The sequence below is a fragment of the Salvia miltiorrhiza genome, chromosome 8, assembly GCF_028751815.1.
Source record: "Salvia miltiorrhiza cultivar Shanhuang (shh) chromosome 8, IMPLAD_Smil_shh, whole genome shotgun sequence".
In the NCBI taxonomy this organism is placed as follows: domain Eukaryota; kingdom Viridiplantae; phylum Streptophyta; class Magnoliopsida; order Lamiales; family Lamiaceae; genus Salvia; species Salvia miltiorrhiza.
Window position 1 is genome coordinate 16,467,070 of NC_080394.1, and position 70,689 is coordinate 16,537,758.

At 37.9% G+C, this 70,689-nt stretch overlaps 5 protein-coding genes, 1 long non-coding RNA gene and 2 other non-coding genes across 11 annotated transcripts; 3 read left to right on the forward strand and 5 right to left on the reverse strand.

The window, feature by feature from the left end:
* The first annotated feature begins 14,599 nt into the window (after window positions 1-14,599).
* Window positions 14,600-17,713, forward strand: LOC131001450 (uncharacterized). The gene is made up of 2 exons (XR_009093938.1): window positions 14,600-15,351; window positions 17,455-17,713. It is a non-coding gene; the product is annotated as an uncharacterized LOC131001450 (long non-coding RNA).
* Window positions 17,714-19,705: 1,992 nt separating this feature from the next.
* LOC131001416 (probable LRR receptor-like serine/threonine-protein kinase At5g10290) lies at window positions 19,706-25,085 on the reverse strand. Its single transcript, XM_057927802.1, has 12 exons — window positions 24,755-25,085; window positions 23,808-23,985; window positions 22,895-23,027; window positions 22,664-22,735; window positions 22,438-22,581; window positions 22,275-22,346; window positions 22,071-22,136; window positions 21,886-21,953; window positions 21,586-21,732; window positions 21,164-21,505; window positions 20,522-20,916; window positions 19,706-20,444 (listed from the first exon to the last, which is right to left on the reverse strand). Exons 2-12 carry the CDS (start codon window positions 23,878-23,880, stop codon window positions 20,130-20,132), a joined length of 1,827 nt encoding a protein of 608 aa, XP_057783785.1. The 5' UTR covers window positions 23,881-23,985; window positions 24,755-25,085; the 3' UTR covers window positions 19,706-20,129.
* Window positions 25,086-39,749: 14,664 nt separating this feature from the next.
* LOC131001431 (uncharacterized) lies at window positions 39,750-41,415 on the forward strand. 2 transcript variants are annotated; one of them, XM_057927828.1, is made up of 4 exons: window positions 39,750-40,693; window positions 40,781-40,873; window positions 40,937-41,004; window positions 41,084-41,415. In XM_057927828.1, exons 1-4 carry the CDS (start codon window positions 40,067-40,069, stop codon window positions 41,220-41,222), a joined length of 927 nt encoding a protein of 308 aa, XP_057783811.1. In that variant the 5' UTR covers window positions 39,750-40,066; the 3' UTR covers window positions 41,223-41,415. The 2 variants fall into 2 exon arrangements, with proteins under 2 accessions (XP_057783811.1, XP_057783812.1); XM_057927829.1 differs by lacking the exon at window positions 40,937-41,004.
* Window positions 41,416-41,507: 92 nt separating this feature from the next.
* Window positions 41,508-41,581, forward strand: TRNAV-CAC (transfer RNA valine (anticodon CAC)). The gene has a single exon. It is a non-coding gene; the product is annotated as a tRNA-Val (tRNA).
* A 5,198-nt stretch (window positions 41,582-46,779) lies between these two features.
* TRNAM-CAU (transfer RNA methionine (anticodon CAU)) lies at window positions 46,780-46,864 on the reverse strand. Its single transcript is given in 2 exon segments — window positions 46,780-46,815; window positions 46,827-46,864. It is a non-coding gene; the product is annotated as a tRNA-Met (tRNA).
* Window positions 46,865-48,425: 1,561 nt separating this feature from the next.
* Window positions 48,426-50,178, reverse strand: LOC131001421 (linamarin synthase 2-like). The gene is made up of 2 exons (XM_057927812.1): window positions 49,554-50,178; window positions 48,426-49,475 (listed from the first exon to the last, which is right to left on the reverse strand). The coding sequence occupies exons 1-2, from the start codon at window positions 50,050-50,052 to the stop codon at window positions 48,538-48,540; spliced, it is 1,437 nt and encodes a 478-aa protein (XP_057783795.1). The 5' UTR covers window positions 50,053-50,178; the 3' UTR covers window positions 48,426-48,537.
* A 5,030-nt stretch (window positions 50,179-55,208) lies between these two features.
* LOC131001428 (haloacid dehalogenase-like hydrolase domain-containing protein At4g39970) lies at window positions 55,209-57,940 on the reverse strand. 2 transcript variants are annotated; one of them, XR_009093929.1, is made up of 12 exons: window positions 57,491-57,931; window positions 57,330-57,423; window positions 56,987-57,031; window positions 56,864-56,914; window positions 56,690-56,764; window positions 56,461-56,494; window positions 56,241-56,296; window positions 56,073-56,132; window positions 55,935-55,994; window positions 55,810-55,856; window positions 55,597-55,733; window positions 55,209-55,487 (listed from the first exon to the last, which is right to left on the reverse strand). XR_009093929.1 is itself a non-coding variant. In XM_057927826.1 (11 exons), the coding sequence occupies exons 1-11, from the start codon at window positions 57,859-57,861 to the stop codon at window positions 55,685-55,687; spliced, it is 942 nt and encodes a 313-aa protein (XP_057783809.1). In that variant the 5' UTR covers window positions 57,862-57,940; the 3' UTR covers window positions 55,209-55,684. The 2 variants fall into 2 exon arrangements, 1 of the variants encoding a protein (XP_057783809.1); XM_057927826.1 differs by having other exon boundaries at window positions 55,209-55,733; window positions 57,491-57,940.
* Window positions 57,941-61,592: 3,652 nt separating this feature from the next.
* On the reverse strand, window positions 61,593-63,746 carry LOC131001442 (EPIDERMAL PATTERNING FACTOR-like protein 1). 2 transcript variants are annotated; one of them, XM_057927841.1, is made up of 3 exons: window positions 63,268-63,746; window positions 63,007-63,197; window positions 61,593-61,821 (listed from the first exon to the last, which is right to left on the reverse strand). In XM_057927841.1, exons 1-3 carry the CDS (start codon window positions 63,364-63,366, stop codon window positions 61,803-61,805), a joined length of 309 nt encoding a protein of 102 aa, XP_057783824.1. In that variant the 5' UTR covers window positions 63,367-63,746; the 3' UTR covers window positions 61,593-61,802. The 2 variants fall into 2 exon arrangements, with proteins under 2 accessions (XP_057783824.1, XP_057783823.1); XM_057927840.1 differs by lacking the exon at window positions 61,593-61,821 and having other exon boundaries at window positions 62,561-63,197; window positions 63,268-63,739.
* Window positions 63,747-70,689: the final 6,943 nt, after the last annotated feature.

A 70,689-nucleotide genomic window follows, 5' to 3' on the forward strand; every position in this document is an offset into this window, starting at 1 on the left:
ACGATACACTTAATTATTTTTATTAAAACTCGTATTATTTTTTATGGACGGAGTGAGTTCATTTTTTAATATGGTGAACATAGTGTATGAATAGAATTCGTTCTCATACATATAAGAGACGTTTGATTTAAGTGATAGGATTTGATTAATAAAATAATTCAATTTAATCAAGTGGTTGGTTTGTCTGATTAAGCTCATAATGAGTAGCTCAGCTCGCACATTGTATCAATCTAAACAATTTTATCAATCTTATATCCATCCAACCAAACACTCGCATTGCAAGGCAGACATCCCTCAATACCAGCTCTACAAATTTGTTTCAGTAATTATAATAAAAAAGTCTCGTACTAGCTATTTGTAACATCTTGGTATGATAGAATGAAATGGCGATTCATACTTCCATTCTAATTGATATATGGAGTAATAATTATGTTTAAATGAACGAATTTTAACTAACTTCTGATTTTGCACATTAACTAAAAAATTTATTTTTGAATACACGAAACAATTTTTAATTTCTTGCAAATTAATGTCATCTTGTCTAGTTGAATTAGAAAATTAATGACATCATACTAGCTGAAATAACGTATACATCTAACTACATCATTGATTACATTAGATGCTTAAGTCCTGCATACATTTCAAACATCCAGCCCAACATTAATATGGGACGTACAATTAACAATCGTATGAAAAGTCAGAATAATAAAAAAAAATTATATATTTGGAGGCTGGATTTTTAGTTCACGTGCAAAATTACCATTTAATGAAAATCTGTATATTTTAAAGCAATTATACCCTAGTTATAATTTATAAATCAACAAACAACAATCAAATTAAGAAAAAGTAACTATTATCTGAAGATTTTATATCGATAAAATTTCAATAGTCTAGATTTAGATTAGGGCCTCCTAGCTTATAAGCAATCGTTAAGAAGACGTGGGCAAGAGATTTTCGCACAAGATAAAAAGGATGAATTTACTTAATAATAATAATAAAAAGTTACTTTATTTTGACAAGATAGATTTTTGAGGATATAAATTATGTGACGTATGAGATGTAATTTCTACCGTGCAAAAGTGATGCATCTCTAGTATACTTATTTAACTAGAATTGTTTATCTCAAAAATTCAAAAGGGCAGGTGGGGTATTGCTTCGGTTGAATAGGAACTATATGGTAGCTACTCATCTAGTTTTCGTTTCTACTTTAAGATAAAATTTAAAACCTAGTTTTTATAACTAAGACAGTTTTCGAAATTGGGGGAATGCACGTAGTGTCTTCATCCTAAGATATAAACTTACAAGAATGATATGCTTGTTTATTTAGATTTAATCAAGCACCTATTTTACTAGGTAGTGTGATGGGCTTATTTGAAAAGTTGGTGGGAATTATGTACTAGTTGGCAAAAGCTTACTGAATAATCACTCGACAAAGCGCCTCATATTTGTGTGTAAGATAACTATGAGTAGAAGCTTGAAAAGATATATACTCTTCTCCATTTCTAACGGTACACGACCTCCTCTATTATTATTATTATTAAAAATATTAAATGTAGTAATCATCGTATAAATTAATTAACCAGATAAACAAATCGAGTAAATACCAAGAAAAGTTGGAATTTGACCTAAGCATTGTGTTATACACATCGGTATATATACCCCACAAAATATCATTTCATCTATGATTCAACTCTCATATATAATACAAATGGGCAAAATTTTGTAATGGAAAGTAGATTAGTGAGAATTTGAATACCTAAATATCCAAAATCTTATACAAATGAGAAGTAGATTAGTGGGGAAAATATTGGTTCACAACCTTGTCGTAGATATATATCTGGCTAGGCATATGGGATCCTTTATCCCACTATTTTGTGTGTACCACCGTGTACCACTCATAATTTATCTATTTTATAATTGTATTTTATAAAAATAAAAAATATTATTATATTATGAACTCTAATTAATATTTATCACTAAAAATTAAAAATGTTAAAAATTATATACCCTAACTTTGAATTAATGAACCTAAATAATCAATTATTAATTCAAATAAATGTAAAAAAATAATTATAAATCCTAATTGGATGAGTGAACCCTTGTTAATGATCTTTTTATAATATTAAAGCATAATAAATTAAAATTAAAAAAATTATAATTAAAAATTACAATAAATTAATAGTGACACACGATGGTACACACAAAAAAATGGGACAGAGGATCCCATCCGCTGGCTAGGTACCTCCCCATTCAGCGTGTAGTACTACATGTATATATATGCACGTCTTAATTGAAATAACTTTTCTTTGAGATGCAGGATACATATTATGTCATGAAATTAATCAAATTACAATCAAGCTAGAACAAATTATATCAAACATTCAAACAAAATACAACCCACAGGCTATTCATCGGATTTGAGCCAATTAACCTCTTAGAAGATAAATTTAGATTTTGGTGCTTTCAACTTTGTCGCTTTGGAATAGACTTTCTTGATGTCTTAACTAAAACAATGCATATTCAATAAACACATCATTTTTTATATAAAAAAAATTAGAGATGTCTGGTTTAATTGATAATTAAGACTTAATTGATAAAATAATTCAATTTAATTATATATGAATTTGAATAAATTATTTGGCCTTTTAAAGAAAACTCGGCTCATACTCCGATTATCTAATTTGATGATAATCTATTAACTCAAATTTGAGTTGATTTTTAATCATCCTTCAATTCATAATATAAAATTTCGAATATAACCTTATCGAAATTATATATACTACATCCAATTAAACATACATGTGATCAGTTGCAGTATTATTTTATCGAAAGGGCAATCTTGATATCATGTTAAATTACAGTCATAAACCTTCATTTTGTCTTACTTATACCACACAATAACTGAATCCCAATAATCCAAATAGTCAATCATATTCTATCGTATCAACATTATTTATCTCATTCGCCAAATTAAATGTTTCCTTAATACTCCCTCCGTCCCAATAATGAAGTCTCCTTTGTTTTGGGCACGGGTATTTAGGAGAGGTAAAGTAGATGTTAAATTAGTAGGGACCACATAATTAGTGTTTTAATTAATGTTATTTTATTTCTTAATTAACACCAACACACATACACTCAATGAGAGAGCAGCCGCCTCCTCCGGCTACTCCGCCGCCAGCCTCCCTCTGAAATCCGGCAGCCGCAGCGGTTAGCAAGGCCAACCACCACCGCACCGCCAGCCTCCCTAACTCCCGACTCTCACCTCTCTCCCCCGACTGACGCTCACACATCAACACCAACAGCACAAGCCAACACAACAAGCCAAAACAACAACAGCTCTCTCCGCAAACCGCCACTGCTGTTTGCCAGGAGAGATTGGAGGCGGCGGCGCCTTGCCGTCGCCAGGAGAGGGCAGAGCCCTGGTTGCCGGAAAACGGGCGGCGAGGCAGGGGAGGAAGAGGGCGGAGGGAAATCTAGGGTTTGCAGTGGTGGCGTTGGAGGCGGTGCAAGAGGATGGCGGCAGAGGCGCGAGGCGGTGGAAGGTGGAGGCGGTGGAAGGTGGAAGGTGGTGGAGGCGGTGGAAGGTGGAGGGATTGGAATTTGGAGGTGGTGAAAGAAGAAGAGGAGAGAGGGGGGAAATCAAGGTCCAAATTTTTTTCCCCCAAATCTGCAACAGAGCTGCCGCCTCGGTTGGTGGTGGCGGCGGGAGGAAGAGGCGAAGGAAGACCGGTGAAGGTGCGAGGTTGGTGGTGGCGGCCGCGTGAGGAAGAGGGCGGCGGGAGGAATGGTGGAGGCGCGAGGTTGATGGTGGCGGCGGCGGGAGTGGACGCCTGAACAGTGGGGTGCGAACTGCGAAGGGGTGGGTGGCCTGACCGCCTGAGTCGCGCCGCGTGAACGGCGGCGCCGGACGGAGAATTAAACGAGAGAGGGCGGCGATTTGAGAGTGAAGGAGGAGAGAGAGAGTGTGACAAAGAGAGAGATAATAGAGAGAGAAGAGAGAGAGAATTGTTAATTAAGTAACTAATTTTTGCCAAAAAGGGAAAGGAGACTTGAATATTGGGACGGCCCAAAAAGGAATAGGAGACTTGAATATTGGGACGGAGGGAGTAAATATTAGTGTTATATGCCAACAAAAATATCATTTCTATTCGACTTGGATTTGAAACACACTTATGAAACATTTTTTACCACGACGACCCTTTTTTTTGATAAATTAACAAATAAATAAAAAAAATTAACTTGAACTCATGACCTTTGACTTCGGGCATTAACCATCTACCGTTAGACCAACACATGTACACTTGAATCCAGGACCTCAAGATCTTAATTCTTAAGCATTAACCTCCTACCACTAGGCCAACACACGCATACAATGATGATTCCAATTTTTTTTTTTATAAATTAACAATATTAAACAAAGAAATTTAAAAGCCACACCACAGAAGACTCGAACCCAAGACTTTTGGCATTAGGCATTAATCCCTTACCGCCCAATTCTTGATTCATAATAAAATTGACATGCTTAAAAACTTCAACAATTGAAGAAATGGTGTGGCATAATTTTTTTTCAAAATCTGAGAATTCGCTTTCTCTGGCTTCTTGTCAGCGTGGAAAAATTACCATTACGACATTTCTCCAATCGTCATAAAATCTTGGACGTGTATACTAAACTATAAAGAAAAAATGATGCGACTTTGAAAAAAAAATTAGTTATTTTTTTTTACAATTAACCCTAAATAATACTCCATAATATTACATGGGGTTAATTCCACTGGATACACATACATCATTTATAACGACAGTGCAGGAAAAAGTTTTAACGGATTACGTGTAGAAGCAAGGACGTTTGAACAAATCATGACCTAGATAACTACTTAACTTGTAAAAGTAAGTCCAATTTTCATTTAAGGAAAATCAATAATATATTAATAAATCCAATGACTGCACATTTCCTGAGTGAGTAGGTGAACTTCGAAACTTTTCTAACAAGGGATTGACTATTGTAATGAAAAAACTCCCACTAAATAATTACCAAACCATTTGATTAACTAGTTTCATTAAATTAATGTTCTAGAATGATTAGAAACATTATACGGTTGCTTGTAGTGACAGCATGGATTACAGTGGAAACATGGGTTGAGTTAGTTCTTACAAGTAATCTATTTTCTAAGTGTTGTGGAAAAATGAAAATTAAAGTTTGATCCAAAGTCAAACACATTTCTTGTCAAACCAAAATGTAAACTAAATACATGCATGTATATATATTAATACATGCTTATATACTATAAAAGGGTTAAATAATTTGTGTTCAAATTTTCTTTATTTGGTCGCTTGGGACAATCTAATATTGGAGTGAATATTCTTGCAATGTTCGAATTAAACCATCGTTTTTTTAAATTGAGTTTGTCACGTATGATTTTTTGAAATGTAATTTACATCTTCTATTTGGTTTGCAAATGATTGAAGAGACGTGGAGGTTGACCTGTGAGTTATACCTAGGTAAAGAAAAGGACGAGACAAATAACAGACTTTGATCATAGTTTATGATTAAAATATTACTTTTAAATTACAATCACAACACCACCCTTTTTTTGTAATTTATTAACTAGTAAATCACAAGTACATTACTATATATATACATTATTGCTACATTAATTATAATATTCTCAATTTTTTATTTCGAAGTTTGTTCAACTTGTACTGCTTAATTAAGATTGAAACTTTGGAGGTGCATGGTTAATTTGGTTGCAAGAGGTTAAAATGTGGTGTTGCAATTATCATTTTAAAAGTCATCTTAAGATTGGAAATTTTGTGTCATTTGTGATAGTTAACTAATTATAAAATCGTATGTATAATGTGGTTCGATTTAATGGGTTCACAGCGAATCTTGAGTTTGGTTATTGTTCAGTACCCCTGTCCTGAAATTGTAGTATCATTTCCATTTTCACACAAATAATTGTTCACATATATTCAATGTATCTGAAAAAATAAATGGAGATATGAATTAGCTATTGTACCCTTATTTACTTACCTAAAATATACTCCCTCCGTCCCACCATTTTAGTCCCTTATTCCATTTTGAGATGTCCCAAAAAGATAGTCCACTTTTCTAATTAACACTATATAAAAATATTGTTTTTACTAAATTGACCTTATTTAATGCTTCACTTAAATGTGAAAATGATGTGTGAAAATAATAAATAAGGGTATAAAAGATAAAAATATAAAAATTAAATGCATTTTCTTAATATGTGTGAAAAGTAAGAGAGGACTAAAATGGTGGGACGGAGGGAGTAGTAAATAATTAGTTTTTCAGTATCACTAAATAGCATTATACTAAGGGGAAAATAATTAATTAATGCTCATTTAATATATATATATATATATATATATATATATATATAGGGTGTTGTTATAATGAGAACCACACTTATCGTGAGAACATAAGAACCATTAAAATCAATGCATCTGCTATATAAATTAATGCATTCGCTATTAAATTTAATGCATCCGAAAATAATAAAATTTTTGTTCCCTTCAGGATTCGAACCCAGGATCTGTATTCATTCACCAAGATGATGTTGGAATATAAACTTGATTTGAATAGATATTTGTAAAGAATATTCTAGAATTAAAAGAAAAGAAAGGAAAAAAGAAATTAGAAGAAATTTGTAGAAATATCTAGAATAGTTGAGAATGAAGAAAAATGTAGAATGGTTGAGAATGTATTAGAGAAAGAGGAATAATCTAGAATAGTTGAGAAAAAGTTAGGATGAAGAGAACTAGCTAGAATTAGAGAATTCTAGTATGTATAGAGAATTCTAGAGAAGTATTAGAAAAATAATAGTTGAGAATATTCTAGAGAATGTAGGAATCATCTACTCACCACTATAAATATGTAACCATGATTGAATGTAATGAAAAAAGAGGGAAGAAAGAAGGAAGTGAATTGAAGAAAGATTGTGTTAGCAAACTCCAATCCTCCCACTCAAATTCTTAAGCACACACACGTCCACAACCATTTTCTCTAAATTTCCTCCTACCAATTAAATAAATTCTCCATTTATATTCTTATATTCCAACAAAGTGGTATCAGAGCCACAAGATTCTACTTGTGGTATGGCGAATTTACAATCCTTTCAAGTCCCCATGCTCAACAAGAGCAACTTCGATAATTGGAGCATCAAGATGAAGGCGCTATTGGGAGCCCACGACGTTTGGGAGATCGTGGAGAACGGCTACGAGGAGCCGCAGGACGAGGCCGCACTATCCCAACAACAAAAGGATAGACTGCGAGACGCGAGAAAGAGAGACAAGAAGGCTCTCTGTCTCATTTATCAGGCGCTAGGGGACGACGATTTCGAGAAAATCTCAAACGCGAGCACCGCCAAAGAAGCATGGGAGAAGCTCCAGAACGCGTGCAAAGGAGCGGAGCAAGTAAAAAAGGTACGACTTCAAACTTTAAGAGGAGAGTTTGAGTCTTTACATATGAAAGAGTCCGAATCGATATCGGATTATTTTTCAAGAGTCTTGGCGGTGTCTAATCAAATGAAAAGAAATGGTGAAAAATTGGAGGATGTAAGAATTATGGAGAAAATATTGCGCTCACTAACCCCAAAGTTTGAGCACATTGTGGTGACGATTGAAGAAACTAAAAATTTGGAGGAGATGACGATCGATCTCTTGTTGGGGTCGTTGCAAGCATATGAGGAGAAGCAAAAGAAGAAGCAAGAAATTTCAGAGCAACTTTTAAAGTTGCATGTAAGCCCGAAAGAAAAAGAAGAAGGTCCGAGCAATGGCTATGGAAAGTCCGGGAGAGGACGTGGCCAAGGGCAAGATCGAGGCAGAGGCCGAGCACGTGGACGTGGTCGAGGACGAGGAGGCTTCGTCAATAGTAGTGAAAGAAAGGAGTTTACAAGTGGTCGGGGGAGGAGCAACCCGCAGTCGAGGTACGATAAGTCTTCAATAAAGTGTTATAATTGCCATAAATTTGGGCACTATGCTTCCGAGTGCAGAAGTGAAAAAGTAAGGATTGAAGAAAGGGCCAATTATGCCGAGAACACGAGCGAAGCAAATGGTAGTGTGCTTCTGGCATATAAAGGAGAAGCTGGAAGAGATGACACGTGGTACCTCGACACTGGTGCAAGCAACCACATGTGCGGGAAGAGAAGCATGTTCGTGGAGCTCGATGAGTCGGTAAGCGGCAACGTCTCCTTTGGTGATGAATCTAAAATTCCAGTTAAAGGAAAAGGGAAAATTTTAATTCGCTTGAAGAATGGAAATCATGAATTTATTTCCAACGTTTATTACGTGCCCAATTTGAAAAATAATATCTTGAGTTTGGGACAACTCTTAGAGAAAGGTTATGATATTCACATGAGAGATTATAACCTTTCAATAAGAGATGCCAAAAATAATCTTATTGCCAAGGTGCCAATGTCTAAAAATAGAATGTTCTTACTGAATATTCGAAATGACATGGCAAAATGCCTGAAAGCGTGTTACCAAGATAAGTCTTGGTTGTGGCATCTTCGGTTTGGGCACTTAAATTTTGGTGGCTTGGAGTTGCTATCAAAGAAAGAGATGGTGAGAGGCTTACCATCCATCAAACATCCCGATCAACTCTGCGAAGGTTGTCTACTCGGGAAGCAGTTCAGAAAGCCATTCCCAAAGGAGTCAACCTCAAGAGCTCAAAAGCCACTGGAGTTGATTCATGCTGACGTGTGTGGGCCGATAAATCCAAGCTCCCTCGGTAAAAATAATTATTTTCTGCTATTCATTGATGATTTTTCTAGAAAAACGTGGGTATATTTCTTGAAGCAAAAGTCAGAAGTATTTGATGCATTCAAAAAATTCAAAGTTGCCGTCGAGAAGGAGAGCGGACGACAAATCAAGGCCCTAAGGTCCGATCGAGGTGGAGAATTCACATCAAGGGAGTTTCTAGAATTTTGCGAAGCAAATGGAATTCGGCGGCCCCTGACAGTTCCGAGATCCCCCCAACAAAATGGAGTGGCGGAAAGAAAAAACAGAACAATTATGGAGATGGCGAGAAGCATGCTAAAGACGAAGAATCTGCCTAAAGAGTTTTGGGCCGAAGCTGTGGCGTGCGCGGTGTACCTATCCAACCGATCGCCGACAAGGAGCGTGTGGGGAATGACTCCACAAGAAGCCTGGAGCGGGAGAAAGCCAGGAATTTCCCACCTAAAGGTATTTGGGAGCAAAGCCTACGTGCATGTACCAGATGAGAGAAGGAAGAAGCTCGACGATAAAAGCGAAGCATTCATCTTTATCGGGTACGACTCTAACTCTAAAGGCTATAAGTTATATAATCCAAATACCAAGAAAACAGTGATAAGTCGAGATGTGGAGTTCGACGAAGAAGGAGTGTGGGATTTTAATCCCAGTGGTGACTTCACCTTCATCCCACAATTCGATGATGAAAGGACAGTCGAGCAAGTTGGAGAAGTCCAACAAGAGGTAGTGACTCCGCCAGCTTCACCTATACAAGTTACTGAAGACTCGCCACCATCTTTCTTAAATGAAAGAGCCACACCACGAGCAAGGAATTTGGATGAGATATATGAAGACACTGAAAGGTTAGAAGATCTCACCTTGTTTTGCCTATCTGCTGATTATGAACCTAAAGCAGCAAATAGTGAAAATTGGCGAGTTGCAATGGACGAAGAGATCAAAGCTATAAACAAGAATAATACGTGTGAGCTCGTGACAATACCGGAAAGGCACAAGGCCATTGGAGTCAAGTGGATGCATAAGGTTAAGAAAAATTTTAAAGGTGAAGTTGAAAAATATAAAGAAAGGCTCGTCGGGAAAGGATTTCGCCAAATTCAGAAGTTTGCTCAGAATGACAAATCAAGTTTAAGGGGGAGTGTTGGAATATAAACTTGATTTGAATAGATATTTGTAAAGAATATTCTAGAATTAAAAGAAAAGAAAGGATTAAAAAAGAAATTAGAAGAAATTTGTAGAAATATCTAGAATAGTTGAGAATGAAGAAAAATGTAGAATGGTTGAGAATGTATTAGAGAAAGAGGAATAATCTAGAATAGTTGAGAAAAAGTTAGGATGAAGAGAACTAGCTAGAATTAGAGAATTCTAGTATGTATAGAGAATTCTAGAGAAGTATTAGAAAAATAATAGTTGAGAATATTCTAGAGAATGTAGGAATCATCTACTCACCACTATAAATATGTAACCATGATTGGAATGTAATGAAAAAAGAGGGAAGAAAGAAGGAAGTGAATTGAAGAAAGATTGTGTTAGCAAACTCCAATCCTCCCACTCAAATTCTTAAGCACACACACGTCCACAACCATTTTCTCTAAATTTCCTCCTACCAATTAAATAAATTCTCCATTTATATTCTTATATTCCAACAGATGATGCATCCACCGTAGATCTTGATGATCGAATGGCTTAAAATGGTTCTCCGTTCTAATTTTATTTAGTGGTTCTTATTTGAACCTCTCCCTATATATATATATATATAAAAAAAAAATGTTATACGCTAAAAACAAATTAATATATAAAATGGACTATAATTCGTTGTATATATGGTTTGTTTATATTCCAGTCAAATAGAAATAAATCAAATTGGATAATCTTTTGATTATTTAGTATTTTAATTAATTACTTAAGAGTACAAAAAATAGTAGTACTATACAATTTAGAAGATCTTGACGAATAGAGTCGTGTTATAAATGGGCATAGGTGGTGGGCTGTCATTTTTCTAGATGGAGTAGCAGTTAAAAATGCAACTTCATACATACATTACAGATAAAAAATAACTCGATACATAAATCACACAACACACAAAAAATACGAATGGTACATCAAATTAGGAAGTAAATATTCATGATCCTAAAATTATCCTTCTTCTTAATCTAAGGCCCATTAGCAATAAAAGTGGCTTGAATAATTTTTATTTATTTATTAGCCCATTTACAAATTAATTTGTCTAACTCATCAGCCACTATAAAATAAATCGTTAGAATCTACCCTTTTGTGTCTTAAGTCACCACCTAATACACCCTTTTGGGTGATGCTACTTAACATTTTGTTTAACAATTGTAAAATCCCTTTCTTTCCTTTTCCATTTTTCTTCTTTTCCCTTTTTTGTTTCAACAATGAAAGCATTGAAGTTTTCTTTCCTTTGTCATTTTTCTTCTTTTCCCTTTTTCTACCTCATTACTTCCACTAATTATTGAAGTTGAGTTTTTAAATCTCAATAATAAATTTATAAAACGAAAAAAATTAAGCTATGAAATTGAAGGAGAAAATGAAACTAAAATGTCTTACCTGTGTATAGAGAGAATGAGTTTCTTCATTTTAGTAAGAAATGTATGTATAGATTGAATAACTTATGATTTTTGAACTTAAATTCCCTATTTATAGTCTACAAACTAAACTTAAAATCAAAGCTCGTTGGCAAGATGCCTTGGCTCAAACCTCGTTAAAACCCTTTTAACGAAAATACATTGAAACAAAATACCAGTAAAGAAAAAAAATACTTGATTTAAATGAATATAAATAAAATTCAAATTACACATATATTTTCTAGTAGTGATCAGATCTAATGTGCCTTAGGGCATCTGCATCGGTTACACGATAGCAGCCTACTCGTGTAAGGCTGCTATCGTGTAAGCCGATGCAGCCCACACTTACACGAGGGCTACACGTTCTATCGTGTAGCCCTTTCGATCGTTGGTGATAGGCGCGTGTTTTACACGAGTCATTAAAAAAAAATAGAAATTTCGAAATTTGATTGCCTCGATTTTCGTGTTTTTTTGACCGATTTTTTTTATTTTTAAATTATGTTTTTAATTTTTTTTAATGTAATTTTTAGGTTTTTTATTTTAATGAAATTTTAATTATTAGTAAAATGTGTTATTTAAATTTGAGCAATTAAATTTAAGTGAAAAACATAAAAATCAAAACTAAAACTATCATGTAGGCTATCATGTAACACCAATGCAGCCTCTTTACACCATGTGGTCCCCCCCTCATCAAGTAAGCTATCATGTAACCCCAATGCGGATGCTCTTAGGGTCTGCTATGCATTTTCTTCAAATCTAATCTTCACTCATTGTCGCGGCTGTTGCATTTTATATATCTCAGTATTGGTCCACGTGTAATTATTTTATATTTTCTAATTTTTTCATTATTTTTTAATAAAAAGATATACCTACAAGTATTCTATAGACATAACTAAAACCTAAATTAGTTATGTATTTTACACCAATAAACCAAAAGGTAAGGATTTTTTGAGACAACCCAAAGGGTAAAATTTAAAAACCAATAAATTAAGAAGATAAAATACACCAATTTTTGGCGTAGTTTGGTTTTGCACATGAACTTTAAAATGTGTAAAAAAAAATACATAAACTTTAATATTGTAGCAATTTTATCACAAATATAAATATTAGATATTCGAACTCCATAAAAATCTTACGATTTACGAGTTTAGAAATGTCTTATACGATATCTTTTAGAGATGTCCTATAGGATGTCACAAATTCAATTTTTGCTCAAATTAAAGATGACGTGACAAATCGAAATATCGACGTGTATTCATTGGACATTTTAAAAAATGACATCGTATAAGACATCTCTAAAAGATATTGTAATCGTAAGATTTTTATATATAGAGTTTGAATATCTAATATTTGAATGTGTGATAAAATTGCTACAATATTAAAGTTCATGTATTTTTTTACACATTTCAAAGTTCATGTACAAAACCAAACTACCCCCAAAGTTGATGTATTTAGGCGCCAATAACTCTTTAAACTTTAAAGACTAATAAAGAAGATAATCTTAAAATTGAAGAGATGCAATAATAAAGATGGTTCTTAATTTGAAAGTTTTTTACAGTGGATTTAAGAGGTATATTTTTTATTATTAAATACGATTTTATTAAAAGAAAAAAGAAAAAACCTAAAAACCCTTGAAAGCACAGAGGAGCAGACTAAGGGCCGAGCCTCATTAAAACCTTTTTGCTACCTTTGAGATTCGAACCCAGAACCATAAATCCATTCAACAGAATTACGAATCAACCGTAGATCTTGATGGTCTAAGGGCTGAAAATGATTCTTATTTTATATCTTAAGAAATGCTCTTATTTTAGCCCTACCCTATATATAGGGTAGGGTTAATATAAAAACCCCTCTTAAGATGAAAACTAGGAAGCCATTGATTTAAATAAAATAAAGGACTGAGATTAAACTACAGATGCACAATTTCGATTGCATAGATGCACAATTTAGATTTGCTTGAGTATTTTGCATTGTTGGTTTCAATTGCATAAATTGCATATTTTTTAAGTGCACAGTAAAATATAATAGATGCACAGTTTCTTTTGTTGACTAAATCCTAACCATTAGATCTAATATTTAAAAGGTCAAGATTAGGTTCCTAGTTCTCATTTTAACAGAGGTTTTTATTAGAACTTCTTCCTATATATATATATATATATATATATATATATATATATATAGGGTGTGGTTCTAGAGAGAACTACATTATTTGTGAGAACGGGAGAACCATCAAATCTAATGTATCCACTGTAAAAATTAATGCATTCGCTGTTAAAATTAATGCACTAAAAAAATAAAAATAAAAATGCTCCCTTCAGGATTCGAACCCAGGATCTGCATTCATCCAACAAGATGATGCATCCACCGTAGATCTTGATGATCGAATGGCTGAAAATGGTTCTCCGGTCTTTTTTTATTTATGGTTCTTTCTTGAACCTCTCCCTATATATATATATATATATATATATATATATATATATATATAGGGGCGCACTCCAGTGAGACCCCCTATTTTTCGTGTAACATGAAGACAATGAATAAGACATATAATACTAATGAACAAGACGTATATCTAACGAACAAAATGTATATACTGATGAAAAACAAAATTTAAAAAATTGGTAATGAATAAGACATTTATACTGATGAACAAGTCGTTATATATTGATGAACAATGCAGTATATACTGATGAATAACAAAATTTAAATTATTCTGCTCCCTCCAGGATTCGAACCCTGCGAAAAAAAAAATCACCCTCCAGATACAATATCAGTCATAGGATTCATAAAATAAGTGCATCAGATCGTGCCCTAGATCTCACTAAAATTAGGGAGTCTCATTGGAGCAGCCCCTATACATATATATATTTCAACTCAATCAGTTATACTCCCCTCAGGTTATCAATTTCTGTATCCATCGCCATTAAAAGTGCTACTAGGAACAGTTAGGAGAAGACCTTATGATTGACTAAGCATATTTAAATTGATCTACAAAAAGTAATTCACATGAAAAAACTGTAGGAAAATTAATATGATGGGTGCATGTGATCACATTCATATCCGAAAATATTGAGCACGAGTTTTATTTCTTCAAGTAATACTATGTTTATATATATATCACATTGTAAATGCATTGCAGGCAGTCCTCGTGCTTTTGCTTACGTCAGTGCGTTGGTCATAAAAAATTTAATACTACTATTAATTTGTGTAAGATATAATGATGTTTTGTGTACATTTGATACACGTGAACATGACCACTTACTTCATGTTAAGGAAATTACTATAATTAATTGGTCAAATTAGCCCGATCCGATGGGTCTACTCGGTTTAGGACTAGACCGAGGCTAGCAAAATAAATATTCGAAAAAAATTGGGTCTGAAAAATTCGCTCAAACATCTTATTGAGCTGACTGGCATTTGAAACTAAGAGCATTCACGGTCCTTGTGTCTTAAGTTAGTGTTTAAATGATGGTCTCCACCTAAGAACCAACCCCCTGTGTCTTAGGTTGGTGCTTAAATCTTCATTTCCACAAAATCTCCAATTTTACACTTCGATTTTAAAATTCCAAACTTTTATTAAAATTAAAATTCAAACATTGCAATGAAAATAATATATAAGATTTTAAAATTCTAAATATTACAATAATTAAAAATTAGATTAAAAAATTAAAAGAATTAAAAAATAATATTTTAAAAATTAAAAAAAAATCAAATAAAAAATCAAACAAAAAAACCCAAACCCTGGCGCACACATCCAGAAGCTTTTTCCACTCCCCCTGCCCCCGCCACCCGCCTTCTTCTTCCCCAACTTATCTTCTCGCCATTTCTGCAAACTTCTCGAATTTTCTTTTTAAATTAAACTGTGCGCTACACGCGCACGGATCTCTTCTGCCATGGACCCGTTGCGCTGTAGAGACTCGGCGTCGACACAAGGCGTGTCTCCAGTGCAGGTGAGGCGACGACGACGCGGATCAACCCGGGGCGAAGGAGGATGCTCTAACGAGTTTGAGGTTTTCAGGTTAAATAACCCGTCCGATTTCTATAAATGATGTATATTTATTTCATGTGACTTATGTGCAATAATGTTCTTCATGCATAATGATTAATTAATAACAACTAAAAGGTGATTTGTTCAAAACCATTCAAATCAAATTTATTTTTTATTGGTTCGATAACCTGGATGCGATTGAGTTGGGCTCCAAAATTTACAGCCCCATAGGCGGGGATAGGTAGGCCTGACCCGCATTATAAAAAAATTACTCCCTCCGTCCATGAAAAAGAGTCTCATTTGGGGTTCGGCTCGAGTTTAAGAAAGTTGTTAAAGTAGGTGTAAGTGAGATAAATGTATAATTTGTAGGGGTATTATTAGTACAAAAAAGTAGAATAAAAGTACATTTTTAGTTAAAAAGTGGAATAAAAGTACAATTTATAGTTAAATGTAAGAGAAAAAGATATGATGTGATGGTTCAAAAAGTTAAATATGACTCTTTTTCATGGACAAAAAAAATGGGGCAAGTAGGACTCTTTTTCATGGACGGATGGAGTATTTGCATTGTAGATTTTATGAAAGGATTAAGTACCAAATTCTCCCCTATCAATAGCGTCCGTATCACGTACATGACCTTATAGTCAGGTAATCGCTGTTTACTACCTCAACGTGGCAAAATCGAACCAATTTCCCCCTGCCACTTAACGGAGTTTAACACCGTTAGAAATATTATTATTATTTTTATTTTTAATTAAGGTGGGCCCCAGCTTGCCTTCTCTCTCTCTCAATTCCGGCAGGGGGCATTTGCTACCGGTCATTCTCTTCTCCCCGACTCAGCTCGACACAACTCAGTCACCGCCGCTGCTCCATCGCCCCGGCGAGAAACGCCGCCATGGTCACCCTCTTCTCCCCAACTCGACCCCAGACGCAAGACCCTCACCCACAGGCGTGAACCCTGCGTCGTCTCCTTCATTGGAGACGGCAAGACGCTGCTGCCTCCCTCTCTCATTCTGGCGATTGCAGTGGCTAGCGGAGCCAGCCACCGCCCAAAGCCCCATCTCTCTCTCTCTCTCTAATCAAAGCAGTGGTTAGTGCACAGCGACGGCGCCTAGCTGCTGCTGTCCGTTGAAGCCAGAGGGAAGGAGAGAGAGAGAGCCGCGAGATAGAGGGAGAGCGTGCGGCATGGCGGCTCTGCCCGCTACTGCCGGGTCAAGGACGCAGAGGAGAGAGAAGGCGGTGAGAGATAGGGAGGCATGGGCTAGGACGCGGCGGTTGGCGGTAGCTCAGAGCTATTGTCCGGCCGAACGAAGGGAGAGGGAGACCAGAGCGAGAGGCGGCGGCAGCCTTCGTTGCTGCTCGCCAGAATTGAGAAGGAGGCGAGCTGGGGCCCACTTTAATTAAAAATTAAAAAAAAAATTATTTATCCTAACGGTGTTAACGTCCGTGAAGTGGCGGGGGGAAATTGGTTCGATTTTGCCACGTTGAGGTAGTAAACATCGCTTACTCTGACTATAGGGTCTTGTACGTGATGGGGACGCCATCGATAAGGGAAATTTGGTACTTAACCCTTCATGAAATTATTCTTATACTTTTAAAAATTTCAGATGTTACCACGTGCTATTAGATTTATATATTTGCGTACATCATCTTAAGAGTTTTTTTTATTCCTTATATTATAGGTTTAGATTTGAAATATTTTAACTCATCTCATCATTAAAAAATTCCCCTAACTATATAGTAACATGTATCTTCTCTATGGACACGAAAATATGTAAATCTCTATCTCACTCTCTCTCACTCTCTCACAAAGAGAGAAAGATCACGGGTATATTATGGAGTGTGCTTTCACGCATGCATGTGCAATGCCTTCTATCTTTGGAAACCTAACCGGAATTAATGAAGTAGTTAGGAATCGTGAAATGAGTACTATATAAGCAACTGCCACATTAGACTCTTCTCTCCCAATTAATACCTAATTATCATTTCTTTTATATAAAAAAAAAAACTATAATTTGATGTCTGTGGAAGCTTTGGCAATGGCTGGAGTTAGTTACATGGAAAGTGGAATTATTTTTGAGAAATTGGAGTTATGTTACACGTGGCAAGACCCACCTTCATATCTTGTTGTAGCAGCTGAAGAAAATCAGAGTTGCAGTGTCAAAAATGGTGCTCATACAAAAATACTGCAGCAAAATGAAAAGATGATCATGAAAGCGAAGATCAAGGAATGGGCCAAAGCTGTTGCTTCAGTCGAGGGTTCCACTCATATTGGGGTTGGAAATTTATAGCCTAAATTGTTGTTGTTGTTATCGAACTCGTATTTTAATTTCGTACTTTGTAAACATTATGCATTTATACGAATTGAATGTCTCGAATTTCCACACTTTTTCAAGTATGAAGTGCTACATTTGATATCCATTATTACTTGATAAATGGATCGAATTGCTATATCATGGCGGGGAATTCAATTTAAACAAAATAAATATACTATTTTATTTAGGGGTTATTGCCATAAAATACATCAAGTTTGTTAATTTTCTAGTTTATATCATGACCTTTTTTTTTTGCCAAAAAATACATGAATTTATGATTTGTTGGTAAAAATCCCACGGCGAGTATCTCCGGCGAAATCGAAACTTATGTGTCATTTACGTGGCTTATGTGGCAGTGACGTGGCATTTAATTTATTTGAGAATGATGATGTGTTGCCAGATGCCACTCCACCCACCCACCCACACCGTCCCCTTTCTCCCCCCCCCCCCCGCCCCCACCCCCGCCCCCAATCCCAATCCCCCTTACACAGAAGCTGCCCCTCACTCCCCACCTTCTCTCTCCCTCGGTCCTCCTCCTGCCGCCGTCACCGGACGACAGCGTCGTCGGCGGAGCCGGCGGCCCTGCCTCCTCTCTCTTCCCCCTTCGACCTATCTCCCTTCCCTCATTTCTCACCACCCTCTGTCACGCTCCTCACCGCGCCGCGCGATCTTGGTCGCCCGTCACCATCTTCTCCTGCCCGGCGTCGCCATCCAAACGCCATTTCTCCTTCAATTCACGGCGAGACAAGACTGGATTCGCCCACCCCCGCCGGCGGGCGGAGCCTTCCCGTTTTCCCAACCCCGCTGCCACCACTTCCCCTCTCGATCTCTGCCGCCTTCACCCAAAGTTTTCCAATTTGCAGATCTATAATTGAGCATGGTGAAATTGGTGGTTTTTGTTGAGTTTTTGAAGAAATTGCTGGTGGGGGAGATGGTGAGAGAGAGAGAGAGAAAGAGGGGATGGTTAAGGGATGAGAGGGCGGCAGCGGCGCTACCGTCGCCGGAGAAGGAAGAAGGGGGAGGGGTTGCGCGTGTGTGTGTGTGGTGCAGTGGGTGTGTGCGTATGTTTGTGTGTGTGTGTGTGTGTGTGTGAGAGAGAGAGAGAGAGAGAGAGAGAGAGACAGGGGATGGTTAAGGGATGAGAGGGCGGCGGCGGCGGCGGCGACGCTACCGTCGCCGGAGAAGGAAGAAGGGGGAGGGGCTACGCGTGTGTGGCGCAGTGGGTGTGTGCGTGTGTTTGTGTGTGTGTCTGTGTGTGTGTCTGTGTGTGTGTGAGAGAGAGAGAGAGAGAGAAAGTGTGTGTATGTATGATTTGGCAATTCCGGCATCCACCTCAGATTAGTTTGGATGAAATTACAACTTATGGGATATTTAAGAGTCAAATCATAAATTCATGTATTTTTTGGCCAAAAAAAAATCATGATATAAACTAGAAAATTAACAAACTTGATGTATTTTATGGCAATAATCCCTTTTATTTATCGTAATATGTATTTCGTTATCTTGGTAAATTCTGTCATATATACACTTTCGAAATTCATTATCCTTTTCGAGGTCTAAAATCTAAAATCCTTTTCGTCTTGGAAATTTTAAAATAAAACCATTACCATATTAATATAAAACCTTACGATCTTTCAAGATAATAAGAAAAAGAATAAATAATGGTTGCGATGCTAGAGGCCATAGATTTTTGAGTTGAACATATTGTAGAAACTTTAGTGTATCTACCTTCAACATATTCCCGGTTAAGCCTTTGATTTGATTTGAAAAGATAATTTGTTTGGATATTTTGGAAGCAAGCAATAAAAGAAGCAGTGGTAGGTGCGGGACAGGCAGAAGCAGATTTCCAACTCATCTCTGCCATTGCATAAAATATGTTGTTCATTCATTGAACAACTCGCTTTAGCCACCACCACACCACACGGCCTCTCGCTCGACTTCAAAGTTGTGGTTTTTAACTAATACATGTTCTAACCAATTTTGTGAGAGTTTATACCATATCCCTTCCAACCTTTGAAAAATTACATTATTCATACAAAAATAACTGAAAAATGGAAAATATTTCATGTCAATTTGAAGCAAAAGGAAACACTTTCACTTCCAATTCTGCTATTCTGCACCAACAAAACAGTACATAGGCTAAAACCCAATATCCCAGTATAATACATACAAAAAATGTTGATGAATTCATAAATCCTGCAATCCTTTTCATATACATGTATTTATGCATATAACAACTATATAAAGATATCACACTAGTACAACACAAATACATGATAACAGACTTTTCAATTCTAAATCAAAGATAATATATATAAGGCAAAGAAGCCCTTCCAGCAACACACTCGCGGGACGCTTAAACCCCGCCTCACCTTCGGTGAAATCAACACGGCCATACAATACAATGAAACACAAGGGCAATAAACGCAACACGAAATAGGCCAACCACAAGAGCTAGAAATATGAATGCACATAACTTGTACGTATGAGTTTACCTTATCGTCCCCCAGAAAGCTCGATGGCATCCTGGTTGTAGATCGAATCTTCCCCCCAGTCGAATCTTCTTTGCAGCCTCTCGTATTCTTGCCTCCTTGTGACCTCAACGTGCTGCCACTCCTCCCATCTCTCTGCAAGGCCTTCCCCTTCCAGCATACGAACGACTTCCGACATTGCTGGCCGGTCCTCCGGTGATCCCTGAGTGCACAGTAGCGCAACCTGAATCATCATCTCGACTTCTTGAATGTTGTAGTTTCTATTCAGGTTTCGATCCACAATAGCATCCAGTCGTTTCTCCCGCTGCAGTTTCTTGACCTTCGAGATGATTGAAAGTTATTGTCAGCAGCATATCTTATTTGAAAATGCAGAAACGTCACAGGTTGACAACTTACATGGTCGAGCAGTAAGACATCGTCTTCTTCTTCCAAACGCGAGAAATCTATAGCTCGTTGCCCGGTGACAATCTCCAGAAGCATGATGCCGTATCCAAACACGTCCGTCTTTTCTGATGATTTTCCAGTGGACAGGTATTCAGGAGCTATGTGGCCCATTGTCCCACGAACCTGTGTCGTTACATTGGTTTTTCTCACATCAACGAGCTTTGCCAACCCGAAATCACCAACAACGGCCTCAAAATGTTCATCGAGCAACACATTTGCAGCTTTAACATCTCGGTGGATGATTTTGGGATTACAATGCTCGTGCAAGTACTCTAGCCCACGTGCCGTGCCCAGCGCCACCCTTTTTCTGCTCGGCCAGTCTAAAACGGGATCCCCAGGTTTAAGCTCTGTTTAGATATCCAAAATGAATCATCAACTTTGGAAACACCAATAGAGGGAAATCTACCAACAAGCATCACACGCATATAGAAACTGTAAGGCAAAAACTTGTGTACATCCGGATGCACGGTGCATCCACCCCAATTAGGGTTTATGTCCCCAATTACGATTTGTTAATCCCTAGTTAGTGTTTATTGATCAGAATTAGGACTTAATTAAGATAGATGCCCCGGAGTGTGGCTCATAGAGTAATACCTCGGAGACGAGAGGCAACACTCAAGTTTTGCATAAAAGGGTAAACCAGAAGGCGTTCAGTCGGCGTGGTGCAGAAGCCAATCAGTCGGAGAAGATTTCTGTGAACAGCCACACTGATCATCTCGACTTCGCGCTGGAATGCCGTATCTCCGCCTGGACTCTCGAAGTCAGTTAACCGTTTGACAGCAACCTTTGTATTATCGGGAAGGACACCTTTGTAAACTTTTCCAAAACCCCCCTGTCCCAGGACGTTTTTCTCGCTGAAACTGTCCGTAGCAATCTGCAACTCTCTCCACGCAAATCTCTTCAACTGACCGAACTCAATTCTCCGGTCAACTTCACCTGCGCATGAAAAACAAAAAAATTGAGCAGCTCCAAGGACAAAGTAATGTTGATTAAATCCCACCATAACCAGAACCAACCTGCAACATCGACAAAAACTTCACGCCTGTAGCCTTTATGCCTACCCTTCCACAAGAATAACAGTAGTAAACCTCCGAGAAGAATAATAGCAAAGAGGGCAACAACGATCCCAATTATCATGCCAGTCTTTGATTTACTCGAACGACCTGTCAATATGGAACAAATAGCATACTATCATGATCATCCACCTTTTATCATTAAACATTTTTGGCAGACAATAAAGAGGTTTCAAGTAATTTGAACAATTCTAAGTACAGACGCAACACAAAATGTTCACCATGAGCATACAATGCATATACCTCCATTTTCAGAGGCACAACTATGGGCAGAATTGATGCCACCACAGTTCAATCGATTTCCTGTAAAACTGAAATAAGTAACTTACGCTTAATCAATGGAAATGATGCTGATAAATAGAATAATACACATAAGTAAAACCTAATAGATACACATGCAGACAGAATAAACTGGAAATGATTCATACTTATACTTGGAGATCTTAAATAACTGGTCGGGGATTTCTCCACTCAGACTGTTAGAAGCAAGTTGTCTGCAAAAAGAAACATCATCAAGCCATGTAAATACAACTGAGTGAAATTGAAGACCATATTACGTTACCCCAAAAATACACCTAAGGTGGTAGTTATGAACGTAAGATTTGACAGGATGGCTGCTAGGAGTCGCTTACAGGTTAACCAAGTTTGAAAGACTTGCAAGTGATTCAGGAATTGGGCCGGAGAGATTGTTTTGACTTAAAATCCTGCCCAGAAGACAAATGTGTCTTACAATCGACAGTATAAAATAAAGAAAGAAGAAAGAGACAAAGGGTAAAGCCCTTAAAGCTTGCTTACAAAAATGTGAGCCTCCCGAGATTGCCAAGGGAAGATGGTATTTCTCCAGTTAAATTATTATTTTCGAGATCCAACATTGTCAAGCTCGTCAAATTTCCAAACTCTTCAGGTATCTTACCAGTTATGCCATTTCCTTGTAACTGACTGCAAAGAGTATACATCCGTATGAATACATATTCTCATGCAACATTGGAAAATAATCAATCAATAATAAAGATTCATTTACAGTGTAGTCAGTGCCTTCAAATTCCCTGTTTTTGGTGACAAGGTTCCAGAAAATCCCATATTAGACAATGTCCTGTCAAAATGTAATCATGTGAGATAGTAACCAGAATGAAATTCACGAAGTAGACACAAAGCTACTCAGAAGTCCAATTGCAAAATGTTCTTCATTTAAGAAGTAAGTTATCCTCAAAATGCAATTATAACAAAACTTTTGGGTAAGTAGATGTCATACACCGTTGTCACATTGTTACTACTGTCGCATATAACTTTGGACCACGTGCATGGGTTAACTTGATTCTGATTCCAATCCGTAAGCTGATTGTTGGAAGCCTTGAGTGAAGTCCTCAAAGCAAACAATGCGTCTCCTGAAGAATCCCAAAAAAAGAATCTTTTACCCCCTTTCTTAACAGTAGCAGACTAAATCATAGGAAAATGCCTACACTTAGCTGACCAATGGAAACTAACACAAAAGAGAATAAAGTTGTTATGTAGAACTTCAACGAATCCAGTTCTACAAGGAGTAGTCCCACGGCATGATATCCAACTGAGAAATGAGAAAGGGGGGGGGGGGGGGTAGAAGTATTTAACCTACAACTACATGCTACACAAAAGATAAAGAAAAACAAGTCATTACCATTTCATACTATATAAGTGCAAGTTCTAAAGATGGTAAACCCAAAGCAGTAACAAGAAAATTCGGAACAATCCCCATTTGGTGCCACTACACTTAAACAAAAGCATCTTGATCTCGAGACAGTAACGGCCTTCAGAATTTCTACGCTCATGTACAGGAACATGTAAAAGCCAATATTCAGTAAATTGTTGCCTATTTGCATTATCAACACAATTCCTACTGTGAAAGCAAATTGTCAATCTGTTTAAATTTGTTTTGTTGACAGCCTTATTTGTTTGTTAATCAGAGAATTTTCTGTAAAAAGAACTACATAAAGTACCAAACCTCATCAAGGTGAAGAAATTCCTACCAGATATCTAAACCAATTTGACCTATTCAAATTTACTTCCTGTCGCATTTCAGTAATTCAGTCTGGAAACATCAGCGACTTGACAAAAACTCATATCTTAAAAGTAAAATAAAGTATACACAAGCCACCAAACAGACGACTCTAAAGGAATAAGAATACTACCTTGCCCATCAGGAGATACAAAAGTAGTTAAACACGTGAACAGCAAGACTCCAATAAGCAGGTCCATCTCCATATCATATCAATTCATGCATACGAAGAGAGAGCCCGCTTTTACGTAGCCACTGAAACATAGCATGCCGTCTAGTCTCCGTGGATGATCGTCCAGGTAATGGAAACCCTGTCAGAAACTCCCATCAACAAATTCAACATCATAACATTTTGCTGGCCCGTGCAAGACGAGATTTAACAATTTGTAAGAAAGAATCTGTACAAGTAAATAGTACAAAATACATAAATAAATAGGCCATTATTTGTATGCAATAAGCCAAAGTTTTCTCTAGATTATTATAATCCGATAATCAAATCCCCGAAAGGGAAGCTTCATAATGTTAAAAAGCAGAAAACTCTGCTCACTTTCCCTCTTTTAGTAGCTCGTGATTTTCAGTCCTCATCATAATTCTCTTGCATCTAACAGATTTTATTCCTTTCCCTTCAAGGATTCAATTTCGAAATAGGCACGATGAAAAAAAAAATACAAAAATAGCATGTCCTAATTATATGTTAAATCTGACTTTCAGCATTGTCCACAATCTGTTCTAATTCAATTATTTGCTACAAGAAAGCAAATCTCTCCAAGTTTGAACAAATGCAAACAAAATAAACAGTAAAAACAAGAATAATAAAGAATCACAACCAACGAACTGCAATAAATAAACCACATAAACACAAAGAGAACAAGACCATCAGCGTTTCCCTCCAAATTTTCACAAATTAATAATCCAACCGCCCAACTGTTTCGGATATAAATGAACAAACTTTATTAATCAAGTTTCCCTATATCTTCCATCTCCTTATATAGCCAATCAAAAGATCACAGCTTTATCACAAAAAAGAACAAATCTTTAAGACAAAGATCATAGAAGAATTGAAGGGCATCAAGCACAAACCTCGTATTCGAAATCCTCTCAAACACGAGTCTTTAAAATCCCACAAAACTCAAAGAACCTCAGTGAAGGATCAGAAATGGGTCTGATTTTGCTTTGAAACTAATGAAGTGTTTGTACTTTGGTTTGGAGCAAATCTGGAGCAGAAAAAGGAAGCTTCTGAAAATGCTCTTTTGCTGTAATGGCTTTTTTGACTATTGACTCACTGTAAATGCGTGGTCTGTGTGCCTTAGTGTGTGTGAAAGCTCTTTCGGTCCCTCTCTCTCTCTCTCTGCAATTATTATAGTACAGAGAAACACTCTGACTCGCAAAAATCAAGAAAATGAAAATGAAATTGCTGGTGGACTGGTGGTGGCCTACTTTGCATTTTTTTCCCTCATTGATTTTGGAATTTTGGGATTTATCTTCGAGAAAACTAGGAAAAAGGAATACTAATTTTTTGCCTATCATTTACTAAAAAAAAAATACTAATAATAAATAAATTGTCTATGATGGTTATATAAATTCAAAAAATTTAACCTCAAACATTAATTATTATTTTATTCTCAAACATTAGTTAATATTTTATCGCTAATTCAATACACGCATATTTAATCATACCCATAATTTTCTCTTTGTTTGTGAGTACACAAACTGTAGTTTCTCTTTTTAAAGAAGTGCTATAGTTTATTTTCAAACTTTGTTTTCGTTTTTTTTTTTTCTTATAATCTATTTAAACTTTTTACGACCAAATTTCGGATAATTAAGATTATTTAATTTTATTGACTTGAAGATTATTTTTATTTTATGGGTGAACTGATTCTCGTCTAATTTGAATGGTTAAATAAAAGGGGTTATTGTCATAAAATACACCAAGTTTGCTAATTTTCTGGTTTATATCATGAGCTTTTTTTTTGGCAAAAAAATACATGAATTTATAATTGATTCTTAAATATCTCACCATTTATAATTTTGCCCAAATTAATCTGAGGTGACTGCCGGCATTCCCAACGTGGCTGCCGGAATTGCCAATGTGGCGGCCAAATCACACATACACACACACCTCTCTCTCTCAGACACACACACAAACACACGCACACACCCACTACGCCGCACGCACACGCACGGCCCCTCCCCCTTCTTCCTTCTCCGCGCGACAGCAGCGTCGTCGCCGCCGCCGCCACCCTCTCATACCTTAACTGTTGGATTTGTATACTGAAAGCAAGAACGTTTTATGCTTGTATACAATGTTTCCTAAGTTCACTATCTAATCTCCTATCTGATTGTGTTCATGATTGCATATGTATGTTCTTTATCTCTATATAAGTAGATTATATGGTGTGTTGTAGATCACAGAAGACCATATAATTGGAATAACCTTAAGAGATATAATATGATCACAGCCGAAATAACTCTAGGACAAGTTATTGGTTTAGGCTGCAATATAGATGGAAGTAGTTTGTCTTGGCTACTTGTCTATACTGGTACGTCATTACGTATTGATAGGACCACAGTTGAGATGTATTCTTCTATCTGACTTAAGTGAAGAATCAAGATCTCGGTGACTTATAAGATCTTAATACTAATAAATATTCAGATATATATATTAATTCGTATATCACTTTGACTTACTATGGGTGAAAGTTATATACTAACTCGAGTACTCTGTATCTTGGGTGATAGCGGTTAATATATGATATTTGATTATCTGTATTAGTACTCGTATCCGGTATAGGATAATGACATCCCCTTAAGGAGCTCAATAAGGTTTATTGCGCTAAACCCTGCAGGTTGATTAAGTTCAGGCGCAATAATAAAGTTTGAGTGGTACTGCTTAAGGATTTATAAAGAGATTAATTAATTTAAGCTGTCAGAGCTCTAATTAATTAATGGATGTCGGATATTTTAAATACGGAGGTTTAATAAATCTAAATACAAGCCCCCGACTCATCACCGGCAATAAAGGGGTAAGTCAGTATCGGTTCTCTAGTGGAATGAACTGATATTTATAAATTAATTATGGTCTGGGCTGACCATAGATAAATTAATTTATTTGAGGCCCATCTTTATTCCTTGTATCTGGTCCCTGGACTGGCCCAATGTCTCCTAGCCCTAGAAGGAGAGAAAGACGCCTCCTACACTAATTCTGTGCCCACACGTATTTAATTTTATTTAAAATACAGCTGTCAGCTCTCAGGAAAAACACACTGATAAAAATTAGGGTTTTGAGAGCAGAGGGAGGCGCAGGAAACGTGTGTGGCCATTCTGTCTTGGGAATTTCTATAGCTCGTTGTCCATCCAACGTTGGGAATTGAGCGGGATACAGTCAAGAAGATCAGAGCTGGAGTCAGATTTTCGCAGGAAACCAAGTTCTGGCAGTCTCCGTAAAACGGCCATAACTTCCTCTACAGAAGTCCGATTGAGGTGAAACAGGCGGCCACGGAAAGCTCTTTCGAAGACGAACAAGTCGTATTTATGCACAAAATACGATTGGAGGTCGTTTGAGGGGTCAAACGAAGCGTTGAAGTTGGCTGACCTGTTCAGCGACAGATTGACGAATTCTTAGGAATTCTTCAGGTATTTTCTAACTCCAACGTGCAGTTGTTAAATTCATAGGAGCATGTTAGGATTAATCGTTGTATGATAGATTAATAATAATCCAAGAAACGATCATCGGACAAACGGAACGTTAATTCATTTTAATATTCCTTCAATTGGTATTAGAGCCCAGGATTAATTTCTTGGCTCTATTATTAATTTATGTACGATTAATAATGTGCGTTGTTTTTACTGTTGTTGTTCTTCGTGGTTCGTTGATTCGTGGAATACGTCGTTTGACGTTGTAATTGTTTTTCACCACGAGAAAATCCGTGGTTAGATTAGGTTTTCAAATTGTATTTGTTTTTCCTTTGTAATCTGTAAAAACTGAGGAACAAGACGAAGATGACAACGATTCAACGACGAAGAACGGTGTAAGGAGGACGTCACGGGCACGGTGCGGCACGGGCTGCCGGCGCCGAGGGCCGCGCGCGCACGGGCGCTTCGCCACCGTGTGCTGCGCGCGCCCGGTCAGGCTGCCACGCTGCCGCGTGCTGCTGTCACCGAGGCTGCCGGATCGTGGCGAGGCGAGGGTGACCGAGAGCGAGGGGCTGCGGGCGCCGAGGGGCGGCGTGCGCGCGGGTGCGTGCACACCGCGCGCAGCGCGCCCAGGTTCACCCGCGGCGCTGTCTGTTCTCTGGTCTGTTAATCGCACCGGAAAACTGGCGAGGAGGAGGCGAGCGATGGGGGCAGCGCGCGCCTGGGCAGCGCCTGCGCCTTGTGCGCGCGCCATACCCGCGGCGAGCCACTGCCGCTGCCGTTCCGCCCCACTCCTATGTCTGCTCTGCTGTGTCTGCCTTGCTCTCTTGCTGGAGCGCCGGGTCTCTCTTTCGCTTCGTTGCCGTTGCTGTTTTCGCCGGGCTGCTGCAGCGCCGGGCTGCTGCAGCCGGCCGGGCTGCGCTTGGCGGCGGCTGTGCAAGGGAGGGCGGCGTCTTTGCGTGTGGGTGACCGGAGAAGATGGCAGGCAGCGGCGTCGCTCTTGGCAGCAGAAAGCCCTAGGCGGCGCGAAAAGGGTTCCGAAACCCTAAACCCAGACGCGGGTCGATGGCGGGTCAAACGGGCAGGGCGCGGGTCGACGGGTCCTGAGCGCGGGTCTGGGCTGCTCCTTGCGGGCCTGGGCTTCTCCTTGCGGTTTTGGGCTGCTGAACGGGCCTGGGCGGCTGGGCCGCGGCTTTTGGGCCCAATTGCTGGACTGGAGAGTTTTTCCAGGCTTTTAGAGGCTGTTTTGGGCTGTTTTTGCCCATTTTTTAATTTCTTTTCTATTGTTTTATTGTGATAGATTAGAAATGGGATTCCACGAATGGGTCACGAAGAATTTTAATTCTTTAATTACTGTTCTTTGCATGTCGTGGTTGTTAATCCCTTATGCTCTTTACCTGCTTTTGCACGTCTTTGCTTGTTAATATTTGTTTATTAATTGCGCTTAGACAAGCATGATAGTAGTTTTATCGTTTTCTTAAGCATGTTTTAGAATTCTGCAAGCATGTTTTACATGTTGCGTTCTAGATGAGCATGTTTAGGATTATGTGTTGAGCATGAACAAACCTTTTGAAAGAAAAAGACTAAGCTGTATTAATAATTTTATAGATGATTAAAAATTATTTGGATTTCCACAAACGGTCTCAAGACAAAGTGATTGAGAATATAAGTAAACGTCCACACAGCGTGGCTTACTTCATATTTGATTTCACAAGTTTGTTAAGTTGAGACTTCTATTAAAAATATTTAAATCCATTTAAGTAGTGGAAATTATGCGGTAAACGTCCACACAGCGTGGCTTACTGGTATGATTTTCATAAGTACTTTAGATGATGGATTTTAAATAAGATAACTAAGAAATTAAATTGAATGCGACATGGTCCTAGTGAGTATGTCAAGATTCGAGAATTTAATTTCAAAGTTAGATTGTGGTTATTACTTAATAATTTTTATTCTTAAAATTATGTAGACCTCCACATGCGGTCTCTAGACAAAATGATTGGCGATGTGAGTAAACGTCCACACAGCGTGGCTTACTTCATATTTGTTCTTTCATAAGTTTGTCAGATGAGGTTTCTAATAAAAATATTTAAATCCATTGAAGTAGTGGGAGTTATGCAGTAAACGTCCACACAGCGTGGCTTACTTGTGTAATTTTTCACAAGTACTTTGGATAATGGAATTAAATAAGATAACCAAGAAAATTAAATTGAAAGCGGTATGGTCCTCGTGAGTATGCTAATTTCGAGAATTTAATTTTCAAGGTTAAATTGTGGTCATTGCTTAGATATCATATCAAGTACAATGTACAACTCCCCGAGGAGTCCCTTCTTGATGATGATATGGTCTAGTTAAGGTGCCAACTATTAATTTCCTTTGTCAAAAGGTTAAGTTGACATGGATGGAAATTAAATGACTAGGTGAATAGTCTGGTTGAGGAGTTCGTGTGTAAACGTCCACACAGCGTGGCTTGCACATGGGATTCCTTGAGCGGTTGGAGGTTTCATTAACATTGTTTTATCAAGAGGTTACAATATTATTGTTACAAATTATGTGCTTTATGTTCGTTACTTTCAGATATGTCTATGTCTCCTACTGTTTTTATTTATTCTTGCACTAAGTTCCTTTTTACCAGTCCACATATATAATATGGAAACGCAGTTTTTGGTTTTCTATCTTTATCACAAACTAACACAATTTTTGTGTTGCTTACTACTCCACGTTCTTATGGTCCGAACAATGAGTCAACTGATGAGAAAAAGGAATTACATAAAAGGTGGCATAAGACTAATAATGTAGCTATATGCTATATTATGAGTATAACGTCACAAACCTTGTAGCTCCAACATCAGGGCATGGACGATGCTATTAGCATCATGCTGATTTTCAAGAAAGTGTTCGGAGAGTCGGACTGAGCTGCTCATTTAAAATTGATGAGAGTAATCTTGTTATTTTTATGAGTGAGCACAGCTCAGTTTACGAGCATGTCATGCAAATTTTGACAGACTTGACTTGCTCAGTGGGAGTATCGACGGTGTGACAAAGGTCGATATTATCCTGAACTCTCTTCCCAAGTCTTTTAATTAAGAACTTCCGCCTCAACGCTGTTATGAGCAAGTAAGATAATACTCTTTTTGAGTTGTTGAATGCTCTAGTTACGGCTAAGGAAGTTGTGGGAAAGAGATGTGCAAGCACTTGTTATTGCCAAAGGATGACCATCTTCTTCGTCAAAAGACGGGAAGAAGAAGGATCCAAGGGGCAAGAAAGACAAGGGAAATAGTGGGAGTAGTGGTGTGATAAGATTGAGTATTGGAGATTTCTTCTTTCAATACTCAAGGCAAAGGGTTAAGGTACTTCACTTGCTATAGTAACTGAGACATATCAGCTCATTTTCTACTCAGTTGTGAGTAGTGGATAACGAGAGAAACTGATAATGATTGTTACACCTTGCATGGCTTTTTAAGCTGACAAGGAAGATGAGAAGTGATGAGATGATTGTCTTCATAGGCAACGTGACTAGAGTCGCAGTTGTTGCAATTGAAGCCTTGTCTTTAAGTTCTAAAGACATAGTTTAGTTTTTGAGAGTTCCTTATCATGTTCCAAAATTTTGAATAGATGGATCTTATGTCATTTTTGATAGTGGTGTTTCTATCATAAGAAATGACAAAGTTGTCTATTCTGGTATTTTGAACATCTCTCTTCATACTATAACTTGTCTACAAAATACCTTTATATTGCATTTACATCATCGAACAAAACAAAGAGAAAAGTTAAGGCTAATCTCTCATGAGGATCTTACACATATATTGATACCCTAGAAATAGGTCACATCTATCTTAATAGGATCCAAAGGCTCGTGTCTAAATAAGTACATTGGATTCAATCCAGGTTGTACTATTTCGAACCTGCGAATCCTGTATAGAGGAAAAGATGGAAACCAGGTCATTCATGACAAAGGGGATAAAGGGCCAATAATGTGTTAGGAATGATCTTTTCTGATTCATTGTCAGTGTTTGGGATTCCAACCCAGTTTACTACACCATGTAATCCCTATATAAAAAGGTGTGGTGGAGAGAAGAAATAGGTCACTCTTGGAAAAATATGTTCGATGATGAGTTATGTATCTTTGCAATTAGTCCTAAAGAATCAGAAGGTGGTTATTAGCAATGACACACGATTCTTAGAAGTGGACTATGGGAGTAATCACTAATCCAAGTCAGATATTGTACTTCAAGAAATTGAAGACATTAGACAGGCGATTCCATCACCCAAGCCAAGTGTGCAAGAGTTTTGTACCACAAGACACTGCACGCACTATTGACACACATGTGCCACCACAGATCCATTGTAGTGGGAGGGTTGTGGGACAACCCGATCGATTTATGTTCTTGGGAGAATCTTTGGATTCAGTCCCTGGTAGTGAATATAAGAGAATCGACCCAGATATCTACTTGGAATTAGTGGAAGACGAGAATGTAGATTTCTGGCACGCCTCAATGGAGCAATCCATTAATAATATGGTTGTATACTAAGAAAATCTTGCTACCAGAATGCCGTAAAGCCATAGGTTGCAAGTGAGTATACAAGAGAATGATAAGTCCGAATGAGCAAGGTCGTAGCTTTTAAAACTAGACTGGTGGCGAAAGGTTATGCCCAGTGTAAGGGTATAGGTTATGATGATATTTTCGCAAGTACCATGCTCAGAACATTCGGATCATTTTACCCATAGCAGCTCACTTAAACCATCGAGGTTACGTGAGGGAGGGAGAGAAACATCTCGTGTCAATCGCTCTCGTGTCATCGGTGATGTGGTTTATCTTGCATTTTATGTAAACAATATCCTCCTAATTGGCAACAATATGGAGCTATTGTTAAGACATAAAGTAATGGTTATCCGAACAGTCTCATATGAAAGACTAAGGAGGTACAGTATACATCTTTGTGATCAAAGTAATAAGGGATCACTAGAAAAGGATGTTGGGCTTATCTCAAGTGTCTTACATTGATACTGAGAATACTCGTTGTAGTATGAATACCGCCAAGAAAGGATTGCTACCTTTTAGATATGGCGTTCCTTTATCTAAAGACTATGTCTTAAGATGCCTATTAAGGTTGAGGAAATGAAGGCAGTATTCTACGTTTCCGTAGTAGAAAGCTTCATGTATGGATTGCTATGTACGAGATCTTATATTTGCTATGCAGTTAGCATGATTGTAAGATATCTGTATAGTCCTAGTTAAGGACACTGAACTGTGGTAAATTATATTCTCAAGTCCATGACTAGAGAATAAGGATAGTTTACTAGTTAGACAGTTTAGTTCCTTTTTGGATTATATGATTTCGGATTTCCAGGCTGACCGGAACAAAGAATAATTACCTCGAGCTATGTGTTTTTTCTTGGGAGGTAAAACCTTTTGGTTTGACCACTACCTCCAGGATCTAAGGGTAATTCCTAGTTTGCGTGGGAGCATCACCTTCGTGATACCTCAAGTGCAGTTGCGAACTCTAAAGAATCCTAGAACCACAAGGGGTCAAACACATGGAGAGTAAGTACCAAGTTATACGATTATTCGTAAATCGAGGTTATGTGCTCAAAGAATAAATTCTCACATATTAGAGAAACCTACTGATATTTTCACAAAAGGCTTATCGCAAATGGCCATTGAAAGATGAGAATGCGATTGATGCCAGATTGATGCCACCCACTTAGGAAACTTTAAGTATAAGTGGGAGAAGTGTTAGGTGATTGGTAAATAGACGCATTGTATACTAAAAGTTTGCTTTAGTATAAGTGGGAGATTGTTGGATTTGTATACTGAAAGCAAGAACGTTTTATGCTTGTATACAATGTTTCCTAAGTTCACTATCTAATCTCCTATCTGATTGTGTTCATGATTGCATATGTATGTTCTTTATCTCTATATAAGTAGATTATATGGTGTGTTGTAGATCACAGAAGACCATATAATTGGAATAACCTTAAGAGATATAATATGATCACAGCCGAAATAACTCTAGGACAAGTTATTGGTTTAGGCTGCAATATAGATGGAAGTAGTTTGTCTTGGCTACTTGTCTATACTGGTACGTCATTACGTATTGATAGGACCACAGTTGAGATGTATTCTTCTATCTGACTTAAGTGAAGAATCAAGATCTCGGTGACTTATAAGATCTTAATACTAATAAGTATTCAGATATATATATTAATTCGTATATCACTTTGACTTACTATGGGTGAAAGTTATATACTAACTCGAGTACTCTGTATCTTGGGTGATAGCGGTTAATATATGATATTTGATTATCTGTATTAGTACCCGTATCCGGTATAGGATAATGACATCCCCTTAAGGAGCTCAATAAGGTTTATTGCGCTAAACCCTGCAGGTTGATTAAGTTCAGGCGCAATAATAAAGTTTGAGTGGTACTGCTTAAGGATTTATAAAGAGATTAATTAATTTAAGCTGTCAGAGCTCTAATTAATTAATGGATGTCGGATATTTTAAATACGGAGATTTAATAAGTCTAAATACAAGCCCCCGACTCATCACCGGCAATAAAGGGGTAAGTCAGCATCGGTTCTCTAGTGGAATGAACTGATATTTATAAATTAATTATGGTCTGGGCTGACCATAGATAAATTAATTTATTTGAGGCCCATCTTTATTCCTTGTATCTGGTCCCTGGACTGGCCCAATGTCTCCTAGCCCTAGAAGGAGAGAAAGACGCCTCCTACACTAATTCTGTGCCCACACGTATTTAATTTTATTTAAAATACAGCTGTCAGCTCTCAGGAAAAACACACTGATAAAAATTAGGGTTTTGAGAGCAGAGGGAGGCGCAGGAAACGTGTGTGGCCATTCTGTCTTGGGAATTTCCATAGCTCGTTGTCCATCCAACGTTGGGAATTGAGCGGGATACAGTCGAGAAGATCAGAGCTGGAGTCAGATTTTCGCAGGAAACCAAGTTCTGGCAGTCTCCGTAAAACGGCCATAACTTCCTCTACAGAAGTCCGATTGAGGTGAAACAGGCGGCCACGGAAAGCTCTTTCGAAGACGAACAAGTCGTATTTCTGCACAAAATACGATTGGAGGTCGTTTGAGGGGTCAAACGAAGCGTTGAAGTTGGCTGACCTGTTCAGCGATAGATTGACGAATTCTTAGGAATTCTTCAGGTATTTTCTAACTCCAACGTGCAGTTGTTAAATTCATAGGAGCATGTTAGGATTAATCGTTGTATGATAGATTAATAATAATCCAAGAAACGATCATCGGGCAAACGGAACGTTAATTCATTTTAATATTCCTTCATTAACCATCCCATGTCTCTCTCTCTCACCGCCTCTCTCTCTCTATCTCTCTCTCTCACACACACACACACAGACACACACAGACACACGCAGAGCCGCCGCCCTCCTCCCTTTCCCCGGCGTCGTCGGCCGCAGAAACCACCCACCGCCGCTCTGCAACGCGGCCTCCCTTCTTTCAACTCGCCACCCCAAATCACGGACCCCTCTTCAAATCGCGGCCTCCCTCTTAAAATCGCCACCTTCAAATCGCGGCATTCCTCTACAAATGGCGATTTTCGAAATCGCGCCCTAGGCCACCCCAAATCACGGCACCCGTCTGCAAATCGCGCCCTAGGCCACCTAAATCGCGGCCTCCGAAATCGTGCCCTAGGTTGAAGGGGATAATTATGGTGAAAGGGAAGAGACATCATCCGTCCACGCCGCTCAAAGGCGACGGTGGATTTGATGGAGCAGAGTGAGAGATCGAGAAGAAGGGGAGGGGGTTGTTGTGAGGAAGAGAGAGAGGGGTAGGGATAGCGCGGTCGCTTTCTTCTCGCGGCCGCGGCGGCGACCGACGATAGATTCAGGATGGCGGCGGTCCTGGAGGATGGGTTTGGGAGGTGGTGGTTGACGGGTTTGGGGAAGGGGAGGGGGGTTCAGGCCGTCAGGATGTTTGGGGTAGGCGACAGGTTTGGGGAAGAAGGGGGGGTCAGGGTGTTTGGGGTAAGGTAGGTGATTTTTAATGCCACATAAGCCACCTAAATGACACATCTATGCCACATAAGCCACCTAAATGCCACATAAGTTTCGATTTTTGCCGGAGTCACTCGCCGTGGGATATTTAAGAATCAAGCATAAATTCATGTATTTTTTGGCCAAAAAAAAAGCTCATGATATAAACTAGAAAATTGACAAACTTGATGTATTTTACGGCCCTTAAATAAAATATGCATATATTTGGCTCCTTAAGAAAAATAAATAAATAGTCAATAACTTATGGATTTAAATCATCAATAGTTGCATTTACTCTTTTTCCCGAAATGAACAATTGCAAGTTGAGAATTGAGATATTAATGGTTTTGTTGATTATGCTCCGTTTTGTGCAGCAACTATATACTCCATTCGTCCCACTGTAAGTGGGTTGGTCCGTTCGTGATTCAGTCTGTCTACCCCAATGGGGCGTTTGAGATACGCAGCCTAGATACGGCGAAGACATTCACCGTGAATGGACAACGTTTGAAGCCGTTTTATGATGCCTCTTCTTTAGTTCCAGCGGAGTCTATTTCGTTGTTGGTTCCGGGCATTTTCTGAGCACTTGAGCAGTCGAGCTAGCGACTTTCAAATCTAGCGCTTGGTGGGAGGCAACCCACCGTTGGTTTGTTTTTAGTTTTTTTTTTATTTTTGTTGTTCTTGTTTTGTTTTTAGTTGTTGTTTTGTTCTTTGTCTTAAGTTTCGGTTGCTATGCGGATGCTATGATTCTGGAGGTGTTCATGTTTATGCAGCTCTCCTCTGCTATGCCAGCGCCACCACTCACTCCTCTGCCCTGCCAGCGCCACCGTCTCTACTATGCATCGACCACAAACTCCACTCTTCACCATCTCTCACGATGCTTCAGTTTCTCAAATGCCGATAATAAGGGACGTTTTCTCAACTCTTCCTATTTCTTTCGTGCCCTGAGGACATGGCATGCTTTAAGTGTGTGGGGGGGTGTTTTATTGTGTTTATGCTTTCAATTGGGCAAGATTAGTCTTTCTATGCTTAGTTTTTGGTCTCGAATCTTGCTAATTTTTATGAATTTGTGGAAGAGTAGATGATTTTCGATGCGCGTTTCGGGTTTGTGTTCGTTTGGTGGTTATTCTTGTTTTACCTTCGATATATGTTTCTTGATTGTGCAAAGAATTATGAGTTTTGTTGCAACATTTTTGTAAGTTAGTAAAACGTGATTTGTCCGGTAGATGCTAGAAGGAGTGTTGTCATTGTGATTGCCTACGATCGTATCTTATTTGTGAAAATGTTGGACGAATTGCCAACTTTTGAATTGCCAGCTCTGAAACATTTGGCCTGCTCTGAAAATGTGACAGCTCTGAGTCTCTGCTCCTATAGTTCAACTATGAGCATGGGAAACCACGTGAAAAAACTTTGGATTAAATCCAAATGGTTTTATTTCATGAATTATGGCTCAACTGTCGAAAATCTTAAGCACAAAAAGTGTGAAAAAATGGTGATATTGATTATAAAGGCGATCACATTAGAGAATTCACTTCTAGCGGAGAATTGAGTCTGATCGAATTACTTGCATTACACTTTTGTTGCTTCTTAAACTTTGAGTTACTTGCATGATCAAGAAGATGTGTGTTGATTGTAAAATCTTGAATTGACTTGTGAATGTTTGGATTGGAAATTAGCATTGTTGAAATCAATCTCTTCCTATGATTCATATGGATTTTGCTTGAGGACAAGCAAAAGGCTAAGTGTGGGGGGGTTGATCTATGCTTAATTGTGCTAAAATTTGGGGTTTATATAAGCTTTATTTTAAGAGAATCTTCAGGAAATTGGTGCGTTTTATGGCTTGTTTGATGCTTCGCAGGAGATTTAGGTTTTTAGATGGAAGAATACAATTTTGGAGATTTCGGGGCTAAAGAGGTGTTTTTAGCATAACTCTGTAGCTAGAGCATAGCAACATAGCTCTATCGCCAAAGCTCGCGCTCCAGACCAGACCAGAGAAGTCAGCCGAAGCCCCAAGTCAGAGAAACCAATCTCCAGAGCAGCGAAATGGATAGTCAAAGCAGAGAAATCAAGAAGTCAGAGAAGCGAAGCCCGCGCTGAAAAGTCAGAGAAATCCGCGAAAGCGCCAGAGGAATCGAAGCGCTAGAGGAATCGAAAGCGCCAGAGGAATCGAAGCACCAGAGGAATCGAAACGCCAGCGGAACAGAAGTCCATTACAGCGGAATCGAGAAGCCAGAGAAATCACTGTTCCTTTGGCGATAGCAGAGAAATCACCATTCCGCTGGCAACCCATTCCGCTGGCGAGAGCCACAGCGGAAGCCGTTCCGCTGGCGAGAGCTGCGATTTCCGCCATAGTGGAGATTATTTTCAGAGCGCGCGTCACAGCTGGACTTACCTTCCTTTGCACGATTCTATTCCTTTTAGAGTCCGGATTTGCATGGCAACTTCCATGGTGATCTAGGGAAATTTGAGATCTATAAATAGGGCTTAGTTTTCGTCTTTCAGATATACAATCTTTTGCCCTAATTTTCGTCCTTCCTGGAGATCAACTTTCCCTTGGCAGCCGCAACTTAGACTTAGATTTATTAGTTTACTTTGATTACGTTCATACTTTTGTTTTAGCTTTCAGTACCGACGATTTCTCTTTTCATTCCATAGTAGTTATTTTATTTTCTTTGCAATTTAATTTATTCTCTTGTTTTATGTTTACTTCTATTTCTTTGCGTGTTCTTAATTTAAGCATGAGTAGCTAACTTTTTAATTCGGCGAGAATAATGAAACTCTGATTTAATTATCTGTGAGACCTAATTGGTTTAAAATTGATTCCTATTGATTCCAATTAATTCCTAGGTTCAATGATAATTCTGATTTTATTTAAGCCTGATCAACTTAGGTTTAATTGGATTATATTATAGTCAATTAGCACCTCTAATCCGTAATTGTTGGAATAGGGCTGATTAGTGACAAAACTACCATGTTTGTAGTAGGAATAAATTGGTGGATTAATTATTACTAGCGTATCTAGGATAATTGGTCTAAATTGGGTTCATTCCTCTTAATGCTGTTAGAATATTAAATCTAAGACTGGCGTATCCAGCTAGGTTATATTTTAATAAGGAAAATAGACAAGACTAACGTATCTAGCTGTTTATCGACATAGTAAGTAGGAATTGTGGTATGTCAGTGCGTATCACGGTATCCTATAACTGGTTGGTTGATAGGGATTGATTAATTATTGCGTCGAGGATTAGAGTTGAATTAGAGTGGATTTATTTGAGCCGAATTACCTTTTTATTGATTTACTTCAAGCGTATTTTATTTAATTCTGCATTCTTAGTTTAATTAACTCCTCTTAAATTTAAGGTGTGGTGGCATCACCAATTTTATAGATTTTAGGGATTTGAATGAGTTTTAACTGCTCTCTGTGGGATCGACCCTGCTTACCAATATACTAATTTATTTTGGTAATTCCGCAGGAATTATTTGGTGGTATACGACGTCCACCAAGAGCCGTCAGTTGGAAGTTGAAAATTTTCCTTGACAACTTGAGAAACATTGACTGTGTGTTTCTCAGAAGATGAAAAGTCGTCGGATTTGTAGATTGTGATCTGCGCCGAGTACTCACCAGTTTCGGTGTTGAAAGGTATGGAGTTGTAAAATTCCTTGATCACCTCGGCTTCCAGAAAATGTGGAGGCACGGAATGTATGAAGTTGAGCCAACCATAACAAGACAGAATCCCTTAACCTTGGCTTCCTTGTTTTATAGCTGCAAGTCAGCTTGACCAGTCAGTTCCTTTAGAATGATCACATGGGTTTTGCGGTCGTGACCGTTGAGCAATTTACGTGATTGCAATACCATACTTGATAGTTTATGCGGATTGTCACCGTATGTTATTCTGATGCACCAGTTACTTAGCCAACTTTCAAACTTCTCACTCGAAACTTATTTGTCAATTAACTTTGCTTACTTCTTCACATATCTTTTATAATAAGTGGGAAGTTCAGAAGTAGAGTTTCTCCGACTAAGTGAACGCACTGATACAAAGAAAAATCATTAAGTATTTTTAGTGTGTTTTGATCTAGGCTTTATTCTGATGTCGTGCTTGTGCCTTCTTCAATTGTTTCATTGGCTCTTATAATCACTGTATCAACATGATGTTATAAAATTCTCTTATCATCGCACTTCAAATACAAATTCCTAACTTTGCAGCTAAATTTTTCGGACAAAATCTATTTTCACATCTTCATGTACATACATTTAATATGAGCGTATGCTATTTTATTTTAACACTCGACACAAATGGTATCAATATTCATGATGTTATGTCGTTGAGCTACCATATCATATTAAGACAAAATTATTGAAAATATCATCGGTGTTTAATGAAATTGGAAAATGGTTTATGTAAGGTACAACTAGTCAAAACCAATGACAAAGACATATTCCAATACCCAAACGGCCAAACTACCTAATTTATTTAACGTGGCCACCGTACTATGCATTTATCTCATGCGACAAATGGCAAGTGGATCTGCCCAACTTTTTATGCAATACATAAATAAATAAGAAACTAAAAATGAATTCATGAGTGAATATTATTAATTGACGACTGTCCTTCACTTTCTCACTCAAGAAAAACATTCAACTTTCCGGCAAATCTGATCCTCCAAATTTCCACCATAAATCTTGAAGAATCTGTGTTGGGAGTTGAAAAGGTGGAATTTTGAAGACGAAAAGATTAATGGCGAAGTGCTTCAGCTTCACATCATCAAGGAACCGGTGCTACCGGTGGTCCTTCTCCTCGGCCGGGCTGCGGTCCCTAACCGCCGACCTCGGCGACGGCACGGTGGTCCACAGCTGGGGACCGAAGACCCACAATCCCAGCAAGCCCACCCTGGTCCTCATACACGGCATCGGCGCCAATGCAATGTGGCAGTGGAACGAGTTCGTGTCGCCGCTGTCGGCGCGGTTCAACGTGTACGTTCCCGACCTGGTCTTCTTCGGGGAGTCGTACACATCGCGGCCGGAGCGGAGCGAGGCGTTCCAGGCGGAGTGCGTGTTCCGGGCCATGGAGGCGGCGGGGGTGCGCGGGAGGATGAGCGTGGTGGGGCTGAGCTACGGGGGGTTCGTGGCGTACAGCATGGCGGCGCGGTTCCCGGAGGCGGTGGAGCGGGTGGTGATCGGGTGCGCTGGGGTTTGCTTGGAGGAGAGGGATATGGATGAGGGGCTGTTCAAGGTGAGGACTGTGGATGAGGCCATTCAGATTTTGCTGGCGCAGACGCCCGACAAGTTGAGGGAGCTCATGCGCCTCTCCTTTTATAAGCCCGCCAAGAATGTGCCTTCTTGCTTTCTCTCTGATTTTATCGATGTGAGTTGAATATTTTCCTGATCGAGTGTTTTAATTTGTTGCTGGATTTGGCATTCCCCATGGTTTCACCTGTTTCTGAATGTGTAGGTGATGTGTACAGAAAACCTTCAAGAACGGAAAGAGTTGATCTACGCCTTGCATAAGGATAGAAAGCTCTCTGATCTGCCTAAAATCACTCAGGTGTGTTCTTCATATATAAATGATTATTTGAACATTGCTAAGATTACACGTCTCTTGTTGTAGCCGACGTTGATAATTTGGGGCGAACACGACCAGGTTTTCCCTCTAGAATTGGCTCATAGATTAGTAAGGTGACACCGTCTTCAACTAATTAATTAATTCCAGCCTTTGATATGGCATTGTTGTGTTGGTAATTGGGTTTGATGACAGGCACTTGGAAAACAAGGCAGAGCTGGTGATCCTAAAGAAAGCAGGGCACGCAATCAATATGGAGAAGACCAAGGATCTATACAAGCACTTGAAGTCGTTCCTCACTCACAGAAATGGCAAGAGCAGCAAGCTTGATTGAACATTTTTTACAGTCCCATACCCCTAATGTGCAAATATATAAGGAATATGGAGTATAGAAGCAGAATATGCTATGAAATGTAGTGTCCTTCATTTTAATACTTTGGCTTTCAAATAGTATATTACAAATTTTATAAACTTAATACTTATGATTGATGAAACTTAAACTTGGGCCCCATCCCGAGCTTCATATATGTGCGTATGTGTGTCTCTTGTGTAACATTATTAAACTATTTGAGCAGTAGTTATTTTAGTTGTACAGTTAATGCAACCAACATGTCAATTCGTCTGGGTGGTGTAGTCGGTTATCACGCTAGTCTCACACACTAGAGGTCCCCGGTTCGAACCCGGGCTCAGACATTATTTTGTTTATTATTTTGTTACATTACTTTGGGTGATAAACTAGATTGACAACCTCACGAAACATAAATAAGCATCACCTACCAAAAACAAGGCAAAATGAGTTATACTTTTTTTTTTTTTGATAATTTAACAGATTAAATAAAGAAATTTAAAGGCCTCGTCACATGGAGTTCGAACTCAAGGCCTTTGGTCTTAGACATTAACCCCTTACCGCTTGGCCAACACACGCACACTAAAAAATGAGTTATACTTTGTTCCTCCTAAAAGAATATACAGTCCACTTCAATTTATAAGTCGTCATGCTCTTCAAATACACGAACTTCAATTTATAAGTCATGCTCTTTAAATACATGATTTTTTTTTGGGATTTTTACAAAATAAATATTTATAGCGAATAAATATTGAGGTGAAAGTCGAAATTATTTATGTGTCTTAAACATAAGTCTTCCTAAACAACGTAGTTGGATTATTATCAAAACATTGTCCTTTCATTATAAAATAAAGGGTTGAGTATCAATTTCACCCCTAACGTGGAGGCTCTTATTACGTTTAGCACCCTATGGGCAGGGGTGTGTCAACTAAGCCCCTAAATTACCTATTTTACTCCAATTAAGCACTGATGCGTCTTCGACTTTTGGGCCATTTGGCCCTATTTTTCTCTTTCTTTTGTTTTGTTTGAGTACTCTAGGGGAGAAAATAGGTATTCAGGAGGAGAAGGCTCAGTCCAGGGCATATGCATGAAATATGGTCAGAATGGGCATTACCGGAACAAAACTATCCAAACTTCCAGAAGTGAAACTTACCAGGAAGAGAGCTCGGCGAAGTACCCCTCAGAACCATTCGAGGCGCGGAAAACTCCAAAGTGTACCACCTGGTGTGAGGCTAACCGAAGGAAGCAGCTGGTAAGCCCATAACAACAGTCGCAGTCAACACAGATGGGTTATATATGAACCAGGAAGAGAGCTCGACGAAGTACCCCTCAGAACCATTCGAGGCGCGAGAACGTTCGAAGTGTACCACCTGGTATGAGGCCAACCGAAGAAAGAAGCTAGTACGACCATGCCCGTCAACAGCAGTCAGCAACTGGAGCTATATATGGAAAGACGTGTAGAGGAGATTGCACGGAAGATTCTGGCGAATTCTAGCAATGGAATGATCTGGAAGAGTGTGGAATCAACCCCAAATCCGCTGGAGATCCATTATCTATCAAATCAAAGCAAGGATCAAGCTAAATATGGAAGGAAATAATCTGCCAGATTTGGTCTGCCGGCTAGGGTTTGACCACTACCGAACTGTTATTTAAATACCAACATGTGTGGCTGCCAAAAGGGGGAATGCACGAATTTTTACACTTATACATCAGTTTTAAGTGCTCTTCTAGACTTAGACTTTTGTTAGTTCACCAAGAAAATAATTTACTTTTAGTTCTTTTATATTTTTCGCACCAAACAATTTAGTTGCTTTTCGTATTTCAATTCTGTTGTGACGAACAAAGCCAAGGTTGTTGCCTTAGGTATTTTTATATTAAGTATTTCGAATTCCCTTTCATTCATATGTTCATTTTATTTTGCATTTATGTTTTCCAATATGTGTGAGTAGTTCCCTTGGTGAGGTTTAACGGGTGGAAATAATTGTTGTCAATATGTAAACATTCGTGAGGCATTTGTTCTTTCGGTTGAGTCTCGTGATTCCAGACGGATCTGTGCTAAACCATGGACAGTAGGGGCCCAACGGGTGATCTCCGTTCGGTAAAACGCTGTTCGTGTTAAGCAAAGGCCAGGGCATACCAGGGCGTGACAACCGGTATACCCACGACCGAGTAGCTGAGCAACGTCAACAAAAGGCGTTGTAGATCCGGAAGGTGAGGAAAGGATTGATGGGATACACTGTCCTTCCTCAGTTTTGGGCTTCTCTAGAGACTATCCATCAACTGTGACGAGGCATCAAGCCATGGTTATCAAACGAGGAAGGTAACTTCTGCGCCGTAGCATGTCTATGACTGGTCGGCTAACAAGCCGGAAATGGTTTTGTCCAGGAGGCATGTGTCACTCAAAGTGCAGAGTTGGGGACCTCGGGAGAGAAGGTTGGTGAGGGTCATACTTGGTGAATAACGAGTATGACTACTATCTAAGGAGGAGTGAAGCACTGCCTTGTGACCGGGGATTGTGTGACCTTCGGACCAAGTGACTACAATGGACTCAACCATCCCAAGTGTGAAGTATAGCCTCTTGAAACGCCCCAATGTCTTTGGGCCACGCCTTGAGTTTATACGGATCATGGACGGATCATCAGTATGCCTATGACCGAAATAAATATTGACAACAGTTATGACCTAACCGTAAACCTTACCCCTTGTTATATTTGATCTTTGTTTGAGTATACTTGTGCAGATAAACAGGTTGAGACCGTGACAACTCAATTTGTGCACCCGAAGAGTAAAGTAGTTCCTCACTCTCCGTGGGATCGACCCCATACTTGCTGCTAAGACTGTTCTTTGGTTGCAAGCAATAGGAGCGTGTACTATTCGTCTGGGGCATACACAAAAATATTTTTGATACCGCACGCCGGGCGACGGGCGCGCGCGTCGTATCAAGCACTCCGACTTAACAGAGAGTTAACACCGTTAACTATTTTTATTGTTTTTTTATTTTATTGGTGGTGGAACCCACACCTTCTTCTTTTTCACTAAACTCACCGGAAACCTAATCCACGGGGCTGATTAACTTGATTTCCGTAACCGCTTTCTTCATCAAACCTTAAATTCCCAAAATTCGAATGCCTTGGGCTCACTTTCTTCCCATTCACCATGGAGTAAAAATCAGTGTGATTAAAACTCGAGCCTCTTGGCGTCAGATTCCTGGACGATTGCAGCGTATAAATCTCTGCATTGGTGAGGTTCGAGGAGCGCGGGGTCAGAGAGAGGCCGAAGTTGGTGCCGTGAGACCTTCTCGAGAAGATCTCTGATCTCGAGCTGATGTCATTATCGAAGCCCTCAACTTCTGGCCTTCAAATTCGCACTCACAATACCTTGTATTATCGGCCAAACTGACATCGGCCGCGCCACGAGCTCGACAAAGACCCACCAGAGACGGAATTGAAACTCATTACTCTCCTCGAAATGTTAGAAGACAGTGAAACCCTCTACTAATTTCACCAAAAAATGCAAACTTCGGCCAAATCTTGAAGCCTTTGTCGCGATTTAGGGTTCTTCCTATTTCAGAGAAGCTCAAATTAAAAGAGGTTACTTCAATTAGTAATGGTGGGCCCACCAAATAAAAAAAATTAAAAAACGGATGGAGTTAAGTGTCCGTTAGGGCGAAGGGCGAAATTGAAGATAATTATGTACTTCAGGGGTTTAGTTGACACACCTCTGCCCATAAGGTGCTAAACGTAATAAGGGCCTCCACGTTAGGGGTGAAATTGATCATTAACACTAAACATCACAATCCATGGACCATAAGGTGAATTTTTATATACATAGTTTTTCTTTTTCGTTGAACTTTTATATAGAAAAAAAAACAAAAAAATAGAATTGGGGAATATTTATAGGGCTAATTACCTGTAAATCCATAAAGTTTTCAGAAATTGGTTATTGCACCAGATCTAAAAAATTGACTTTTAAATAACCTCTTGTTTTTGTCTGATTTTTGTCCAGTGATCGATTTTTCCTTACGCCGACGTCGGAAATGACACGGTGGCAGTCGAAATTGACACCTAAGCACATTTTTGACATGTGGGAAAGAAAAACCCCCTTCCCCCACCCCCAAACCCTAATTTCCCCTCCCTCCACCTGCTGCCGCCCCCCTGCCGCCACCACCTGCGACGCCGCCCCCTGCCACCACCACCGCGAAACCTACCCCTGTAACCACCATCATCGCGCTCATCGTTTTATCATTCCTTATCCTCAAATCCCCTCTCCCTGCATAACCACCCTCGCCCTCGAATACGTCGCGTGCCCGTTCAGCGACGACTATCCTGCAAATATATTGTCGCTCTCCAATTCAGCACGCATGAATCCACTCACCGCCTCCCGCTGTGCTTCGTGAAGTAAACTCTCTGCAGCACCCCATCAAAATTTGCTTATTTGCAGCGTCACGTGCTCCCAGTCCCCCACGTGCCCGCTGATTTTCCCTAGCGGGATTTTCTAGATTGATCTTCTAGCGAAGGCTAAAGGAACTGGGGAAATCTGGTCCGTTGGTCCATTCAATCTAGATTTCGGGAGAGAACTGCCTAGGTGGATACACGAGTTTTGCGATAGTGGCGGCAAGGGGTGGCGGCAACGGGTGGGGAGTGGGGTAATTAGGAGTGGGGGCCGGGGTAGGGGGAAGAAGAGGGGTAGAGAGGCTGGGGGGATTTTTTTTTTAATTCCAAATGTCAAAAATCAATCCAATTGTCATTTCCAGTGCCATTGTGTTATTTCTGGCGCCACTGTGTCTTTTGTGACGTCCACATAAGAAATTGATCGATTTCTGGACAAATTTGAGACGAAAATGAAACGTTATAGATTTAAAAATCAATTTTTCAGATCTAGTGCAATATCTAATTTCGAAAAAATGCAGGCAATTAGCCCATTTTTATACGTAGTTTTTCTTTTTCGTTGAATTTTTATATAGAAAAAAAAAACAATAAACATCACAATTGATGGAGTATAAGTTTAATTTTCATATAGGAAAAAACTAAACATCACAATCGATGGAATATAAGTTGAATTTTTATATAAATAATTTTTCTTTTTCATTGATTTTTTATATAGAAAAAAAATTTCGCTGAATTTTTATATAGAAAAAAACAAAAACAAAACAGTAAGCATCACAATCGATGGAGTATAAGTTGAATTTTCATATAGGAAAAAACTAAACATCACAATCGATGGAGTATAAGTTGAATTTTTATGTAAATAATTTTTTTTTCAATGATTTTTATATAGAAAAAAATATGATTTTTTATATAGAAAAAAAATTTCGCTGAATTTTTATATAGAAAAGAACAAAACAGTAAGCATCACAATCGATGGAGTATAAGTTGAATTTTCAAATAGGAAAAAACTAAACATCACAATCGATGGAGTATAAGTTGAATTTTTATATAAATAATTTTTCTTTTTCATTGATTTTTTATATAGAAAAAATAGAGTTAAACATCATGGAGTATAAGTTGAATTTTTATATAAATAATTATATAGAAAAAAATAGAGTTGGGGTGAGAGAGGCTCGAACTCTCGACCTCAGGATAACCCAGAAGCTATGAGACCTACGCGCTAGCCAACTGTGCCACCACCCCAATTTGAGTATAAAGGTCTAGAATTTATAAATAATTTATTTCGCAATGCATTTGATTATAGAAATCTAGAATTTATAAATAATGTTTTTAGAAATGTATATCGTCCTACTCTAGCCGCAGGGCCCGCAACTGACAACTTCACAAGTGAGACGAAAGTTTCCATGTTCTTTTTTCTTTTTTTAATATATATATATATATATATATAGGGAGAGGTTCAAATAAGAACCACTAAATAAAATTAGAACAGAGAACCATTTTAAACCATTCGATCATCAAGATCTACGGTGGATGAATGCAGATCCTGGGTTCGAATCCTGAAGGGAGCAAAAAATTTATTATTTTCGGATGCATTAAATTTAATAGCGAATGCATTAATTTATATAGTAGATGCATTGATTTTAATGGTTCTTATGTTCTCACGATAAGTGTGGTTCTCACTATAACCGCACCCTATATATATATATATATACTCCATCCGTCCCCAAAATAAGTTCCTATTTGGGGACGACACGGATTTTAAGGAAAAATGGTAAAGTTTATTGATAGTGGATAAAAATATGTTATAATTAGTATTGAGAGTGGTGAAAAGATGAAAAAGTGTTATAATTAGTATTGAGAGTGGTGAAAAAAGTGAAAAGTAAGAATAAATATACTTTTATTAGTGGTGGGATAGTTGTCCAAAAATGAAAAGAAAGAAAGATGAACTTATTTGGGGACTTCCCAAAAACGAAAAAGAGGAACTTATTTCAGGGACGGAGGGAGTATAATTTAACAAATTAAAATAAAATAAAAAATTAAAGATAGCGCTTGCAATTAATGGCTAGTTTATTGAACCCAAAATTAAATACTTCTTCCGTCCACTAATTCATGACCTAGGGGAAGAAACACGAATTTTAATAAAAAATGTATTGTTTATTACTTGAGTGGAGAAAGAGACCCACAAAGTGTATTGTTTATTAGTTAAGTGGAGAAAAAGTGTATTATTTATTGGGACCCATCAATTAAAAAATGTATAAATATTTATTAAAAATGGATAGATATGAATTGGTGCACGGACCAAAGAGAAAAATAGGACATGAATTGATGGATGGAGGGAGTACAATGGAGAAAAATTGTTGGAAATTTGATGATTGGTCTTGCAAGTAGTTAACTAAGGAAAATGTATGGACAATTATTGGATTAAGTTCTAAAATAAATTATTTAGCTTGTTGATCTCAAAAATATCTTGAGCTTTTAATTAATAATATTATACTAAATACATAATTTAGTAGTAATATTGTATAAAAAATATCCTCAATCACAATCATGCAATTTTATTATTATTATTATTATTATTATTATTATTATTATTATTATTATTATTATTATTATTATTCCCTAAAGTATCTTCTCCACCTCTAATTATCAGTACACAATATTTTTTTAATTAGTATAATAACAACGAATCGCGGGGGCACACGAGCAAATCTTATTTGTATGCGGATTTATAACGAAGTAGTTGATGTTACAGCCAACCGCATCACTGCTAGCTCGATGAAGAATGCATTATATTTTTGTTACATTAGAAAGAAAAATTTGCAGGAATTTTATTAATAAGACAGTTGCAATGCCAAACAGCATTAACGAAAAGCTACAAATCAGACATATTAGAAACACACGCATACACTAATGAATCAGGCATTGTAGTGAAGGCCCTTTTTGACGAGGTGTTGAAAATTAAGATAAGACTCCCCTCCAACATGAGTAGCATCTTGTGCTATTTTCTTCCAGTCTCGAGCCTTGAATCTCATGTTCTTCCCCTTCTCCCCCACCATCATCTCCCTAACCACATTCGCGATATCATCCCTCCGCACGCGGTGATCAATCTCCATCCCGATCCCCCACTTGTCGCACGAGTAGTGGCAGTTGGTCTGCTGGTCCGCGAAAAACGGCCAGCAGATGACCGGCACTCCGCACGAGATGCTTTCCAGATTCGAGTTCCATCCACAGTGCGTCAGGAATGCCCCCACGGCGTCGTGGGCCAGCACCTCATCCTGGGCGCACCAGCTCACCATCAGCCCTCTATCCTCAACTGCCTCGAGAAACTCTCGAGACAGTTCCCCCGACGTACCTTTGACTACGTCGGGCCTCACCACCCACAGAAAAGGCTGCTTGCTATCCGCGAGGCCTGAGGCAAAATCTTGGAAGTTCTGGCCCGTCATCGTCGTGATGCTGCCGTAGTTGACGTACACCACGGAGTCGGGCCTCTGCCTGTCGAGCCACTCCAACACTTTCGAATCCGGCTTCCATAAACTCGAATTCAGAGATTTAACTGCCCCATCTTTCACATGTTTGTCTAGAAGAGGAAGAGGGCCTATTGTGTAAAAGTTTGTGTAGTTAAATCTGGAGATCACAGCATCTAAGGCCTCCTTTTCCAATTCCCGGAAGGTGTTGAAGATTACGGCGGAGGCTTTGAGACAACTCTGCGCTTCCTCGCCCAAGAAATCGAACATGATGTCGTTGGGATCCGTCGTCTGAAAGAAGCTTGGCAGATCCTTCAATCGAATGTTGGGCATGCCCGCCACCCAATCCACAGGGGTGTCCAGTGTCCCATCGCTCAGATAATCATCATCTTCAACAATCCAAAACACAAAGCTTAATTTTTAATACAAAACATAAGCTCGGACAAATAATTAATTGAGTAACTTACTCTTAAAGGGGGCGATGCCTCTTTTGATGAGCTCACGGTAGTGCAAGTAACCAACGAAGGAGCAAGCAGAGGCAGTCCAGAACTGAACGTCAGGGAATCCCATTTCCTGAGCGGCTCTGGTGCCGAAGCTCATGACGGCGTCGGAGACGACGCAGGAGACCGGAGGCGAGTGGAGGCGGGCGAGGAGGGCCTTGAAGGGCGCCAGGCAGGTGGTCCTGGTGTAGTAACACAAGGCCGGGATGTCCTGCGTGGCGCCCTCGTCAGACTGCAGGGGCATGCCGTCTGGGATGGTCTCGAAGCGGAAGTCGGGGAGGCCCTTCACGGAGTCGGGGCCCTTGGAGCGGATGAGGCGGCGGTGGTTGAACTCGGTGTTGACGAAGGTGATGTGGAAGCCTCTGGAGTGGAGGAGCTTGGCCAGCCGCATCATGGGGGTGACGTGGCCTTGAGCTGGGTAAGGGACCATCACTGCATGGGGTTTCTCTGCTCCGGTTGACCCCATTTTTTGTGTTTAATTCTTGGGGTTTGGGTTGGATGTATGGTGGTCGTTCCACAAATATATAAGCACATGCGTCTCTGATGATGCTCCTATTCTACTTTTGTCGATATGCGACTCGCAGAATCTTATTGTATACATGTAATTAATATTGTGGCAAGTGTATGTATTGCGTATACGAACGGGAATGTTGATGCTGCCGGCCTAGGGATGGCAATGGATCTTGGACCCGATCCAAATTCGTTTTTACGGATCTGGATCTCAATTTTTTGGATCCGACGGATTTGGATTTGGATTTGGATCTCAGTTTTGAAAATGGATCTGGATCTGGATCTTGAAATTTTAGATTCGGATCCGACCCAGATCCGACCCGTGGATCCGTTTTATTTTATATATATTTTTTATATTTTATATTTAGTTTACTAATAATATTAATTAAATTAAAAATAATAAATAAATTATATTCAAAAGAATAAAGACTAAAAGTAATTAGATAAATGTATTTTGTGTTATATTTTTCATGATGGAAATTAGATATTGTTGATTTTGTGAATTTTTTTTAATTTAATTTGAAAATAGTAGATCCATGGATCTGGACCCATGAACCCGCGAATCTGACGGATCTGGATCTGGATCCAAAATTTTCAGATCCACGGATCTGGATCTAGATCTGGTATATGAATACGGGTCTGGATCTGGTATTGGCCAGACCCGGTCCAGATCCGGTCCGTTGCCATCCCTATGCCGGCCTCACATATATTTGGTCTAGAATTAAATTTCGAGATCATAATCTGTTGTTTCCGTGGTCCAGGATCAACCAAGTTTGACACCGAGGTCATCATATATTTAATTAACACAAAAATTTGGGTACAATCAGGTGTAGCGTATAATCAAATTGATCCGCACTCAAAATAGTGTTATTTATGAGATTCGGGTCATGATACAAATTTGAATCAGGGTGCGGGTCATGGTCTAAGCGACACTCAAAATAGTGTTAATTATTTATAAGGTTCAAGTCATGATACAAATTTGGATCAGGGTGCGGGTCAGGGACTAAGTGAGGGTACAACCCGATTGTACGGTACATCCAATTATACCCAAGACCACCTCTTAAATTAAAGCACGAACTTGATCTGCCATAATTTTAGTTAATTTGCATGCTATATTTTAGTATGCTTTGTTTCCAAATATATATATAGACCGATACTTTATTTCCTTCCAATTTTACACTGTCCTGCAAAAGATAAGGGGTATAGTGTGTTTGATAGATTATTTTGTAAGACAAATAAGAAATATCGGCCGTTTGATAGCAAGTGTTGTGGACTAGATTAACTTTTGAAATTACATTTTACCTTTTATTAAATTTACAAAAACTTCAACCCCACTCTTCACCTTCATCTCCGTCGTCCCTGAAACGCAGAGGCCTGATAATTTCGACTTCTCATTTTCTGTTCATCTAACAAAGAAAAAAGTGATTTTCTAAGCTATGGTTTGTGTTGAAATCTTGCTCAAAATCTGGTAATTACGAGTCCTCAATTTCTGGCTAAAATTGAGTGATCAAATGCAAAAAATCAAGTTAGTGTCAAAAGCATAGCCTTTCTCTTGCAACTGATTAGAGCCTTTGCTAGAAACAAATGGCCAATTTCATCCATGTAAGGCTCAACATACCTCTCAAAGAAATTCACATCCGATAAACGGCACAATGTAGGCGAACTAGGCCACTTCTTGATCAACATCCTATCCTCCAAAGCAGCCAACACCTGCAACCGTGGCCTAAACCTCCCTCTCAAATTTATGCATTATGAAGTAGAAATTCAACAAGTTATTACTCAAGTGAAATCTCATATATATGTCATATTGTACCACAAAGAATTGAAGTCCTTGATGGACGGAATTGTTTTATGAACTAGATAATGCTTCTTGACGCTAGAAGCGGGAGAGACCTATTGGCGCTCAAGATAAAAAATTTGCGTATTACAAAATTAAATAAAGACATCATAATACATTTGCACGTCCACTAAATTATCATAATATTGAGATCACAGAACAATCAGATCGAATATTATGGAAAATGATAAAAATCTGATTTTACTAAAGTTGTCATGAACTTTATGAGTACGCGAGAAACATATAATTGAAAAATCGCAATTGTCAAAAACACTTTTATCTCAATAAATTGCTAATTCAATTTGAAGATTATTTAGATCCACACAAATGATAATATCTCTATCAACGAAAGAACTTTTTAGGATGCAGTGACACGTGTTTTAATAAAAAATATTATTAAATGTATATATTAAAAGTGAAGAAGATAATATTGTTAATTGTTTTTTCATGGATAGATGTAATATTAGAATGCCGAAAGCATTGTTAAATTTAGAAATGGACAATGAGACATAATCTAACTCAATAAATAAAGAATCATTATGCGAGCGAGATTAATAGTTTAAGAGTTTGAGAAATTCAAAATTAATCAAACATATTCTCATGTTATATACTCCCTCCATCCATCAATTCATGTCTTATTTTTCTTTTTAGTTCGTTCACCAATTCATGTCCTACCCATTTTTAGTTTCTATTTATATATTTTTTAATTGGTGGGTCCCAATAAACAATATATTTTTTTTCCACTCAACTAATAAATACTACATTTTGTAGGTCCCTTTCTCCACTCAACTAATAAACAATACATTTTGTGGGTCTCTTTCTCCATTCAACTAATAAACAATATATTTTTTCTTAAAATCCGTATTTTCTCCCCTAGGTCATGAATTAGTGAACGGGTAGAGTACTATAATTGCATTCCGTTAGTTATTTAATATTTTATGACAATAATATTTTAATATAAATATCAAATTTTATTGACGTCAATTTAAGAGGCCAAATAGATACGTGTCTTTTTTTAATATTAATATTAGGCTACAAATAGCCGACAACGATAAGGGAGAGAGCGACCTACAACCCACGATTTTATGATTTCAAAGTGACAAATGTAAATTATGTAATTGGTTACAATTTATTAATAAATTAATATATATCTCAATAAAATACATCTAATAGACTAATATTCACACTACGTAAAACATAAAATGCCGCCATATTGTGATTTGTGAAAGTCTCAGTTCTAACAAATAATACGAAAGTACGTAAAACATAAAATGCCGTCATACTATGAAAGAGTCTCAGTTTATGTCGAAACCTACTATTTAGGTAGGCTGCAATTGTTGTATTCGTAATCAAATTGTTAATGCAAACAACAAGTTTGAAATAACAATTTTAAACTTCGCTTATTCGATTTTCTAAAATCTTCAAATTAAAAATATTCTATCTATGATAGGCTAATGCAACTATATATGCAGGAGCGGATATATATATATATATATATATATATATATATATATATATATATATATATATATATATATATATATATATAAAGGGGCTATACATCGAATTCCAGCTAAAATAATGCAAATTCTAATTTTATTTTTTTCGTTTTAATTGTTAATTGGTATAACCAAAAATTAAAGTAGTAAAGTCAATTGCTTAAAAAGGACAAAAAGAACAAACCCGACCTAAATATGGAAAAATTTATATAGTTCTATAAAATATTTATTATTCCATTTTAGCTTTTTAATACTGTACGAATATTTTATCATTCGAAATCAACTTGTACGTTTAGGTCCCCTTTATTTGTTATTGCATCACTTTCAATGAATTTGTCAGTTCATGAGTTATTAAAATTTAAGACTTAAGAGTAAATATTTACTATTGTTGCGTTTGAAGTAAATATTTTTTTCGAAAAAGCTGTATATTAGTACATAAATTTTTATGAAACAATAGGGCCGAATGACCCTATTCAACATACAACATCAAATTTTGTCCACCATTTGAAAAAACATAAATTTTAGCCATTTTTTGTATGTCATGACTATTCTACCCTTCTCTCTCTTTCCTCTCTCTTTCTCATCTCCCTCTCTCTCTCTCCAGCGGCTGCGCTATCTCCTCTCTCCTTCTCATATCCCTCTCTCTTTCTCCAGCGGCTACGCGGCAGCGGCGCCGAGCAGAAGTCACCGGAGCAGATCTGATCGCAGCTGATCTGATCGCAGCGGTGGTGCCAAGCAGATCTGATCGCAGCGGCGGAGCTGATCTGATTGCAGCGGCGCCGAGCAGAAGTCAGCGGCAGAATTCGTCGGAGTAGAGGATGAGGCGGCGGCGATGGAGGAGATCCGATCCTCTGAAACGCGTGGATGAGGGATTGGTCAGGTGGCGGATGATGAGGCGGCGGCGGCGGCAGTTCTGATCTGATCTGATCTGTGCTGATCTGATCTGTGCTGCACGTATGGCACTTATGGCACTATTAGTGCCATAAGTGCCATAAGTGCACACTTCCCCCTAAGGTTTAGATGTTCCATTTAGGGTTTAAATGATGTTGTTTCTGTATTTGTGCTGCACGTATGGCACTATTAGTGCCATAAGTGCCCAAATGACCATTTTACTTAGTTTTATTTTGAATTTTCGTTGGCACTTATGGCACTATTAGTGCCATAAGTGCCAAAATGACTATTTTACTTGGTTTTATTTTGGATTTCCGATGACACTTATGGCACTAATAGTGTCATAAGTGCCTAACCCGACCCGGCACGCGACCCGCGTGCCTGATCCTACCCAGTCCGCCTCATTAAGGGCAAAAACGTCCAAATCAATAAAAATGGCCAAAATTTGTGTTTTTTCAATGTGTGGCCATAAATTGTGTTTTATGCTTCATTTTGGCTACTTCAAAATTTTACTCAATTTTTATTTTCGTTTTGTTCGACATCTAGAGAAATATTGTTGCTCCCCTTGTATGGAAAAATGCCACTTGATCGATCATAGAAGTATAAATGAAAAAGTAATGGCCATGTGAATCCTTTTATTTTTAAATACCATTTCATATGAATGTTAGGTTGTTGTCGTAATTACTTGGTTTTGAGTCGAATCAAAATGCCTTTTGAATTTTCTCAAATTCTGTTTAACAACGGAATTATGATGATGACTGGTAAATGAAGATAAGAAGTTTGAAATAATGTTAGAAGTTCAAGAATGTACCAAAATTTTAGGATTATTTCACACGACTCTTTCACTTTTATACGTGTCTGAATAATTTGCAAACAATAATCAAATGAACGAAAAGCGTAGGTTCTGTCCTTCCATAAAGATTAGCATAACACAAATAGTCTTTCTTTCTTTTTTATAACATAAAAACTTGCATTTAATCGAATAATTTAGATCGTATAATATCTAGAATGGAGGAGCCTCATCATAGTTTGGATCCATCGCCTCTCGGATTTTGAGTCTCTAATTTTATTTTGCTAGCATGGTGGAATATAGCATGTGATAGATGAAATGACACATAAATAAAAAAAATTATTTGAGTGTAGGAAACTGGTAATCCAGCCAACCTGAATTAAGGTAGAGCTGAAGGGATTATACATCTTTATATATTATATGTACATTTACTGCCAAAAAGATTGAATTATCTCAAGAATGCAGAGCTGAAGCTGTCAATACCTTCTTATCAACTCATTTACCGCTAAACAGCATCAACCATGAGTCAACATTGATTTGGTCCGGCCGGCATGCTACTATCCTGCAACACTTATTTTGCAGCAACGACGTCTGTAAGCACCGCGTCCAAGTCTGCCAATCTGCAAGGGCGTAACAAACAATTGGAGCCAAGGATTTTGATGAATTTAAAATTTATAGTTGGTATATATGGCCTACCTGACATTGCTCAAGTCGGGGTAGATTGCTGCTGCTGCTTTGAAATCCTATTATACAGTATATAATAATGCACCAAATCAACTCTCCTCTTTCTTGGTACGGAATAAAATAAACAACGCGCTCACCTGGTTAGCAGTGGACGATGTATAAGAAATCACACACGACATTCCTGCTCCAGTTGCAGCCTGCAGCAATGCAAATGAAGGTTTAATTTTTATTTTATTTTTATCATATAGTAATTGAAGGCAAAAGTGGATGGAAACCTGCAATCCGATAACACTATCTTCCACTACCAAGCAATTCTTTTCTGAGACGCCCAGTTTCTATGAAAGCATGCAACACAAACTTGAGGAGTCAATGGGAAGAATGAGACTAGGCTTCTTTTCCTTCACATCATCACCTAGGGAAGCAACAAGTGCAAAGCTTATTACCTTGGCGGCTGTCACGTAGATCATTGGATCAGGCTTCTTTTCCTTCACATCATCACCTAGGGAAGCAACAAGACCAGAAAGAAACCATTTCCAAGTTGTATATATATCAAAATCTTTTGTGATGAGTCTCATAATGAGCTCAACATACCAGAGAGGTTCTAGGTCTAAAATGTGTAGTTTTGAGAAACATAAGGAAGCTCTTTCAATTATTGGAGAGTACCTGCAAGGAAGCAATCGAGGCTTTGGAAGCGCTCCTGTATTAATACAAGCTATGAGACGATAGAAACAGCGGATGATGATTTTGGAAGAAATAACGGATCTCATGCCAAAGTTTTCTCACCAGTAAACCTTGATCGTAAAAGTTAAATCACTAATTAAACTAGAACTTGAAAAGAGGATTTAGCATGTATGTATGTCATATGGTGAGAAATAAGGATAAAAAGTTTTACCAAGCCAATTAGATTTTCTAAACACAGGACAACTGAACTTTTAGTTGCAGCAGAGCAAACGGCTAGCTTTCTTCCCTAGAGAAAGAAAAAATGAGGTTAGCATGCACTTTGTTATGCTTTGTGATACGAAATAATGGTAAGGTGAGAAAGAATGTGGATCGTGATTTATCTTACAGAAGCTTTTGCCTCATCCATCAATCTCAAAACTCCAGGCCTGGGCTCAACCTGCTCCACATATTGGACATTGAGAAACAAAGACAAAAACAAAACAAAAACAACATAATCTGATGCGCTTACTGTTCCAGATTTAATTATTTCTTTGTACCTCTCCGTCTTCCAGTCCTGCACAAACATTAATTCTTCAGCTTCGTGTCCCAAACCAAACGCATAATCTATAGTCCTTTACTCGAGACCACAAAATAGTTTATTACAGATGAGCATGACAACATATACTCTCTTAAAAAACTCTCAACTCTATAATCAGATGCATTATCAAAACAATCAATCCACAAAATAGCTTAACACTCAACTTAGCTATTCCTCAAAACATACATTGTTCAATCAAAAGCAAGCATTCTCTCCACTTCTCAAATGAGCTTCTTCACACCTTCTTTAATAATACTAAGCCAAAAAAAAGCACCTGAAGAATGTCAATCAACTTTGCTCTATCCTCATCGCTTTCCGGCGCAGCATCCGAAACTGTTGAAGTCGGCCAGCCATGCTCCTTAAAATACCTGCGACAACAAATTTCTCAAAACCAAAAAGAAAAAAATAAATCAATTGCAGAATCGGAGATCTAACCATCTCATTTTGGGTTTCCCGCCACCAATCTGATTCTGCAACTCGTCATAGAATTCTGGGGTCCAATCAAGCGGCCCGGATGACGGCGACGACGGGCAGCGGACGTTAAAATGCGCAAATGCGTCGTTGTAGGCTTGGCGGTGGAGATGCTCCGACTCCAGAATTACGCCGTCGCAGTCGAAAATCAGAGCTTCAAGAGCCCTAGATGAGGCTGAGGCTGTCACTACTAGGCGTCTGCAGCTGCTGCTTCTTGCAGTTGCGGCGGAGATGGTGTGATTAGTTCTGCAGAGAGAGAACAGAGGAGTGCGGGAGGAGAGAGAGGGAGGGGCAGAGAGGTTGGGTGGGAAGAGGAAGACGGCGGAAGAAGCCATGGATTGTGTGTGTTGTGTGTGTGGCTGAGACCTTTTCAGTTGGTAACCGATATAACGACCGTTTTGTTTGGTGTTTTGAGAAATACTAATATTTCAGTCTATATTGTGAAAATAATTAATAATTTCCAATCAATTTAAAACTATACTGTAATTTTTTTGAAGAGATATATTTTTTTAAAAGTTAATAAATTTAAACATGAGATCTTTATTCTCAAATATTAACCCATAAAAAAGTTTTTTTTTTTTTTCTCTTCTTAGTTGAGAGCCTCCGTTTTTTCTCCTCGTTGAGAATCCTAGTATTTTTCTTGTCTATTGTTTTTGTGTGATCATGGAAAAGAGAATGGCGGCTCTAGATCTATCGACCGAAGAGGATGAACTTCTCATCGATGATGAGATTATTAGTGATTCGAACGTGGCAGTCGATCTATGTTTGGTGGGGCTCTTCCTTACTGATCAACCTATCAATTTCAACCTTATGCGAAGTCGCCTCGCGTGCGTGTGGAGACCAGGTAAGGGAGTTTTTATTGAAAGAAATGTGGCAATGTCAATTGATGGACCGGCGATCGCATGTTTTGAAAGAAATTTAAAGATCGCATGACATTACTTCAGAAATGATGTACTATGATGTAATTACCATAATTTTTTTTTTTTTGGGGGGGGGGGGGGAATATGTTGTTACATATTTAATTTCCAGTCGAACCATGTATTTTTTTTTTTTTTTACAAATAATGGATTGATTCGAGATTGTAAACTATAAATTCATATCATATATTATTGTACTAAATTCATGGTAGTAAATATGACTATACATTCATGATTAAAGGTAAAAAAAACCTGCAGAAATGGTGTACTATGAATTAATTGCCATAATATTGAAAGAAAGAGGTTGTTGCATTGTCGACTAGTGTTTCCACCGGTTTAGGAACCGCCGGTTTCGGGCTTGAACCGGCGGTTCAGGGTCGAGAAAAATTGAAACCTAAACCGGCCCGCCTGTTCTGTTGAAGAGCCGGTTTTCGGGCCCTGAGCCGCCGGTTCCGGGTCGGGCCGAAATTCGGCGGTTTCCGAGCTTTTCCTTTTTTTTAGAAAAAAATATTTTTTTGTATTCTTTTTTATGAAATTAAATTATTTGTGATGAAATTTCAAAATTTTTTTACTTAACTTAAAAATCTTAAATAATATAATAACCCATCAACAACCAAGAGCTTATTGGAAAATTCACTATAATTTTGACATAGATTAAGTTTTTTATAAAAATGAGCATTTTTAGTTAGAACATAACAATAAGGTCATTTTTATGTATTAACACTTAAAATTATATCATAAAACTAAGATGTGTATTCATGTTGTTAAGGAGTTTGATGCACTATCTTATGCACAATTAATATATATTTGGTTCTGTGACGATGAAGCGCAGTCTGTTGGTAAGACGCTTCTCCTCCAACCAATAGGTCGGGGGTTCGAGTCACCTTAGGAGCTAGAGTGTGAGTGAGTTTTTTCCTTTATTTGGTTGTAACAAATTTTTTTTAAAAAAAATATATATTTGGTTCTGTTAAGTTGCGAAAAAAATATATAGAGTATACATTTGTTTTTATTCATTTTTTAATATTATGACCTAAATTTTTTAGTAATGATTACAGTTGATTCCATTTTACCATCTTAATTCAGATTAATCATTGTTGTCAAAAAAAATTCAGATTAATCATTTGTTACTCCCTCCGTCCCTGAAATAGGTTTCTTTTTGGGGACGACACAAATTTTAAGAAAAAGTAATAAAATGTTTTGATAATGGAGAAAAATGTGTTATAATTAGTATTGAGAATAGTGAAAAGGTGAAAAAGTGTTATAATTAGTATTAGGAGTGGTGAAAAAGTGAAAAGTAAGAATAAATAAAGTATTATTAGTGGTGGGATAGTTGTCCAAAAATGGAAAGAAAGAAAGAAAAACTTATTTGGGGGACGTCCCAAAAAATAAAAAAAGGAACTTATTTCAAGGACGGATGGAGTATAACTTATAAATATTGCGGAGTCAGGAAGTTGATTGATAGTGGGGTCATTGGACCCTCTCGAGATTATCAAAAGTATTATTTGCAATCTTCTTATAAAAGATGATGATTACTTAACAACTTTTATAAAAAGTAGGGTTAATGGCCTCTAAATCCTATAACTATTTTGGTTTTCGCGTTTTGCATCGTTTTCAGAAAATCTGCCTCAGTATATATATCACAATTAATCCTCCAGTCGCGATTTGCATTCGGCGAAGTTTTCCGGCAACATAACTTAATCTATGTGGCATTTCATTTGCTGACAAGGTTGATTATCTACATGGCAATTACCTGTTAATTTTTTTTAATGACGTGTAGTGCAACGACGCCGCTGCTGAGGGTCGGCGAGGCTGTACTGCCACCCATCAATCTCTCTTCTCAATTTCAAATCCCCTGTTGAGTCTCAACTCACACCGTTTCTCAAATACGCACGACCCACTTCCCTCTTTCTTGCGAGTTCCGCTGCTGCCGCCCACCTCTCGAATCCGGCGACCGTCGACACCACATCCTTGCCCAACGACCTCTCTGAATACCCACGCTCAACGGCTCAAGGTAGAGGGGCAAGCCCTAATTTTTCCAATTTAGAGGGTCGCCGATGCCACCGTTGTGGCTTCTTCTCCGATGAATGTCGGTGTCACATCCTTGCCCAACGACCTCTCCGAATACCCACGCTTAAGGCAGAGGGGCAAGCCTTAATTCTTCCAATTTAGGGGTCGTCGCCGCCACCGTTGTGGCTTCTTCTCCCTCGCTCTCAAGTCGCCTCTCTCTCATAATCAATTGGAGAAGAAGGGAAGGGAGTCTTCCTCTCATTTATGAAATCAAACCCGTCGTTTCCTTCCTTACAAATCCGGTGATGCTTGCTGTTTCTGATGTTCGTCGGATGCACGCCGACGTCCTCCTCTTCCTTTGAGAAAGCTCCGGCGATGGTGAGGTTCAATCCAACAGAACCCTAATTATAAGATTAGGGATGTAAATTCTGAAAAGACCAAAAACGACGATGTTTTGATAGTAATTAAATCAAATAAACGTGAGAAAAAACGACGCCGCGTTGCCTATCGGAATTCTATGCCACGTAGATTAGTCCGGCTGCCAAGTCAGCTTCAATTTTTCGGAAAACTTCGCATGATGCAAATCGCGACAAGAGGACTAGTTGTGATATACTGAGGCAGATTTTCTGAAAACGATGCAAAACACGAAAACCAAAATAGTTATAGGATTTAGCTGCTATTAGCCCTAAAAAGTATATATTAACATTATTAATAAAACTATTATGCAAATGTTTCGAAATACTTCCTCCATCCCGTGAAGTTTGAGTAATTTTTTTTCGACACAAATTTTAAGAAAATTAATATTTTATGCCTTAAGAATGATAGTAGAAAAAGTGAATACAAAATAAAAAATTTATGATATAAGAAAAATGTTTAAACTTCACGGGACAATCCACAAAAGAATAATGCTCAAGCTTCGCGACACAGAGGGAATATGAAAAATAGGAGATACATGTTGTAATTTCTAAAATAATTATGTTTATTTTATTTTATTTTACTTTTACTTGTTACGTAATTTAATACTAGTAAAATTCTATTAATAATTATTACTTATTTTTAATTTATTTTTTATTTTTACTTTAATTATTAATTTTAATGAAAAAACTTAGACCCCATTAAATGTCCGGTTGAGCCAGCGGTCATAAAAGGATATGGTACATAGCGTTTATATATAATGATAATTGTTAATATAAAAGCAGATAGCCAATGATGAAACAGAAAACGAAATAACAACACTTCTGTTCGCAATTACTCAAAAAAAACACTTTTGTTCGCAAAGAGAAAATGCAACGACTGAAATGGCAGCAAAAGTCTCTGCTGGTGTGTGCAGAAATAGAACTCTTCCCTCACTATCAATTTCTCATTTCCACCCTTCAGGAAAAAAAAAAAAAAGTAATACTGACTCTGCAATTAAAAAAATGTTGCACATCCAAGCTTTGCACAAATTAAACGTACTTAAATCACTAATGTAGCAATAAATAATGTAGCTAGTAATGTACTTGTGATTTACTAGTTAATGAATATGATTAGGAAATAAACAAATTTTTTGTACTCTTGGGAAAATTCATTGTTGCCGCAAACTCAAACACAAACTAAAAGGAACCCAATTTTGAATCATCTCTATCGATGCAATGTCACTGAGTCTCTCTATAAAGATAGCTCTAACCTAAAACCCTTGTCAGCCACTTCAGATACTGATTTCCCTCGCATTTGGAAAAAATAAAAGAAAACTCAAGACTAAAAATCCGATCGTGGTACAACTTCTATAATTGCATCTACAAAAAATTATTCATTGAAATTCATGAAAATTGTAAAATATGACATACCTAAAATAAGGCGAAGTTTAATTCAAAATTTCTCGTCGGAAAATGACTAAAAAACCGCTGGTTCCGACCCAGCAAAGTGGGAGATTGGAGGGGCTTATGGTAATTTTCACTCGATACCGATTTCTAAGATTGACAATCAGATAGGACAGAAGGTAGGGCATGGAAAATCCCGAGATGATAAGGTAAAGGACAATGAATAATGATAGCACGAATCCATGAAAAAAGAAAAGAATAAATCAGCAAAAATTCAAAATATAATTCTAAAACGATATGTTTTCATCATCTTCTGCAAAAATCTTGTTTTATTACCACCAAATTAAAGCAAAACAACCCAAAATCAGAATGATGAGTACGTAATAAGCTACTGTACAAAAACAGCATAGGTTCCGTCACCTACACACTAAATAAAATAAATGCTACAGAGATAAACATCTTACATTAAATATATGTCTTGTCTCTCTAAAAGATCAATCCCAATTCCCAGGGCCCCCTACCCCCACCACCCAACCCCAAAAGAAAAGAAAAAACTAATCGATCTACAGCTTATATTATTATTGTAATTAAAAGGGAAAAGGACAAGAATTCCATTTTGGAGTGTACAAATTTTGAAAATATTTTAGAAAAAAAAAAAGAAGAAGAAGAAGAAGAAGAAGATGGAATTCGTAATTAAGGGTTGTAAAAATGGCCGCCGCATCTACATTTCCACCCAAGCGGCTTGTAATTGGAGTACCTGTTTCCGGCAGAAGACGGCGACGATCCCAAGTAATCGAGCGGCTTGACGGCGGCGGAGCTGGGTCCGAGACGGCTGTGGCTGGGCAGCGTGGGCACCTGCACCGCCATGCATGGGTGGCACTGGTTGCATTTGTTGTGGCAGCTCGGCGGCGTTGAGCCCAGCCTCGTTTTCTCCGCCGCCACCCAACCCTGCACCAACAAAATCGTCAGTGTGAATATGTGAATGTACAAGCAAGCATGCACAAAGAGGTTGTTGTACCCTGAGACTCTCGGAGCTGGGCTGTTTATGGATCAAGCAATGAGAAAATGATGCCAGAAAGAAAAGGGCTACGAGGATTAACAGAGAAGTCATGCCCATGGTTGCATCTTTTATTTATTTGTTTAATTGAAAAAGAAAAAAAAAACAAATAAAGAACTCAGCTCTCAATTTCAAATGCAGGAGAGAGTTTGAGAGAGAAAGTAGAGGGTTGTAGAGTGTAGGTCTGTAAATTTGAAGGAGAGAAGAAAACAGATTACCGGCGGAAGTGGTGGTGGGGGAGGGGGTTTGAAAACAACTAGACAGCGAAAAGAAAACAAAGAAAGAAACGGAGTTATATTTTGATGAGAAATATGTAAAATTGTGGAGAGCCAAACTTCTTTCTTTTACGCTATTGTGAGTAGCTGTGTGGAAAGTGAAAGGTCTTCGGCCCCTAACATGGATCAATGCTAAAAATTTGCATCGAATAATTTCAATGATGCAAAATTTTAGAGCTCTCTTGGAATGTGGGAAGCCAAGACTCTATAAGTTTTGTCAAAGGGTACGAAAAAGATACAATTATATTCATTCGTGTTGATACTCGAATATTTTAGATATGAATATGATGAATTGATGGTATTATTTTCGTTTTCCAGTAAGTGTTGCGTTTTGAATATCAAATCAAACTTTTATGGTAGTGATATCAAACTTTTCATTTTACTCAGATTTTTATTTTTAATTTTCATGTAATAATTAATTGTAAAAAGAAAAAAATGTCTCACTTTATTACTAATATAAACGAATTTTTAATATTGAAAATGTTTATTTGGATAGGAGGGAGTCAATCCTCATAAAACTAAAGAATTTGCATGAAAAATAAAAGATAAAATAAAGAAGTTTGATAGTATTACAAAAAGATGAGAAATTATAGTATAAATTTCAATTTTCTAATAGTCATGAGACATTTTCGAGGGGGGGGGGGGGGGGGAGAGAGAAATAGCTAGAGTGGGGGTAGGGGAAGTAGCTAAACGCTTCATTTAATGATGCAGATGACTTTTGTTATGATTTTACTTGAGGGTTTTGACTGTTGATTGATTGAGTGAATCAGGCTAATATACATATATATATTTGATGGTGGGTAGCATAGTGTTTGAAGAGAGGCAAATTAAATGTGCAAAATTTAGGGTATATTTTAGCTTGAAATAGACAAGTAGCGACCAGCCTTTAATTCCGAAATTGCACAAGCATGGTCTATGGGAATCATTGTTTGGAATGTAGGTAGGTTTTGCAGTTTCATCAACAAGTTAAGGCATCATTAAACTTAGTGTGCCAATCACCATTTCAGTTAAGCTTCATTCATTCCCATATGATCAAAGCTTGTCAGTCGGAATGGCCTCTAACTTACCATCCTATAGTTATAAATCTTCGGATTCTAACTCAATATTTAACTTCCATTTTCATTGGATTCTTAACTTTTCTTATTTTGTGTCTTCCTTTCTCAATTTATCTCTCGTAATAAGTTAGATAAGGACTTTCTCATCTAAGACAATTTGAGAACATTCACAGTTGCGTGCCAACATCTCCGGCTCGCAAGTGAACTCCTTCGTCCGAGCCACCAAGCTCTGCACAGCGCGAGCCCTACCTCATAGTCCAGCTCGCCCCATGGCCCTCGACAGCGTTTGCACACGCATCAAGCTCGTAGACAAGAACCGTGGTGCACAACCCAAGGCGAGAATACAACACCACAACCGTGGTGCACAACCCAATTATATGTATGCAGTGTGTGAGAATACAACCCAATAATACAACACCGCACGCAGGCGAGAATACAACACCACCTAAAGTGAAAAAACATCACCGCACGTAGGCGGGATTGAACTCAAGACCTCTCACAAGAGTCTTTGGGTGCCTCAGTTTTGCCACTAGAGCAAGGCCTCATTGGCACTATGTGTGTATATATATAAATAAATAAAAAAATATATTTTCGATCCATTTAGTGGCTCATTTTTACTTTAAATTATTTTATTATAAGTGGCCCATTTTATGAGGGGTGTTTACTTTTCATATAATTGATCAAATATATAATTGAATGTTTTTATCCTTCTTACTAGGATATCTTCAATCACATTCTTTCAATTTTCAAAGAGATATATAAATCAAGTAAAATGAACTCAAATGATATCAAAATTAATTCATCCTAGTAAGTAACAGATTAATCATCTTATTTTTGTATATCAAAATTAATTCTCCAAAATAAATATTCTTTAAAACCAAAAAAATAATATTTATAAAATATAATCTCTATCCCTTCTAAGTTCTAACTAATTTATTTCCTAATCTTGATCTGGAGCTTATAAATAGTGAGTCGCTGACAATGAGATTGGAACGAGTAAAAACTGTTCTTTGACATAATAATAAAAACTTTAAAATTTATGGTAGGTTAATTGGAACTACGTTAATTACCTGAAAGATGAAATGTACATCTAGCTTCCCACCTAGTCCACAATTGTCCACCATCTAATTGTTGTCTAGCCAATTTTAGAATGCTATTTATTGTAGGGGAGATAAGCCATATATTGGAATAAGGATGGTTTTAATAATAATAATAATAATAATAATAATAATAATAAATCATCCGTTTGCTTTTTAAAAAAATTGCAATTATTATGCAAAATACGTACTGAGTAGACTTTACTATTGTACAACAACATGCAAATTCATAGGAAGAGAAAAAACTGCATGAAAACTATATTTAACTAGTATCATCTATTTTTTTTATAGGGCAAAGGTGCAGATTCCCCCTGTAGTACACCCCCTAGAGCTTTTAGCCCCCCAAAGTCGGTCAAAGCGCGTTGACCTCCCCAGAGTCTCGGTTGAAGGGTGCAATTAAGTTCACTCGTTAAACGGCCGGTAAACGCCGTTTTCTTTAAATTTTTCTTCTTTTTTTTAAAAAAATTTAGTGGGCCCCACTCCCTCTCTCTCTCTCTCCAATGGATTCGCGATGCGCTCTTTTCCACTGCCGCTATCATTCTCGCCGGTGGCCTCTACTGGTTCATCTGAAGGTGGAGAAAGGCTTCGATTTGGATCAAAAGGTTTGTTCTTTGATTCTCACAACGATGTGCCGGCAGCTGAATTACGGCGGCGGCGGTGGTGGTGAAATTTTGAGGTTCTTGGATGATCTGAAAAATCTGGGTTTTAAACCAAAAAGTGATGATTTATTCAATGTAATTATGGTTTTGGTTCTAGGGGGAAAGGCATGGATGCGTTGGGATTGCTGAAACAGATGAAGATTGATAAAATTAGGGCTAATGTTATGTGCTAGAATTTGGTGCTTGATTGGTTGATCTGCAACGAGGAGTTTGAGGTTGCAGATAAGGTGTTTGATTGGTTGAATCTGTTGTGCCGCACCTGCCAGTCGCCAACGTCGTGGTCCGCCGCCGGCTCCAAGCTGGAAATGCGTGAGATGGCCGAGAATCACGTCATGCCGTGGTCGCCGCCGCCCGAGAGCTCGCTGAGCGGCGCAGAGGCTGTGGTTCACAGCAGAGATGCGGAGATTTTGAGAAAACGCGGCAGGGGCGATCGTCCGATTATTGTATGAAATGAAACTTTCTCGCTCTCTCTCTAAGTTTGAATTTTCGTATCTGAACTAATTGTCACTGATGCGGTGGTGAATTTCAAGACGATCTGAATATCTGCACGCCGTCGTCGGAGGCGACGACTGAGGTGGCAAGCGTCGCCGATTCCGTATCCAGAGGAGTATCGACGCCGCGGTGGAAGCTTCGGAGAACGGACGAAGGCCAAGTTGAAGCTAGAGAGAGAGAGGGAGTGGGGCCCACTAGAAATAATTTTTTTTTTATAAAGAAAACGGCATTTATCGGCCGTTCAACGAGTGGACTTAATTGCACCCTTCTTGCGGGATTCAGGGGAGGTCAACGCGTTTTGACCGACTTCAGGAGGCTAAAAGCTCTAGGGGTGTGTACTATAGGGGGAATCTGCACCTTTGCCATTTTTTATATTGTAAGCTTTATTAATTATTTATTTTATAGACGAGGAGAATATAGTCGTCACTTATATTTGTAGTTGAATTTTGAGCAAATTTTGCTATTATGAAATAATTAGTACATAACTCATATAAAAAATACGACATACTCTCTTTGTTTAACTCTCTTTGTTTATGATAAATGTGATTAATCATTTACATTTGTTGTCTCTACAACAAATATGATCTTTTTATTTTAAGATGTATATTTTTGTACTTTACCTCATTCACACACAATATTTATAAAAAAAATTATCTAACAAATAATTTATTAATTATTTAACAAATTAATTCAATAAAATATTTTATTTACTTTATACACATTTATTAATATTTTTTTAAAATTTGAATCGCCCAACTACACACCCTTATTGTGGTGGACGAAGGAATATATTTTTTTAAAACTAATGTCCATTTTTTACAAAACTCAAGTAAAATTAATTGTTGTTTTACTTTCCTGTAGCGTCCCCCACCAGTTTGCATATTCTGGTAAAATAATTATTGGTGGAAGTTTCTTTACTAATAATGGCCTGTCACACTTTTTTCATTTTTATATACTAGTATTTTATTTTATTGAGGGACTGTCACACTTTATTCTTACTGACGCCATTAAATGTGGATTCAAGGTCAGTTTGTTTGCTACCAGAATCACATTTATAATTTACAAGTTTCTGTTTCTCTGCTCTTTTTTCTTCTCTCATCAAACTACTCTTCTTATAGGGTTTCAATCGCGAAGAGACATTAGCTAATTTCAAGATTCATTTATATTCAAGATAATTTATTCTTTTAAATATCATCAAGGATTAAAAGTTAGAAAGTTCTTACCATCAAGACTGACCGTTCTTGTGATTAATTAAAATGAATTGATCAAATAATTAAGATGAATTGATCAAATATAAATTAAGACATACTCCATCCACAACAAATGTGATCTTTTGATCATTTTTATATGTCCACAATAAATGTGATTTTTTTAGTACATATATTTTTACCATATAATATTTTAAAAAATATATATCTCACAAACTATTTATTAAATATCTAACAAGTTAACTTTAGTGGAATTATTTCTTTATTTTATACATATCATGTGTCATCCCATTCACACTACATATATTATAAACGGAGAAAATATTATAGATTAAATATTTGAACTTTAAACATAACAAAGTTTTTCGGTGGATTTGGAGAATTTATCGTATTTATTTATAAAGCCAACTTTTGAGATAGCTATATTGAGCAATGTGACTCAATATGTAAGCATCCATCTTAAAAAACACAAATTTTGGCTATCGTTTACAATTTCGAACTGTATTGTCCTTAATTTGGGCACACCGGATCAGATTAGGCGCGCAGGTTCAAGTGGTACTTTTGGCACTAATGTTATAATTTGTGTCAAAAATACCAATAGAAACCAAAGCAAAAAAAATACTAAGTAATTTGATACTTTTGGCACTAATGTTATAATTTGTGTCATAAGTATCAAATTACTTAAAACAAATGAGAATATTAGTGTCAAAAGTAACAACAGGAAAAAAAAGTGATTTGATATTTTTGGCACAAATAATAATATATTAGTGCTAAAAGTACCACCTCAATCCGCGCTCAACCCTTGAACTCAACTCGATCCGGTTCGCCTAAATTAAGAACAATACAATTGAAAATCGCAAAAAATAATTAAAATTTATATTTTTAAGATAAAAGATCAAATATTGAATTTCAATTCTCAAAATTATATGAGTGCATATTCTCTATTTATACACAATATCGTGTAAAGTGAAACATAGGGACATGAGTAGAACATTATCATTAAATAGGAACTATATGATCAATTGAGTACCTCAAGTTTAATAAAACAAAAATGAATATTTAATACTTCATCCGTCCCATTACAAATGTCTCATTTTTCATAATGGGATGTCCCATTACAAATGTTTCATACCTTTTTTGGCAACATATTCTCTCTCTATACTTAATATTTAAATAATTTTCACCAACTCACTTTATCTATTAATTACACATTTCTTAATCTACGTACCCAAAAGTAATGAGACATTTGTAGTGGAACGGAAGGAGTAATAAAACATATACGGCGTTATTCGAATTCATAAAGCCATATGAAACTAAATGCATAACATCTCTCAAGGGAAGATGAATTCTTGTGCATAGTAGATTTAATTAAATTCCAAGTTTCGTTATCGTTCCTATTAAAAAGGAAAAACTATTTTACTATTATGTCGTGCATAAGTGAACTGTTTTTATAAGCCAAACATGGATTGTACTTTGAGAGAATGTTTGTGTTGTATGATTGATAAGATGTAATTTGATTGTTAAGATGTAATTTTATAATATACTCTTGCTGCTGAAATAAAATTTCATTAAACAAAGAAGAAGCAAAAACAAAACACCCTTAAAAGCACAACGCAGCAGACTAAGGGCGGAGCCTCGTTAAAATCTCATTAAGAAAACCCAAGAGGGAAAAGCTTAATGAGGAAAAAGAGTGCTAAAAAATAAGCAAAACGCAGGCAGAACGGAGGTAGGATAGCTTCAGAGATTCTGGCCTAACCATCACCCTTAAGCTAACCCGGCCCATGCCAAGCGAAAAAAAGAAGTACAAAAACTCAAGACATGCGAGTAAAAAAAGGAATGTGAATGTCATCAGTGATGAAAGCTTGAAGCCCAGTGATAGCGTAAGTCCAAAAACCCTCAACCTCCACGTGGAAGCAAGGTAATCAACTGATCTATTGCCTTCACCATAAATGTGAGAGATGCGCCAATCGAAGGAATCGGATAGTGAAGCGCATGCAGCCAGTGCGCTTTAAACCTCCACAGAACAGAGAAAGTGTGTGTTTGAAGAAGGCAGACAACAAAGATGGAATTCGACTCAAACCAAACTCTATTCCAGCCGGCCGCACGATACACCGATTCAATGTCGATAATGATTGCAAGAAGCTCAGCTTCGAATGCTGCCCCACGACCGCCCGAGAAGTGGTAACAACCCAGGACATCATTAAAAGCATTCCGAATGAGACCACCAACATGAATAATCCCCCCACGTACCGGCCCGTTAGTATTTATCTTAACCTAATTAGACAGAGAAAGATGCCAAGTCACATAAGTATAAGAAGTCGGCTTTCTAGGCTAACCAACGATCGAAAGCTTGTGGAGAATGAAAAGATCCGACACTGAGTTATCCATCGGCCCCATATCAAAATTATTCACGGCTTCCAGAAGAAAAACCCTAAGCTGCTTGAGAATGAAGTAACGCGACGGAGTAGCATCCTTGTGAGTAATGTCATTGCGGTGAGTCCAAAGGCTCCAAATGAGCGAAACCACGCCAACTCTCCATAAGTTGGTAACTTGTTTGCTTGCACACCTATTGATAGCGAAGAGGAGCAGGACGTCAA

Excerpts from the sequence above, each read along its gene's own strand:
- LOC131001416 (XM_057927802.1), bottom strand. The coding sequence starts at position 23,880 with ATGGAGATGGACCTGCTTATTGGAGTCTTGCTGTTCACGTGTTTAACT. Across the intron at positions 22,347-22,437 it reads CTCGGGAGGCTCACATTTTT|GATTTTAAGTCAAAACAATC; the intron begins GTAAGCAAGCTT and ends TCTTCTGGGCAG. Across the intron at positions 20,917-21,163 it reads TGTTGCCTCTCGTCTCCGAG|AGCTTAAACCTGGGGATCCC; the intron begins GTATTACTCTAT and ends ATATCTAAACAG.
- LOC131001431 (XM_057927828.1), top strand. The coding sequence starts at position 40,067 with ATGGCGAAGTGCTTCAGCTTCACATCATCAAGGAACCGGTGCTACCGG. Across the intron at positions 40,694-40,780 it reads TTCTCTCTGATTTTATCGAT|GTGATGTGTACAGAAAACCT; the intron begins GTGAGTTGAATA and ends CTGAATGTGTAG. Across the intron at positions 40,874-40,936 it reads ATCTGCCTAAAATCACTCAG|CCGACGTTGATAATTTGGGG; the intron begins GTGTGTTCTTCA and ends CTCTTGTTGTAG.
- LOC131001421 (XM_057927812.1), bottom strand. The coding sequence starts at position 50,052 with ATGGGGTCAACCGGAGCAGAGAAACCCCATGCAGTGATGGTCCCTTAC. Across the intron at positions 49,476-49,553 it reads AGGCATCGCCCCCTTTAAGA|ATGATGATTATCTGAGCGAT; the intron begins GTAAGTTACTCA and ends GGATTGTTGAAG.
- LOC131001428 (XM_057927826.1), bottom strand. The coding sequence starts at position 57,861 with ATGGCTTCTTCCGCCGTCTTCCTCTTCCCACCCAACCTCTCTGCCCCT. Across the intron at positions 56,915-56,986 it reads AAATAATTAAATCTGGAACA|GTTGAGCCCAGGCCTGGAGT; the intron begins GTAAGCGCATCA and ends TATGTGGAGCAG. Across the intron at positions 56,765-56,863 it reads TGGATGAGGCAAAAGCTTCT|GGAAGAAAGCTAGCCGTTTG; the intron begins GTAAGATAAATC and ends TTCTTTCTCTAG.
- LOC131001442 (XM_057927840.1), bottom strand. The coding sequence starts at position 63,366 with ATGGGCATGACTTCTCTGTTAATCCTCGTAGCCCTTTTCTTTCTGGCA. Across the intron at positions 63,198-63,267 it reads CCAGCTCCGAGAGTCTCAGG|GGTTGGGTGGCGGCGGAGAA; the intron begins GTACAACAACCT and ends TTGTTGGTGCAG.